The following is a 60,948-nucleotide window of genomic DNA, read 5'->3' as shown; positions in this document are numbered from 1 at the left end:
AGCGGCTAAGCCTGGATCTAGGTGTTACCCCATGTAAAATTCTCTCCCTATCAAAAACAAGGGACTTTCCACCCATAACAAAGCAGTTTTGTACATGACAGGGCTCTTTGATACAAGGGGCATTGAGTCACACAAGCAGAGTCTGAAATGGTGCCACACAGACCACCAAAATCAGCAAGACCAAATGTCTATTTAGTCCAGCACCCTTTTCTGCCAAAAGGAAGCTCACAAGCAGGGCATTTCCAGCAACTGGTAGTTCAGAGGTACACAGCTTCAGTTCCTAGAGATAGGAACAGAAAGATTTCTGTGTTTAACATATTGCTGTTTTGTGTGTTTCCTCTAATAACTTTTGTACTTGACCAGGAGAAATGCTCAAGCAGTGATACCAAAGCAGAATAGAATGTCCCTATTTTCATCTGAGGAATGTTGTAGGGTGTGGTATCGATACACGTTCCTGTCCAAATTGCCTCTGGTGTATGTTTCCCTCCGTGGCCTAGCATTTCTGTCCTACTCAGAGGTGTACCACCACAGTGAGGATGAGGATTGAGGGGCGATGGAGACAGATGCACAACATCCAGCATACATATATACATTTAATAGTCATGACTTCTCCCAAAGAATCCTGGGAAATGTAGTTTGTTAAGGGTGCCAAGAGTTGTCAGGAGACCCTGTTCCCTTCAGAGTTACAATTCATAGAGCTCCCTGGGAAGAGGGTCTGATTGTCACTTTGGGAATTTTAACTCAGGGGGGCATAGGAGTCTTCTGGCAACTCTCAGCACCCTTAAACTACACTTCCCAACATTCTTTGCGAGAAGTTATGGATGCTAAAGTGGTAGTATAGAACTTGGAAGGTGTGGCGCAAATGTAACCACATGCCACTTTTCCAAAACAGGACAGGTTTGTGAGCTCTATAAGTGAATAACCACATTCCACCCCTGCCCCCACCGCACTAAAGAGTCAACACACCACTGAGTACAATTCATATATTATCCAGTTTCACATTCTCATAGGATATAGCAACTTATTTCTCAAGAATCTTAATACAAGCGAGACAGCCATGGTCCAATAATACTTAAAGCACTTCCAAATACCAAGCAATAAAATGTTAACAAAAATTGCACAACTTCTTGTTACTATGCCTGACTGAATCAGTTACAGAAAAAAGTCTTTTTCTCTTCAAGCTTTTAACTAAACATTTAACTTATCTTACAGATTACAGTTTCTCTTTAATAATAATTAATTGCACAAAAACCACAAAATCTTTTATGATGCATAAATACTTCCTTATTACACATGGTACAAAAATACTCGTACATCTTTGTTCGGTATTCCCATAAGGATGGCTGATTATTTGGCAAGACTGGATTTTCTCCAATCAGAGGGATGTGGAAAAAAAGGTTAAATATTTTACAGCTGTTCTATATATAGAAGTCTGACTGAAAACAAACACAAAAACAACCCTGACTTTTAACTGGAGAAGGGCAAATGGACAAGAAACCCAGTGCATTGTACTTTTGAGAAGAAACTTTTTTTTTCTTTTTTCAAATTCTAGTCAAAGCAGAAATTGGAAAGGGAAAACTGGAGGAGAAAGAAAGCCAAGGGGATTTTTTTGGGGGGGGGGGGGGAGAGAGGGCAAAAACTAGGATAGTGTTTTCCAGAAGCAAAGTCTTCACAGAAGCAAGATGAAAAACTTCAGTGATCAATAGCTAGGCCAAGACCCGTTGCTATGGTTACACAAATGCTAGAACAAAAACAAGCTTTGCACACTCACACACGCACACACCCAAGTTAAAGTGTTTTAAATTCATGCCAGAAAACATGCAAAACTGATTGTCTTTTGCTTCCTCCAGCGGAACTGCATAAACAATGTTTAGGATAAGAAGGCCCTGGATATTGCACTGTACACACAGCTAGACCACGTTTTTGTGCCAGGAACCCAGCTGGAAACCAGGGGGAAAAAACGAGAAGAGAAAAAAGGTCTGTCACCAAAACCGAGTCTCTCCAACTAGGCCTCAGCGTAGCAGGAGGAGAAACTCAGAAATGGAAGTTTGCTATGAGTTAGCGGAGGGCAAGACAGACAGGCAGGAAGGCAAGAGGGAACACAGACCATGCAGAGTCCACTGAGCTGGGTGAGGGGGGTGGGCAGTTTATGTTCACAGTCCTGGACGGGAAAGCCCACATCTTCGTTCACAAGAAGGATAAGTTACTGCATTTGAGCACCTTGCTGGTGCCCACAGGAAGGGCTTGGAAGGAAGGTTTCCAGCGATCCAGATAACTTCATCCCTGGCACATCACTCCATGGAGAGACAAAGGGGGAAAACGTGGACCAAGAGGCAGCTCTTGAAAAAAGCAAGGGAGACAGCATGGTTAAGAATACCCTTCATCTAAGTCCCACTATGATGCAAGGTGGGGAGCTTCCAACCCCCCCCCCCCATCCTCCCTATCATTGCTTGTTTGCTCAGAGAGGAGACCAGACTTCCAAAAAAACGGAGGTCTGTGGTGTAGTGACTGAATTATAAATGGAGGCATCTCCTTACAGGGAACACCAGTCAAAACTTTGTTAAAATACGGTAATTGTTGGACGTAACCTAAGCTCATGGGCCGTATATGAGTGTTAGAATAAACAGCAGTCACTAGTGGAGATTACCTGGGCAGACAAAAGGCTCCTACTTCCTGCATTTTAACTACAGAAGACCAGCAGTTGAACCTTAATTCAAACACTGTAACCAGGACAAAATCCTCCACCCCAGACCCCAAGAGTCTAACCTAAAGAGTAACATTACTATTGTCGCTTATTATTAATTATTATTATTATTATTATTATTATTATTATTATTTATACCCCACCCATCTGGCTGGGTTTCCCCAGCCACTCTGGGCGGCTTCCAACAGAATATTAAAATACAATAATCTATTAAACATTAAAAGCCTCCCTAAACAGGGCTGCCTTCAGATGTCTTCTAAAAGTCTAGTAGTTGTTTTTTTTTCTTTGACATCTGGTGGGAGGGCGTTCCACAGGGTGGGTGCCACTACCAAGAAGGCCCTCTGCCTGGTTCCCTGTAACTTGGCTTCTCGTAGTGAGGGAACTGCCAGAAGGCCCTCGGCACTGGACTTCAGTGTCCGGGCAGATTGATGGGGGTGGAGACGCTCCTTCAGGCATATATTAAATTTATATGCCGCCCTTCATTCAAGGATCACAGGGTGGTTTGCAACATAAACACAAAATAAATAACACAGTAAGAAAAAGACAATACCCACCTCTCCCACTTCATGCCATAGCATCTAGAAGCACCTGCGACATCAGCCAGCATTCATCACGTTGTTCACATGGCAGGTGCTTCTGAACATTATGACTGAAGGGGGCAGTGGGACCTGCCATGGCATTCCCATGTGCGGGCAATAATTCCACACAGTTACATTAAGGCTGTAGTGTAGCTTTGTGAGTGTAGCTCTGACAGGCTGCCTCTGCCTGCTTGCAATGTTGGGAGCTTTTCCCAATTGTCCGACAATGGGAGGAGGCTAGCCAGGCTGCATTACGGTCACCAGCTCAAGAGAATGTAAAGGACTTGTTCGTTGATTCCACGTCTCCCTGTCTCCTGCACCACATATTTCCATGCATCTACCACCTGAGGTAGCAGCAGCCTCACTCACTTGGCCTAATAGTAGGGGCTCCTCTGCTGCCAATTTAAAACTGTTATGCCCACCGTCTGTTCATTACACTTGACGTCCAACTATCCGATCTCCACTAATGAGAGATTTGGAGCCAAGTGATCCAAGCCAGATACTTACTAAAACTAACAGAACTGACGAGACTTCCATCCTTGCTGGGTAGCTTCAGAGGGAGGATACCAGCGCATCTAGAAGAGAATGACAGAGCATGATAGAGGAGGGGAAAATATCAGCGCATCCAATGCAGGTAACTAGTGCTCCCAAAAACTCTACGTGGGCTACTTCTCTTGGGTTGCTCATTATTCCTCAAGATCCTCTGGAAAACAGGACTGCCACTCTTTTCTGGCAGCATGTTTCGCTCCCTGCAACTTTTTGAATAATTGACACAGGGAGACCTACTCAAGCTTGCTAAGCCCATAACATTTAGTAAGGTCCCATAAATGCCTTCTCTGTCCCTGCCCCTCCAAGGCAACTGATATACATCTTTTCTGAACTCCCAGTTCTAAGGAAGTTTATGCCTTGGAGGCCACGTTTGATGAATGACCTGCAGAGCTGTAGGTTTTGCCACAAAAATGACATAGTGGCAACAATGACTGCCTTAAGAGTCTACCTATAGCTCATGAGCCTCTTTCCTGCCCCACATTACAACTCTGCAGTGATCCTTTACTTCTTGGCTGCTCCTCGCCATCACAACCAAAGCACTCACGTGCTCCAACTGTCCACATTTATCAGAGCTGGTTCTTCTCGTCTGGAACCAAGTCCCTGGTAAATACATGTTCCTATTTGAGATTTTAAAAACAGATCACGTGTGCAACAGGTACAACCTGCTTCCCTTCCAATCTCTCCTGCTTCCCAAACAACTCAACCACCTAGTCAACGTAACCAACCACATTTCAAGTTGCAGCTATTTTACAAGTACAACCACTGGCAGATTAAGGTGTGGTGGTGTTTTAAGGTGTGTGTTTTTTTTTAAAAAAAAAAAACTTACAATGTTTATTACAATGACCAAACTGTCGCAGATAGCCTTCCCTTGCACACGAGACACACCTACTCCAGAATTCGGTGCAGAGGAGGCTGCTTCAGAATAAACAAATAAAGCAAGCAGAAAGAGAGCCTGAAAATGTGCAGTAGTGTGCGAGGCTTGTGCGCAGGGACCCTTTGTGTGAGAATAGTGAGGTATCAAATGTACACGAGCCCCTATTTTGACACCTGCAAAATGCTGAGAAGTTTTGGGACTAGGGCAACTTAACAGGGGAGAAGAGGTAACATCTGGACTGCTACAGCAGCGTTTGGCCCAGAAGTAACCCAACAACCACAACCTGAAAAAGCAACGATGGGGGACCTGTGGGCATCCAGTCATTGCCGGATTACAACTCCCACCATCCCTGCCCATTGGCCATGCTAGCTGGGGCAGCCTAGGACCACCTGAGGGGCCGCAATGTTGCCCATCCCCAAGCTAAAGCAAATGGAATTTCTCACTGCACAGGGACCAAGAGGAACAGAACTTTGAGGATTCATGAAGGCAGTTGCAACTGGACCTTTGCCCTCCTCATAAGGCATAATAGTAGGACCAATGTGAATATAATTAGTAATATATGTGCTCCACCCAATAATGCAGTTGGAGGGGAGTCCTTGAAGGTCCAATCCCCGTTTTAACGCTAGGAATTCAGAGCTAGAGCATCCAGCAGCCTCCTCTTAAAGACCTTTCGCAACTTAGGCTATATCCACAACATACATTTAAGGTACTCTTAAATTATACCCACTGTAACAGCCATGGCTTCCCCCAAAGAATCGTGGGAACTGAAGTCTGTTATGGGCGTCAAGACTTAGGTGACTCCCCCCCCTCCACAGAACTACAATTCCTACTACCAGTGCTGTCAAGTATCCCGTTTTCCCTGGGATTCTCCCTTATTTCAAGCAGTTTCCCGCTGCTCTCCCTTATTTTTTATTTCCCTTAAATTTCCCGTTTTTAATGGAAGCAGCTCCTCCCCTGCTGGCCAGGGACTGGGTGGGAAGACCTCGCCTACTTGGAGAGAAAAGCCTCAGCCCTCAAAGCAAGTGGGAGCCGTTTCCCGTGCTTACAGGGGGGTGTATTCCTCCCCCTGCATCAGCCCCTATCCGTTGCCGCCAAGCCCCTCAGCCGGCCAATAGGGTTAGCTGGCGGGCGGAGCCTGGCTGCCTTTGAGCAGCTGCTGCTTCCTGTCCTGTTTTTATGGGATCAGACAAGACGACGATGGGGCTCCATCGCGCGGAGCACATGGCTGCCCTCCTCTTTGCTCCGCCCACCACTGATATGTGACTGTCCCCGGGATAGGTGAGACTTCTGATCCCTTATTTTCAAATCCGAAACTTGACAGCTATGCCTACTACCCTCAACAACTACAGTTCCCAGGTTTCTTCAGGGGAAGACGTAACAGTTAAGAGTGATGTAAGTGTGCTTCAAATATACAATGTGGATGTGATGTAATATAAAAGTTGCTCAGGAGGATTAACACACCTTTGTGCTGGTACTACTTGATGCACTGTAATTTATATATAAAATCTGCTGCCAATATTAACATCTGGGGGGACTGGACTTCTTACTCCCTCCAACATCTGCACAGTCTGTCAGTACGGCTTGCTCTGCAGCATGCCTGCCAACCTCAATTTCTTCTTACCATTATCCTTCGCTGCAAGTTAAAAGTTGCATTTAGTTCTCCCACCTGATAGCCACCAGGATTGTCATGTTTTGTATTTCTGCCCTTCCACAAACTCCCACCACTCCCAAGTTGTAGCTTAAGCATTTCCCAGATTCCTACATCCATCTCCCCCGCACATCTGGAATTAGTTTTGTTCCTTCTGAACAACTGAGTGGAAACAGGAAGTTTCCTTGGCCGGGCTGTGCAGTGCTCTTTAACCCTGGAAAGAAAACCCTCAGTCGCTAGATCTGCAGGATCCTGCCAGGAGAGATACAGCTGCCCAAGGTGCACATACAACCCAATGGAAGGGCAAGAGGCTGGCTCTATGCCTGTGCTAAGATGACAATTGTGTATCTGGAAGCTGCTTTGAGATCTGTGTTGACCAGACTGAGCGCATTGGCGGAATGGGTGGTTCTCTCCAGAGTGTTTTTAGTAAGCCAGCTGCTTCTATATATGGGCTGTGTACATATTACCAGCTTCAAAAAGGCAGCTAGGGTGTTCTTTTTCTCAATTTGGACCAAAGCTGGCTTGGGGAGACACACACACATCAAAACACAATTATTCAATATGCAATGACAGGGAAGATACAGGATACATATGGACTGTGGCTAACAGTCCATATCACGAGGGCCCATCACATGACTCTACTCAATTGATCGCACTTGCACATGAGTAAGCAACTGTGAAGCAGCACACTTTTAAAAAAGATGCCTGATAAAGGTATCCCCTAATAAAGGGAAATGTCTTATGAAATCTGTAAAGTTTAAAAAAATCTGCATGTCAGATCAGCACAACCCTTTGTTTTATTAAACATTGCAGCCATAATTTCCATCTAGGGAAGGGAGAAAATTCAGTTCAGCTTGCAATTAAAGCCTAACTTTCTTAACTCATGCTTCCTTGAAACAATATGGGAACTGAAATTCAGCTATGCTTCAGAACTTCCACTTCTCCTAAGTTAAGCTCCTCAGCTAAGCAATATGTACAAAATGGGGTAAAATGTGCACAAGAATACATGTATCTGTGAAAACATCTGAACAAAAATGCATTATTATTATTATTAGGGGAAATGGTTTTCAAGATGCGCCTTATGCAATAAAAATGTATGTATTAGGATAAATTCCCTTTTTAAAAAATATCGCACTGATGTGGAAATGTGAACCCAAATTTAAGACTGGAAAAACAGGAGAAAACACAATTAACAGATTTGTCCAACCCTACTTCCACCCTCTCCAACATCTTCCTCACCCCTTTCCTATGAAGTTCTATGACATGACATAGGCAGCAACCGTATCAGACTGGAGTGAAGGAGTAAAAGAACAAAATTATATTAAAGGAAATCAGGATTTTTTACATTTGGAAAGAGTGTGAAGAAGGATATTCTGGTCTCCTGTCAAGGATGGGTCCTCCCTTCCTTGACAGAGACCATAGCGTGACTGATGTGTGTGTGTGCACCAGTTGGCTGTGCGGGGGAAATTAAATCCGTGTGTGCTGTTGCTACGACTACAATCTCAACCCCCCCTCCCACCACGTGACTGTGGTGAGTGAAAAAAGGTGGCAGGGAGCCCCCACCCCGCTCGACAGCACCATGTGGCAGGATTGCCACCCGCTGCGGCTCCTCCCCTCCCACAGGCAGGACCAATCCATCCCTGCTCAGTGGGGCCACTTTCAACACAAGGGGTGCCATGCTGTGGTGCCATGTCATGTGTGCCAAGTTGGCAATAGGTGGGTTAGAGAAATACCTGGCATTTCATCCTGCCTGGGCTTTTGGTGGGTGGATAGCGTGGAGGCCCATGCACTGGGTTGCCAAGGAAGAGATGGGGCAGAAAAATAATTAAAGAAAAAGAAGCTTGCGGAAAACCACGTTGTGCCCCAAATGGCAGAGAGATGATGTTACCTTACCAGCCTTTTTCCAGAGACGGGACCAACCATCCTTAAAGGCTTCTAGGAATGAAGCTGTTGTACAGCCACTCCACTCTAGCAGGGACAAGCCAGGACTATGGTGTCCCACACCTCCAGGGCCAGCCTTGAGCTTCAGGGCTGGCCTGCGTAGGCATCCTGGCAGCAGGTCACTGAAGACATCAAAGGAGGGATCATTTCAACCACCAGTTGGCTGCTGTGGGAGCCCCTTGGGGGGGGAGGGGGCAAGAGGCATTTTGTCGGCAGCTGCCACTAATCATGACAACCTGCAGCATTGTAGAAAGGTCCTGCCAGGAGATTTGGTGGGACGGGGAAGGGGGGGTGTGGAATCAGCATTCGGGGGCAAACACAGAATCCGTAGTCATCGCTGTTCAAACCACTGGAAGAGCCCGTCTAGAGATGCCAACCCCGGAGCCTCTTCTCTTCTTGGGCTGCAAGAAGGGCTACAGAGGAACATTTCTTGCATTGTCATTTGTTAGTTCATTCAGCTAAGGAAGGGTGGAGAACCTGCGGCCTGCCGGAAGTTACTGAACTCAAACTCCCACCAGTCCCAGCCAGCAATTGGCTGTGTTTGTCCTTAGCTGCAGCAGAGAGTGGATCAATCTGATGTTTAGATGGGGCTTAACTGCATTTTACTTTCCTCCACTTGTTCCAGGCATGGTCAGTGCGTTAAAGCTCCATGTCTGAGTGCCCTGCTTTTTTGCTCTGGAGCTTCCCCTGCAAAAAAAACAAACAAAACCTGCTCTTTAAAGCTCAACTGGAGCAAACAGCACTCTGTGGAAAACCCAAATTGACATTTGCTCCAATTGAGTTCTAAAAAGTGGGTTTTTGTGAGGAAAGCTCCAGGGCGAAAAAAATAAGAGTGCTCGGACACAGGTAAGTGCGGATAAGCCCATAGTCTTGCAACAACATCTCATCATTTACTATAAGATTCCTGGCTGCCTGGGATTTGACTTGTGACTAAGGAAGACGATGATACAATTGTTAGAAAAATGCCCCATAAGCCGCCAGAGATGGGAGCAAGCATTTAAGAGATAGGGTCTTTATTGTCTCCACCAAATATGCACCACTTTGGGGAGACTATTCACCCTTGTTGTGTTACGTGGAACTGCAACAAAACACCTCATCTGGCTGCTTTAACCACATAGGCAGAAGGGCTTAGCAAATACCTCCTGGTTAGGCTTCCTTCCGACACCTGTCAGCAAACTTCTCCCATCCTTAACATTCACACACCAGGCTTCCAGCCTCACTTATTGGGCGGAATGCTGCGCTGACAGTTGTTTAGTAAGGAGGGGCGAAGTAATGTTTAACTCTATAAAAGCTTTATGAGTAACGCATTCATTCATTTCAAAGGACAAGTTGCTGGGTTCATTCCAGGGAAATGATCTACCCAAGTGGACAGGAGGGGTGAGGGGGAAAACACCACTGTTCCGAGCTCCCCCTTTTGCAGGAGCAGCGAAGCATCTCATCCAACACTGTCCCCGGCTGATATCCTGCAACAGGCACAGTATTCTCTCCCAGGCAGGAGGCACTCAACTTTAGAACACACTGCCTGCGCAAGCCACACAATGTAGTCAAATGCATTTATTATATCAGATACCATAAATTTGACACACTTGGTGTAGAAGCATCACACACACAGAAAGAGTTGCACACCAAGGAGGTGCAAGCACATTAAGAGTCACATGGAGGGGATTTGGCCTGTGTAAAGCAATGCATTCTAGAACTCTTCTAGACTTTGGGATCCCTTATGGAGCTCAGGATGCGATGCTATTCTATTCTATTCTATTCTATTCTATTCTATGGGAGGCAATGCAAGAGCATCGGGAGACTGTAGAGCCAAAAGGTTGACATCTATTTCCCCTTTATAAAGGAGGCTATACTAATTCAATCAAGTGCAAGCCATTAGCTTGGCCAAAGATAGAAGGCTTTGGCTCTCTGCACCATGTAGTCCTTAATGGGACAGTCTCCAGCAGTAGAGCAACACAGCAAAGCACTTCCCAGTCCTTTCAATGTTTCTATCTGCATCTCATCTTCCTCACTTCAATGCTTTCAAATTCTAGGCTAGGTCCTTTTCATGAACTCTACATAACAGACCAACACAAGTCTTCTTCCCCTTCCCTACCACTGCCCTGAGACCACCTATTTTAATGCAGATCTGCCACTCTTGTAGACTACTAGCAGTAGAAGGGCTTAGGGTACAGGATTCTTTAAGGGATAGCTTTTCCTTTGAGACAGCTCCTCTGTCACCTAATTGTGCTCTCCTGGTACCTGGATCCTCTCCGCTGATTCCCCAAGCAAGCCAGTATTGCCTGGGTGAGCAGCGGAGGGGAAATGACAATTTAGTAACCTTATCAAACCCCAACCAGGCTCCAGGTCCTGCATTTCCCTGCAGTTGACAGGATCAAGGTACAGACTATTCTGTTGCAGCTAGAGGGGGAAGGAGACAGATTCCTGCTCATCAAAAAAAGGGGGTGGTGGTGGTGGTGGTGGCATTATGGACTCACCTGAGCATGAAGTGCAGCAGCAGCGGCAGCAGCTGGGTATGTGAAAGCAGCATGTGGGATGGCAGGGGTTAACTCCGTGGTGTAGAGTGGGTAGGGAGCCCATGCCTCTGGAGATGCTGGGATCAGGGTTGCTCCAGTCAGGTCATCTAGACATGAGGGAGCAACAGCGTGTCACTCAAGACATGGATGGAGAGAGAGGGAAATAAACCAAACAGGCTGGGTTGTGTAGGGGCAGCAGCACCTCTGGTGGAAAGAGCAGCAAGGTAAGATGCAAATACACACATGTGCACCACATCTCATAACCCTAGCTCAGGACCAAAGGGCTTCCACCCAGTGGCATCCATGCATGTATGTATGTATCCATCCATCCATCCATCCATGCAGCCCTGCTGAAGCATCTCACAGTTGCCCCCTACCCCACACTCAAAGACGAGGGATGAATCTAGGGCAGCTGCCCCCCCCCCCAGGCTGTTTGCCTCCAGGTGCTTCTGCACTCCAGCTTCCATCACTGGTCACATTGGGTGGGGCTAATGAGAGTTGGGCCCAGCTGCACCGGGAAGGTGGGCTCCAATTCTTTCAGATACTCTACCCTCCATGTGCAGCAGATTTGGTGTTTTGCTAAGGGTTGCTTCACACGGGTTTAAACGCACAGTAAAAACAAAAGCGTTATGCACAGGCATAGCTGCCACATTCATACCAAGACATACATTGATTTTAATCTCCTTGCGTTTTAAGCCCCTTCAACACCTCTTTTTTGCATACAGATGCTATTATCAATTAATACAAAAGTTCTGCTTCCCAAAGGAGCTACAGCGAGCTGACCCCACCAGTGTTCACTTGGGGAAGACATTTGCTACCATGTGTGAGGCAACCCTCAGTAAAAGCAGGAAATGGAAGCCTGAGCTGTCATCTAAAGCAGCCTCTCCCAACCACTCAGATAATGTTGGACTACGATCCCCATCATCCCAGAGCACTGGGGCCATGCTGGCTGGGGCCGACAAGAGTGGTAGTTCCACAACATGTGGCAACCCATGGTTAGGAAAGGCACCAACCCCCCCCCCCAGCGCAGGCCTGTACCCCTCCCCCTGCTCCACAATATTCCTCACAAGGGTCCCGTGCAATGAAGTGTGCTCCCAGGGCAGGGTGGAGGTTGGTGGGATTCGGTGTGGCCATCAGCTTGTTTTTTGCCATCTTGGTGTTGGCCTTAGCAAACTCTAACCGCAACGTCTGGGGATTCTCCGGGTCAAAGCGGATGCCCTGCAGTGGCAGAAGAGAGAAAGAACAGGATAAAATAAAAGCCATGCAGTCAATCTTCTTGGAAACCATGCTGGAACACCATTTGGCTGAAGAGTGGTGCATAAAATGTGTGCCTTCCCAGGGATCAGGCTGGGTCCACATATGTAGCAGTATTGGTAGCAGGATCAGAGCCTACTGTTTCTGACTGCCGGCAAGAGTTTTTGAAGGCTCCCGGCAATTAGCACACACAACAGAGCATCAATTGGCCTTTGGGGTGCATATGAGTGATTGTGTATGTTTGGTCCTTTTCAGCTGTGCTCCCAGCTCATTTCATCGGCAGCTGCTTGCTTGCTGGGGGTGGGGAGAGAGCCACAGCAACAGCCTTGTGGCAACAGCCTTCACTGGGACAAAGTGGCAGTGGAGTTGGGACTATGATGATGCAAGCCTGTCCCCTCTCCCTCCTGGCAAGCAGAAGAGACTCTGCTCTTGGGAGGCTATTGCTGCGACTCCACCCCACTGCACAAACTATTCCTGCATTAAATAGCTTCCAAGTGAGAGCCAGAAAAAGAAGACCTTTCCATGCATCTCAACAGATGCCACAGATTCCTAGGTTTTCCCTTGAAGCAGGGCTGGCCCACCTCAGGTGGCAGGATCCACAGACACAGCAGATCCCGATGTTGATCCTTCTTCCCCCCCTTGTTCCCAATGTAGATATTCCCTCACCCCTTCTTCCCTCGTGGAGGGGAGGAGGCACCATTTGGGGGTCTGCCTCAGGTGCCAAAATGTCTTGGGCCGGTCCTGCCTTGTAGGGCAGAAAACACATGGCATCCATGTCATCTGGGCTTAACTGGTGCAACACACAGTTAACCCACACAGCTCGCTAATGCCCTGAAGTGCCCCAACTCCAGATTAGCTTGCTTTGAGCATCACTCCGCCACGTGGTAAGGAGAACTTGCAAAGTTTGCAAGTATGTGCTATAATAGTTATTGGTAGGAGTCCCAAGTAGCTGGAGATCTACAGCACTTCCTTTCAATGAAAGACATGAGATGAGATGGGATGGAATTGCATGCTGAGCCCAAGTCATTCTGGCTTTTGGGCTATGCAAGTACCTGAACTGCATGGTCCTCAATACTCACATTCAATGCATTCTTTGCAGCTTCCGCACCAGACCGGCTGTCGAAGGTAACAAAGCCAACCGGCTAGGGAAAAGAACACATGGTTTGAACAACATGTGCATGATGTGTGCTTGGAACTAACTGATCTAGCCACACTGCTGAGTACAGCTAGTGGTGGTGGTTTCCTTTCCTTTCCTTCCCAGGTGCCCTTCACAGAGCTGGTAGCTCCAAACAGGCAGCCTGGCAAGAGACCTGGTGCCCCAGCAAGTTCTTCTATGCCTTTCAGCCTACCAAGCTTCCATTTCAAGGGATGGGAGATGTGAAGAACTTGCTGTTGCTTAGGCCAGAGCCCAGCTTGTTCAGTGCACTGGAGGCAGGCTAGCTTCTGTTGCAGCTTTGGGTGCATCCGACAGGGTATTCAGCAGCACAAAGGACGCCTTAAGGTAAGGTTTGGTGCTTTGCACTGTTGGCAGATGTGAGTGTTTTTGTTAGCTAGTGCAGCAAAGAAGGGGAGCCCATGGCACACTCCAGATCATTGGGCTGGACTCCATCATCCCTGGGGCTGATGGGAACCTGGAGTCCAGCAATACCCAGACTCTGGCCATAGTTTCCTTATCTCTACAATAAAGCAATGTCTTGGGAAAGACATTGCCCTTTTGTAGGGAAAAGGAAACTATGTACAGGGGCACACACGAAACATGCAATATGCAGACCATTAGAAAGTGTCAGCAAGTCCACGCAGCACAGTTAGAACTGAACAGCCTTCACACAGGGGCTCTAGGCCCAGCTATATTTGAGTGTGTGCCCATCCCTTTACTGTAATCCTAGGGTTGCACCCCCCTTCTTCTTCCTAATTAGGGCATCTGACCCACAGTTTAAGCAGTTAAGGGTAGTACTGGGAAGCTGCCAGAATGAGGACTGAGGGAGGCATTACCTGTTTTGATGTTAGCTTGATCAGCGATCCTTCATAACCCTGAGGAGAGAGAAGCCAGCAAGTTAGATATTGGATTCCTTAAAAGGGAAAGAAAAGGATGCAAGGCCAGGCCAGTACCCTTAAACAAAGTGCCAGAAATACTTTTGCAGCCCTGAAAAGCGAGTTAACATTAAGACGTAGTTACTATGTTAGAAACACTTTTGCCCTGTCACCACCATCCCCACCACAGATGAGCTATGCCCTTCCACCCTACGAAACTGCTTTATACGGAGTCAAGTCATTGCTACATCTAGCCCGATATTGTCTGACTGGCAACAGTCCCTTCAGGGGTTCAAGCAGAGCCCTTTCCTAACCCTGCAACTAAAAGCCAGTTAACCGAGAACATTCTAACCAGTGGCGTAGCTAGCCTCTGCACTGCTGGGGGCGGCGGCAGCGCAGAGGCACCCCCCTGGGGGGAGGGGCACGAGTGCGTCGTGACATCATCATGACGTCACGACGCACGTGGATGCAGAAAGGGGGGATTTCCCCCTTTCCGAGGCTTTTTTTTCAGCGGGGGGGGGTGGCCAGCGGGAGGGGGTGACAAGTTTGACACCCCCCCCTCGCGAGTCTGACCCCCCCGCCGAAAAAAAGCGGCGGAAAGGGGAAAAAGAAGCAGAGCAGGGCTTGAATGCGCCCTATTCTGCTTCCTCCCCCCCCAGCGGTTTTTTTTGGCGGGGGGGTGGCCAGCGGGGAGGGGGTGACAAGTTTGACAACCCCCCTTGCGGGTCCGACCCCCCCCCGGCCAAAAAAAAGCGGCGGAAAGGCGAAAAACAAGCCAAGCAGGGCTTGAATGCGCCCTGTTCTGCTTCCTCCTCCCCCTCCCAGTGGTTTTTTTTTCGGCGGGGGTGGTGGCCAGCAGGGAGGGGGTGTCATGCCAGCGTGACACCCCCTCCTCGCTGGCCCCCCCCCCGCCGAAAAATAGCTGCTGGAAGGGGGAAAAGGCGACATGCCCCCGTTCGGGTCCGCCCGTCGGGGCGGGGTGGGAGGGGCCGACCAAAGTGTCACCCCCCTCCCCTGGAACTAAGGGCGGCCCGCCCCCCACCCCCCCTTGCGACGCCCCTGATTCTAACTGCATCCCAACATATTGCCATCCCTAAATATTAATTCCATTAGCTACTAAATAGCAGCTACACACTTAACAAAGGGAGGTTCCTACATTGGATCAGACCATTGGCCCATCCATCCAGGAAGGTGGTTGGTTAGCTGGTTAGTTGGTTAGCTCAAGAAGTATTTCCTGCATCAGAGTTGGGCTGGCTGACCTCTGAGGCTCCTTCCAATTCTATGACTTTTGGGGGTTGGGAGTTGGAGGGGTGGTGGTGAATTTGGGGTTGAATACCTGCTCAGCCATGCTCCCTGGTTACCTTGAACCAACTTTATGATTCTTCTCTATAGCCAACAGGGCACAAGGCTGCCATATCAATAGACTAAGGGCACAACTGCTTGTTGGGGTGCGTGTGCTGCTACTTACCTTGAATGGCCGGAAAAGCAAGTAAAGCTCTCTGGGCTTGATGTCCACAGGAAGGCCACTGACAAAAAGTGTCCGCACCTAGAAGAGATGGAGCAATGCCAAGCAGGTTTAGAGATCACTGTGCCACATCACTGGGTATCTTATTAGTCACAGTCCAAGGTTCAAGCGCCAAGTCATATGACTGACAAATCCAGGAGTGCAATCATTCTGCGAAGAATATTCAAGAGAGTTAATAGCCACTGTTGACTGGGAGACTGTCCAATAGGAAGGATCTGTCAGTTTTGGTTCTCTCGTTTTTTAAAATCTTAAATTGAGTTCTCCACATTACTGCAACAATTTGTTCTTTTTTTTTTTTTTTTTTAGCTCTCATGAAAATTCGTCAGCATTTTCCGGTCAATTTCTTCCAACACACATTTTTCTACACAATTTTCACTCAAGAAAGCCATATTTTCAAATCACAAAGTACACCTTATTTTCAAACAAAATTTGGAAAAGTGCAAATGTTCCGGCAGTGAAGAACGGCAGTGTTCCGGTTCTCATATTGTTTCACAAAATCCTAAGTTGATAAATTTGCCTTAAATGTTATTGAATTTCTATCCCATGTCTAGCTGGAGAGTAGGTAAGATTATTTGATTAGAGAGTTTTTAAAATATATATAGACTAGATACCTGCATATATATATATATATATATATATATATATATATATATATATATATATATAGCAATAGATCCCTGAAGCTGGGCAGAGGATGGAGAGATGTAAAAGATTTTCTGTGGCAGTTTGCCAGTTGGATTTTTTTTGAAATGTGGTTTAACCAAAGTCAGCTACAAATGGTAACGGCAAGTCCTAGATGCCATTTTTCACTTTTGTACTTAGCAATGAACCCGTTGTTTTTTTTAAAAAAAGTACTAGTATCTGGATTCTTTCCCTTACTAAGTATTTTGTTAGAGTCATTCATGGGTCTTAAAATGGTGTTATCTTTCTTTTTCTAAGAGCATGGGGAAGAGCTAAAGCTCAGTGGCAGAGCAAATACTTTGTATGCATAATGTCCAATATTTCAATTTCAAGACTAAAGGGAACGTTCTTCCAGGACAGCTGCTGCCAGTCAGAGCAGGCACTAGTGGGCTAGATGGACAATTCCTTCCCACGATGTGCACCAGCAAACTCCCAGTATTGTAATTTACAGTCCTTGTGAACCTTTCAGAGAAAGGGCAAGATATAAATTTAATAACTGAAGTGCCATTCTCAAAACTGGCTGCCTGCTGAATCACTGCTCTTGTCCTTCCTTCCAATCATGTGGCAGCCCCAGAGCAGCAACTAGGTAGGTTCTGTAATTCTTACTCTTCTAAAACCTGGAAAGCTTAACTTTTAGAATATTCAAAAGAGCAAAGCGAGGAAGTTTTAATTCACAGTAGTGCTTGTCTGGGACAACACAGCTCTAGTGTCCCTGCAAAGCGCATGCCATCTCTCTCTCTCTCTCTGTCTTTGGTAAAGTTTGTATTATTCTTTTTAAAAAGCTACTGGAGAAATAGAATTATTTATTATTTGGCCCTTAAATGCATTCCATATCAGACATGGGGCAGGGACCTTTTCAGGGTCCTTTTCTATTGCCTTTTGATTCCTGAAAAATACGTTCCTCTTTCAACAAACCTTCGTCTTTATCCCAGCTGATGTTTCTCTGAATTTGAACTGATTTTATGTATTTACTGCTGTTGTTTTAAACTGGTTTTATACATATAATTGCCTTATAAAACTGCTTTTATATGTTCATTTGTTTTAACAGTTTTTATATACGACTATTCTCTATGTTTTCATTATATTGTAAATTGATTTGGGGTGGCCTCACGGGAAGTGCTTCATAAGTGCTTCATAAATAATAGCCCACTTTAACTAAAACTGGAGCCACAGTTTGATAACTTAGCTATTTTAATTTCTGTCCTGATATAGCAGTGAAATTTGCTTCAAATTACACCAATATCTTGTCAAAACAACTTGTTCCCTTCTTCAGGGGGGACCACCAGCTCCTATTGCAGCAATATCCCCAGATCCAGAAACAAAGCTGGCCTTAGATGACCAAGCAAGTTTGCGTTTTCTGTGGCAACTCAGGCATCCAGAAGGACACACACTGTCCATGTTACTTCTGACCCCATGATTGCTCGGAAGGATCACGCTGAAATAAAAGCACCTGGCCTCTAAAGTGACGTAGCACAAACTAGGCTCAACATGTACAAATCTTGCTTTGCTCTCTGGGAGATGGCAGTTTTGAAGAAATGAACACTCTTTGTCCGAAACTGCTGCAGTGGGCCTCTTTAGAGATAACCAGCGAACGATGTCCTGCCCACTAAATCTCAGCCTGGTATGCTCTATTCCAGGGGTTAGCAACCTTTTTTCAGCAGGGGGCCGGTCCACTGTCCCTCAGACCTTGTAGGGGGCCGGACTATATTTTCAGGGGGGATGGTGAACGAATTCCTATACCACACAAATAACTCAGAGATGCATTTTAAATAAAAGCACACATTCTACTCATGTAATACATGCTGATTCCCGGACCGTTCGCAGGCCGGATTTAGAAGGTGATTGGGCCAGATCCGGCCCACAGGCCTGAGTTTGCCTACCCATGCTCTATTCCCACAGTGCCCAAACTTGCTGGAACAAGAGCAACTGAACAATCCAGACCATATCATATTTAAATACATCTGCTTGACAGGGCAACCCAAACCCTCATACTTTCTAGGGAAAGACTGGCAGATCAGGAAGATGTTCCTATAAGACTAACATAAAACAGCCTATTTCAGAAGCAACTTTCTTCCTATAGTGAGGAGGAAGGATGCAAGAGCCCAACTCTGTTTCTAGACAATTGTAAGTAGAATTGCAGCTGACTTGCTATACTACTTGGGTGCATTGTGGGGGTTTTTCTGTGTACATCCTGCTTTGTCCTGTCCACACCAGTTGAAGCTCAGCATAAATTTACTATAATCCTTGTGGGTGCCGTTTTATGACTCCCCACCTTTTATTTTTAATTTAATTATCATTAACACACATCCATTCTATCCAGGCCACTGGTGGCATTGACCATATTGCCCAAAGTTTTAGGATTATTCCGAATTACTGCTGCACATCTTGCCAAATGAATTTTATAAATTTTTTCGTATTGTACCTTTTTAATTCTGTTTTATTAGTTTACAGTGGTACCTCAGGTTACATACGCTTCAGGTTACAGACTCCACTAACCCAGAAATAACGGTTCAGGTTAAGAACTTCGCTTCAGGATAAGAACAGAAATCGTGCTCTGGCGGCGCAGCAGCAGTGGGAGGCCCCCTTAGCTAAAGTGGTGCTTCAGGTTAAGAACAGACCTCCAGAACAAATTAAGTTCTTAACCCGAGGTACCACTGTACTTTGTTTAATGTTTTGTAAACCACCCTGGCACTTCCAGGTGACAGGTGGTTTCAAAGTTTAAAACAGTATGCCATACAAATTCACAAAATCCCAACAGAATATTTAAAATATTATTTCCATATAAGGTACACAGACCAGCATGCCATTCAATGGAAGAAGAGATTAAACACAACATCCAGGGCTATTCCTTCTCAGATTAAACCTACTGAAACAAACAGCCGTAAGGAAGTTAGTCTTCATAGATTTCAGTGGGTCTATTCTGAGTAAAACAGCTAACTACAACCCAATGTATATATCTTAATAAGACCCCAAGGTCTGTTTAAAATTAGTGAGAGTTGGGGCTTCTCCAACCTCGCTTGGAACCGAATTACATGGTTGCAGCACACTGCTGAAGAAACCCTGTTCTCTCTATTCGTTGTCCTAACTTTTATTACAGGCTGACATCTCAACAGAACCTCCGAAGTAGATCTTAAGGTACTGGTAGGTCAATATCAGTGCTGGATTTAGGGTGGTGCAGACAGTTCTCCCCATAGGAAGTGAGCCAAGGGGTCATAATAATAACAATAAATAATAATAATAAATATCTATATTTATATAGGTACTGTGCATTTCCGTGCGCTCCAGCACTTGTCACAGTGTTCCGTTGTGCCAGAAGCGGTTTAGTCATGCTGGCCACATGACCCAGAAAGCTGGCTGTGGACAAACGCCGGATCCCTTGGCCTGAAAAGTGAGATGAGGTCTGCACCCCATAGTCCCCTTTGACTGGACTTATCCGTCCAGGGGTCCTTTACCTTTACCCTTACCCATTTGGGTAGCTACTCAAAGTAGCCAAAGGAATTATTGTGAAAATAAGGGGGGAATTGGGGGGGACACACCAAATTTTGCCCTCGCTCAAGGCGCCATATTACCAAAGTCAGCCCCTGTCAAGATGGTTCTGGATCCTAACCATTTAGAGCAAGGATGGGGGCCCTTTTTCAGCCTGAGATCCACATTCTCAAATAGGGAGCATTCCAGAGTTTCCGCCACCCACTTGATGCCAAGGGCGAATTGGCACAATGGTCACAATGCACCATTTGGAATCTCCAAATATCAGTTACCACATCTGCTGGCTGCGCCTGCAAGTTTGCTTCGCTTGCGACAAGGCACTTTCGCACCTGTTAGCTTCAGAACTTGCCATGAGTCAGCATTCCAGGAATCACCATGCAGCTTCCTCAGCAAATCTTCAAAAGTATCTATATACCCACCTGTAGTGCTCTCATTTCTAGGCGATGCACAAATAAAACATCATTCGGGTAGGATGAATATATGCAAAGCATGGTGGGGATTTAGCACACATCAAGGGCTCCCCTTCAGGGTTCCAGCCATGCCCTTTCCCAGGTTACTCCATTCTATTCTGCCATTCTATTTCCATTCTCTCCCAACAGCCCAGTCAGCGTTCTGGGTCTACAGAGCATGCTCAGCCTTTACTGCCTCCCCAAACCACGCCACCGTTTAATTTTACTCCCAATGATCTTTTGTACTTCCGAAAGCCTTGGAGTCTCCATAAGCCCCCTAACAATTCCTATTTGTGCATGGACAATGCCACTTTAGTTACCTAAGAATTCACACTTGGAGAAGGAGTTTGCCATTAATGTACAGAATACCACGCACACCCACACACATACCCTAGAGCTAGCCAAGTTAGCCTGAATCTCCCAGCACCCATAACAGATTACAGTTCCCTGGATTCTTTGGAGGAAGCCATGATGGCTAAAGTAGTATCACAGAGCTTCAAATGTACAGTGCGGTTTTGGCCAAGGACTCGACTCAACAGCCCCCCATCAAAACGACGAAGGGATGGGTAAAGTAATAAACATTTCCCTTCTTTAGAAGGGGGGTCTTCAAGACCACCCGTGTCAGGCTCTAAAGTTACCCAACCCACATCGCGGAGCAGACAGAGTGCAATTCAAGCAGCAAACTTTAAGCATGAAGAGATGCCCTTCGATATCTGCCAAGGTACTGCAGAAAGTTTGTAGAGCAAAAGGTGCACTGTTTTCCAAGACAAAACCTTGGCTTAGTTCTCAGCAAGATGGCAAGACTATGTTTGGCCGGTGATCTCTTGAGGCAAAGGACTCCTACAAATAAAAATATTCCTTGCATATAAAAAAGTAAAGTTTCAGGGGAAAAGGCTAGGTTAGGACACGCTCCATTCCCGCACATCTAGTTTTTACACATGGAGGCTCTTTGCACTGCAAGGACCCTTCTTACTGCATTTGCAGCACTGTACACTGGAACCCAGCTGGTGCAGTAGTCGATGCCACAACTGTCTCTTTTGTACAAGCTACAAACTAGCCTTCGGTGTAATCACTTAAATATAGGGTCTACTCTGCTGTTTTTCACCCATTTCCTTGCAACTCCCAGGTTAGGCTGTGTCACTAGCGGGGAGGGGCTGTGATGGTCAGAAGCAAGTGGGGGTGGGTTTCGTGAGGTTACTGTAAGTAGGCCAAGACCTCTGGGAACAAACACCTACTACTGTGTTCTGTGCAGCACACAGTTAGCTGCAGCAGCAAGGGAAATTCTTTAATTCTGCTGCAGGGGATTTTAAATTACTTTGGCAGTGGTGCCATCAGGGCAGAAGTCCAGAGTCCAGAAGGTCTAGCCTGCCACATTTTGAAGTAACAATACACACTGGCATCTAAAGAGAAGGGCCTGCAAAAAGTCCACAGTCTAAAATTACTTTCAAGTACACTCTGGAAACTAACTGAAGTGTGATCTATTATATACAACTGAACCTTCTACACCATTGAATCTATTTTTGGGAGGCAGGAGGTGGCACATATTCTGTCTCATGGTGTTCTCGGCTTGACGGGCCGCTGTAGAGCTGGTGACCTGTCCCACAGAGCAGATTCCAGGACCAGAATAAAAATAAGCCTTTAAAATCAAAGAACATAGTAGCTTAAATCGGCCCCACTGCTCACACATCTACTGCATCTTCCCTCAGTGTTAGGAAACAATCTGCAGAATACTACAAGACCAGAGTAACAATGCAGTAAAAGCAAGAGCAGCTGCAGCTCAGTGGTAGAACATCTGCTTTTCATGTAGAAGGTCCCGGGTTCAACCCCCAGCATCTCCAGGTATGGATAGGAGTAGAAATGGAAAGATCTGTTGATTTCAATTTTCCCAGTTTCTCATTTTTCCAATCTTAAATTCAGCTCTCTGCATTTCTGCAACAATTTGCAATTTTGTTTTTTCAAAGCCCTCATGAAAATCTACCAGCATTTTAATACTAATTTCTCCTAACAAAAACATAAGGGTGCATTAAAAGGAATACATTAGGTAAAACATGAGAATACACATGAAATCACATGGAAAAAACATTCCATTGTTATTTTCACTAATGTATTCCTTTTGATACAACTTTTTTTTCTCCTAATATGCTTTTTTATAAACATTGTTGGGTTTGAGAACTGCATTGCAAAATTCAGATCAGTGCAAAATTTCCAAAGGTGCCTGTGTTTTGGTTCTCATGTTGTTTTGGAAAGTGCAGATTTGCCCTCTGGATCAGCAGAAAACAAGCTTGCGGTGGTGGTGTCCAGAACTAGACACAGTATCTCCAGGCGTGGTCTGACCAAGGCAGAATAGCACTGTACTATCACTTCCTTTAATGAGGACACTAAACTTCTGTTGATGCAGCCTAGAATAGCCTTAGCCATGGGTAGGCAAACTAAGGCCTAGGGGCTGGATCAGGCCCAATCAGCTTCTAAATCCAGCCCACGTATGGTCCGGGAATCAGCATGTTTTTACATGAGTAGAATGTGTGCTTTTATTTAAAATGCACCCCTTGGTTATTTGTGCAGCGTAAGAATTTGTTCACCCCCCAAAAAAAATACAGTCCAGCCCCCCCACAAGATCTGAAGGACAGTTGACCGGCCCCCTGCTGAAAAAGTTTGCTGACCCCTGGCCTTAGCTTTTTTTGCTGCTGTATCACACTGTTGACTCATGTTAAGCTTATGGTCTACTAAGAAGCCACAGACCAAATCTGGGAGATTCTGCCAATACAAAGCAGCCACTCTCCAACTGCCATCACCCCTGATCAGTGGCTATGCTGCATGGGGCTGATGGGATCTGGGAGCATCAGCAACATCTGGATGGCCACTGGTCCCCAGTCATCCCCCCCGCTGTAGAGCACAGAGGTTTTTACTGGTTGCCTATGTGCTGGGGGGCAAAAAAATGGCAGCCTGTACTGCTAAGGGATTTCATGGCTCACCCAGACTGAATGGTATATACCAGACATTTTGCTGAAGAACTGTTGTTGGGAGTTGACAGCATCAGTTAAACACAGTGTAGACATCGTACCTTCTTAAGACTTGGAACCGGGCAAAAGCAGGACACTCTCCAATCGTCTCTTATCTGGGGCAGAGCTTGGGCACAGCCAGCAATAAGCCATTCCTGGTCACAACGAATCAAGGCTCTGGAGAGCAATCTTTTTGCTCTCCAGAGCCTTCTGTCAGGTCGATCCCGAGAGACGCAGGATAAGATGCAGCTGGAGCCCCTTGACGCTAGCCAGATGGAATGCTGTGCTGCAGCAGTCAGATTTAAACACCAGGACTTATAAGGCACTGAGCAATATCAAAACACACACAAAGAGCACTTGGGGGGGGGGGAGTTGTAGGAAGGAGAACATTTGGAACCTTCAAGAAGATTAGCTGCTAATAGCATATTCCTAAACCGCCAGTCCTGGAGAGAATAGCAGATGCATTTAAGTCCTGCTTAATCAGAGTGGAACATGCTTGTTTAGCTGTTAAACAAGTTGTGTCTTTTAATGAAATGGAAGGCTGGACACTACAGTATAGTAACTGAATAAGGGCTTGGGGCACCTTTGGTTCAAGGGAACAGTTGGCAACTGCCAAGGCATCGCCTCCTTAGATTTTAGGGTTTCATCCCCGGTGTTTTCTCACCGCTTCATAATGGCAACAAGAGTTCTTTGGCATCCAGTGGGACTGAAGTAGGCATGAGTAGAAGCCCAGCAAAGCTGCTGAGAAACCTGTTGCGTCCAAGGTCCTTGCTCTCTTCTGGTCAGTGCAAGGTCTGGCCATGTACCTTGTACTATGGAGGGACCACCAAGGGTTGGGCATGTGGTATGGCAGGCTGGGGCAGGGACTTTTCAGTGATGGCTCCTCAGACAAAGAACTCGTTTAACTGGCCCACGAGCCACCCCTGAAACGAGGCGGGGACTCGCTTTCACGGTGCTGGAAATCGCGTCTGTGCATGCTCAGATGCCAGAAATTGTGCTCACGCACGTACGCACGCGATCCAGCCCATGGAAGGATCTCTGCTGGCGTGAATTGGCCCAGTCGAGGTAAACCTTGCTGACCCCTAGTCTACAGAGTATGTATATCCAGACCAAGAATTATAATGCTCCTCTTTCAAGATCTGTAACACATACTTTATACTTGAAGTTACGGGTTCAACCCCTAGCATCTCTCAAGACCAGTGTTGCCCAGAACCACCTAAATCCCAGGAGATCCTGTCTGTGTGTGTACACATTACCAAGCTGTAACAATGATCCAACTCTGAATAAAGCAGCTTCCTATGTTTTCTATCCCCTATCGTGCAGCAGAGTTGTGTCCTATATGGACACAAAGGATCTTCCTTTGCAGGGCTGGGTCATATGTAGCAGCAGATAACCAATGATGGTTTTTCAAGCCCGGCTCTATAGCAGAGATTTTAATGTAGCCCATGAAATATCACTGAACTGCAAGACAGATGAGAGGTGTCAAGCCTGGTTCATAACTGGCTCCTTGCGGGGACTTCAGGAAAGGATCAGGGAAATTCCAGCTCACAAGTTTTGGTTGCCAGTGCCACTGGGAAACCATCAACTATGCCCCCTGAAATATACTTGTTGTAGGATTCAGCTCAGTACGTAACACCCCCAGATCTTAATGCTGAAGGATCTGAAAGATAAACCAGGTCCTATACAGATTTCACCACCCCAGGCCGGTTGATCCTTACAAACAATGCCCTGGTTCGGCGGCAGTATTGATGGTCCTATTTACCAGTACTGAGCATCAATCCTAAAGGTACTTACAGGAAGGGGAAAAGCAGACACTGATTAGACATCTGCTTTTCCCCACCTCTGCTATGGGCCGGCTTCCCATATTTCCTACTGGTGCATAGGGAGCCAAGTATGCTGCACTCTGCACATTCAGCCTTTATGACTTGCAACAGTCAAGGCTTTTTGTGCAACCAGCCATGAATCACATTTTAACACTTTCTGGCTGAGAGTGGCAGACCGAGGCAGAGGTAAGCCGCCCTCTCCCACACAGACACCCTAGAACAGGCATGTCCAAAGTGAGGTCCGGGGGCCTAATCCGGCCCGCCGTTCGGTTTAATCCGGCCCCTGTGGCAGTTTATTTCCTGGGGTAAAATCATATTAAATCCTAAAAAAAAGCTCAACAACTTTGGGGGGAAATCCCAAAAGAAGCTCAACAACTTCAATCCTAAAAAAAAGCTCAAGAACTTTGGTCGGCCCTCACGCATGTTCACTTCATCAAATCTGGCCCTCTTTGAAAAAAGTTTGGACACCCCTGCCCTAGAACACCCTCTCTCAACCATGGGTTCCCAGATGTTGGACCACTACCACTCCCATCAACCCTGCAGGCTATATGGATCATAGTCCAAGATCTGGGAAGCCAAGTTTGAGAAAGGCCACCCTATGAGAACATGCCAATTTTGTGCTCCCTGAGTGTGTGCAGGACCCCACTGGTGGAGCAGAGGCTGTTTCATAAAGAGGTATGCCCAGCTATAAGGCATTCAGCAGTGAAAGCGGGGAGGAGACGGCAGCATGCTCCCTTAGCTCCTTGGAAGGTGGGCGTGGAAATGGTTTGATGCAGCTTGTCTTTCAAACACTTCCTCCTGCTGCAAGGAAGAAAGACTATTCTAGCACCCATGCTTAACCACTATGACTGCAACAGGAAGTGTGCGCTCCAAGCCACTAGGAAAGCTAAGGCCAACGCTGGCTCTGACATGGAGGAGCAGGAAGCACATTGGCCAAGATATCCTATGACCAAGGCCGCTAGCATCTAGTGCCAGGAATTTACACTTTGCACCAGGAAGCGCAACTATAGTGCTCACAGTAAAACCATGTTCCTTTGCTTTCTTAAAACCCAAACACACTCAGCTAAGTACTTCCCCTGCAGGATTGTAGAATGGAATAAAGAGACTGGATTATTGCAGCAGAGGGTATTAGGAGATAAGTAGTCAAAGTGGGGGTTTAGATATATATTAGGGTGGGGGCTGTGACTACAGGGCTCATCCACACTTTCACTTGTCTTGTGCCTAGGAAGCACAGGTCCAAGTGGTTTCCTCGTCCCGTTTTCTCTAGGCATGGGTCCAAGTGGTTTTGCCTTTGCCCTGCCACTGTCCCCCAGAAAACCTGCTCTTTAGCACTAAAAACCCGTTTCCGGGGGGGGGGGGACAGTGGGTCAAGCGGAAGTGTGGGTGAGTCTTTAGTTGCTTGGAAGGGAGATTGGTTGCTCCAACCCTCCCAAAGCCATCTGCTGCTTTGTCACTAGAGATGGGAGAGAAAATTGGTTCCAGTCCCGTTTAAAGCAAAACCCATTCAACTCTCACTTTCTAAAACAATATGTGAACCAAAACACTGCTATCCTTTGAAATTCGCACTTAGCCAAATTTTATTGTGAAGTTCACCAAGCAATCTTTATATTTAAAAAAACACACACGTTAGGATGAAGTGTTTATAAAAACGAGCACATTTATTAAAATAACATGCAAAAATACATTAGGGGAAACTGCTTGCCAAAATGTGTAAAAAAACCCAACAACATAAAAATGTGTTTGTTAGGAGAAAGCTGCAGTCAACTGCTGATTAATTTTCATGAAGAATTCTGTAAACTTCTGCAAAATGTGAAGAACTGACTGAATTGAAGACTGGAAAAAATAAGAACCTGAACAAACCAAAAATGGACAGATCCTTCCATCCCTATTTGTCACCATATTATTTTTTGCAATATGTTTGCAACCAGACAATATGAGTGCTTTATTGGTATGGGGGAAGAAGAGAATAACATCACTATCCTCATGAATTGGCATAACTCCTGCCCATCCCATAGCAGCAGTAATAGCAGCACAGGTGTGATTTGCTCAAGGCAAAAGAATTGGTTAATCCAAAAAGAATCAAAAGTTAGTGAATATCTGGACATTAGCAACATTTAGCCCTAATATTACTCTGCATCTTGTTGTCTGTCAGAGCTCAACACAACTTGGTCCAAAAATGCTCAAAAGATTAACCAGGAACAGGCTATGAATATTAGTTAAGTGTGCCAGATGTTCTGCGGGGCTATTGTGTCCACGGCAAGAAAAATCCTTTGCACATTTGAGAGATCTGTGCTGCTTAAGAAGATCTGTTAAGCTTTTCAGAGGAAGCTCCGAGCTTGTCCACTCTTGAGTTCTCTAACCTTTATACGCAAGGGATGGGGAATTTGTGAGTTTTTGTCACATCTGGAGGGCCATAACCCCCACCAGCTACAGCCAGCATCGCCATTGTCCAGGGGTGATGGGAACATAGGAAGTGGCCTTATACCGAATGAGACCATTGGGGCTCATCAGCTCAGTACTGTCAACACTGACTTGAAGTGGCTTCTCCAGGGTCTCAAGCAGAATTCCCTCCTGATCCTATCTGGAGATTGATCCTGGGACCTTCTGCATGCAAAGCAGATGCTCTACTACTGAGTTACAGCTCTTCCCTTAGGAGTTATAGCTCAATGAGAACTGGGGTGCTACAGGTTCCCCCAGCCATGATGCACAAGTCTTGACTTTGCGATAGGGAGATCCTGCTGCTCCTTGAAAGCTACCTATGCTACTTTATTCTTGACCAAATCCCAGCCTAACCTCTGCAAACATTTTGCATGCTGGATATGAAGACCAGCAGCTTCTTTCAGGATTTAACAAGATTTCTGTCAAGCTTGTAGCTTTATCCTGATCATATTAGATGGCCCACCTCATCTAAGTCACAGCAAGCACCAAACAAGTAAAATGCTGCTTCCCAGTCCTATGTAACAAGGGTGGGGGGCCTGATGCTCTCTAGATACTGCTAAACTCCAATCAACCCCAGTCATCATGGCCAATTGATGAAACTAAGTCTACTGTCCAAGTGGTGACTGATAGGCAAATTCAAGGACTCTGCTCTCCCTTTCTCATTTTTAGAACACAGCTTTGAGTTGCTTTAAGAAAAACTGAGAAGTACAATGATTAACAAATAATAACTTTGACAGAGTGACCTCTTAAAGAGGATAGTTTCAAGTTTTGACGCTGCAGATAAAGTCATCTCCTACTGAAAAAGGGACATCCATCTCAATGGTACAGAAAACAAAGAACAACCCAGACAGGATGATGATGATGAAGAAGAAGAAGAAGAAGAAGAAGAAGAAGAAGAAGAAGAAGAAGAAGAAGAAGTAGTAGTAGTAGTTTGGATTTGATATCCCGCTTTATCACTACCTGTAAAGGTAAAGGTAAAGGGACCCCTAACCATCAGGTCCAGTCGTGTCCGACTCTGGAGTTGCAACGCTCACTCTATAGGCTGAGGGAGCCGGTGTTTGTCCAGTAGTTTGTGACTACCTGAAGGAGTCTCAAAGCGGCTAACATTCTCCTTTCCCTTCCTCCCCCACAACAAACACTCTGTGAGGTGAGTGGGGCTGAGAGACTTCAAAGAAGTGTGACTAGCCCAAGGTCACCCAGTAGCTGCATTTTGGAGCGGAGACACGAACCTGGTTCACCAGATTACGAGTCTGCCACTCTTAACTACTACTCCACACTGGCATAATCATGCTACTACACAAGATGGAAAGTAACATGAAAATAACAATATCAGATTTTGTATTGAAGTAGCACACTGTAGGCCCTACTCAACAGCCCTTCTTGTGTTCGTAAGGCAGTAAACTGTTACCTGGCTCAGGCTTCACTTCTTCAGGATACAGATGCGAGCTCACATGACAACTTGCCTCCAAGCCTGTCAAAGGAAATGTTCTAGCCTAGCTTCCTATCCAAGCTAGTAATTTTTCTATTAACTCTTTCAGGATCAAGAAGCATGCCATCAAGCATTCCTCTGCCTGTAGTGCTGATGTGCTATAACCTAGAGTTGCCATACATCTGGAATTTCCTGGGCATAGCTGGAATATGGCCGTTGGAAGCAGTGTGGGAAAATCCAGACGAATGGCAACCCATGTCGGAAGTCTAGATGTTGCTCAAAAAAGCTCAACAACTGTTGTGTCTGGATTTTCACTTTCTGAAATATGGCAACCCTGCCTTGTAAAAACTGGGGAAGATTCTTTACAATATATAGCCTGTTTTTCCCACCAATGACACTCAAGGCAGCAAACCACTTAGGCTGTGAACATGCTATGCATTTAGAGCACATTCAAAACACACATTCTTTCCTTCAAATAATTCTGGGTACTGCAGTTTACCCCTCACCTAATTAAAAAAATGCCCAGCAACCTTTAATAAACTACCACGTCCAGAATTCTGGGAGGGAAAGGATGTGCTCTAAAGGTATGGTACACATGCATAGGAAAATAAAAGATGAATACAGGGGAAAAAACCAATCTGAAAAAGGTCACCACATAAAAAAAACAACCCAAGCGATAATGAATATAGGTTGATCTGCCAGCTGTACTGTTAAGTCAAAAGCTTCTCTAAATTCAGAAGTCTTCATTTGGTGAACAGACCCACGGGGGTGGGGGTGGGGACCACCCTCTCATTTTCCTGACAAATGACACACACTATGAAAAGAGACGCTGCCATTACCCACTTCTAAGTCTCCGGAATGGAGCAGTCTACAAATTTAAGTCACGAACACTTGAGGTATCTCAGCTAACCCCTTCCCGTTTGTGAGCTTTACCAGAAACCCAGGACTCTTGCAATCTTTAACTAGCAGAGACTATTTATATTCTGCCTTAAAATAAGCTGATCAAGGGAAGTTCCAGGAAAGGTTCTTGTTATGTACTGAGTTGAATAGGATCCAAAATGCAGCAGTCTGATTGGTCCTAGAACAATAGGATCCAGAATGCAGCAGTCTGATTGGTCCGCAGGAGCCACACAATCCAGCTCCAGGTAGAAGTCAATCCGCAACCTGATTGGCATACAGGAGTATCCCGGAATTAGCCAATCACGTTGGGCCCATTGTGTAATGTATATAAAGCAGATGTTTTCGGGGAACTTCCATTCCTCGCTACTATGAGCTGAATAAAGAGCATGAAATCCACACTTGATTCTGAGTATATTTCAGTTCTCCAGCAAAAGTCTAGAGCCAAGCTCTTGCCAGGAAGCAGCCAAACTCAACCTGGTACACCCCGATGACTTTGGGTGCCTCAAGACTGAATCCCACTCCAAAATAGTGACAACTGGGAAATTTAGGTTGTGCAATTGAAGCAGATTTGAAATTCTTGTGCAACAAACCATTACCCCCATGTTATGTACTGAGCTGAATAGGATCCAAACTGCAGCAGTCTGATTGGTCCTAGAACAATAGGATTGAGATTGCAGCAGTCTGATTGGTCTGCAGGAGCCACCCAATCCAGCTCCAGGTGGAACTGAATCCGCACTCTGATTGGCATACAGGAGTATCCCGGAATTAGCCAATCACGTGGGGCCCATTGTGTAAATAGTGTATATATAGCAAATGTTTTGGGGGAACTGCATTCCTCACTACTATGAGCTGAATAAAGAGCATGAAAGTCACACTGGACTCCGAGTATCTTTCACCCCACCCTCCCCAAACCAACCTTTTCCTAATAAGGAAAATGATAGGGAAATGCACTGGAAAGGAGTGAATTTGCTTGACTCATCATATTCCCACAATTTTGTGCAACAAATCAAGATGAATGGTGAACGAAACAGGTTGTCTGGAAGCGATCAGAGACTACCACTCCTGTCAGCTCCAACCATTAGTCAACCTGGCTGAGGCCGATTGGAGTTGGGTGTCCCAACATCTGGTGGTCTGCAGATTGGGGAAAATATACCTTTATATGTTGAAACTGCCATTTAGATGACCCTACAAGAACAGAATTTAGCCTAGATTTTTAAAGAAAAGGGAAGCATGATTGTTGGTCATTAGCACTATTGCGCTTTGAGCACAAAAAGGTTTTAGGTCAGGAGACACTTTTAAAATTCATAGCTACATGCTGCAGCTTGTTTATATGATCACACACACCCCCAGCAAACAGCTTTGACCAGATCTGTTTACATGATTAAAGGGATTAATCTGGAGCCGAAGTGAGATCACCCCTAGAGCACTGAGGTCTCTTGCCTTTTGAGGACTACCTGCACAATGCCAGCAAACAATTCTTAGACATAAAGGGATAAGAGCACTCAAGTGTCCACAATAAAAGAAGGGGTCAAGATACATGCCTTGCATGCTGCAGGTCCCAGGTCTGATCCCAGGTATCTTCAGGTAGGCCTGGGAGAGACCCTTCGTCTGAAACCCTGGAGTGCCAGTCTCAGGCAGGATGGACAGTACTGAGCTACATGGAACAATGGTCTGAGTCGCTGTAAGGCAGCTTCTGGTCTTCCTAGTGGTCACTTCAGGGAAGCAAATTCCAGAGGGGGCACCATTTTCCTGCCTCCATCGGTGTATCCTTAAACAAACTGATCAAGTGAGGGGTGTCCTCCTGGGATTCCCCCCCCCCCACTGAAAGAGTCCAGAGGTCAGCACAAGCATTGCCATCAGGTTAGTGTCACCTGCCCCACAGGGACTGCTTTAAGAAGATGCCCCCATTGGCTGGGTCTCCCAGGGTGCTGTGCTTATACACTGAACATCGGAACAACAGAAGGTACTTCTGTTCAGACGGCTTTATCAGTTTTAAGCAGAGCCCTTGGAAGGGAGTTACATGCCCTTTCTGGCTCATGCCTTCTCCATACATGGTCATCATTTGCAGACAAGTGGAGAGAGAAGGAAAACAAGAGCAAATGGAAGCATATTGCGCCTGTATCCAAGCTGCATTCTAGAATGGGGCAAGAGGTTAGTGGCAAAAGCAAGATACTCATCTTCTGAACTAAGTAGAACCTTTGAATGGGACTCAGATCAGCTGGTATGGCGGCATTGGGTAAATTAAACCTCAGCCTCCAGCTGCTGTTAGACCACTCACTGCTCTGGATTACACCAGAGCATGGCAATTTTTTACAGATGATTTGAGCCCCACTCCTAGCCGAGCCAAACCACATGTCCAAAGCCAAGAGCTTTGCATTTCGGGTCAGGGCTGCCTTGTTTGGAATTGCTGTGTCCTATTGCAGCCTTTCCCAACTTTGAGTCCACCAAATGGACTGTAACTCCCATTAGCCCCCTCCAGCATGGCCAATGGGCGGGGGTAATGGGAATTGTAGCCCAACATCTACGGAGGGTCTTGAAGCAATTTACAACTACAGTATTATTAAGTTTTAAAACTGCCCTTCTCCCCACAGGAGTCCATTTATATATAAAAATGAGTTAACACAATATGTGTTTGTGTATGTGCGTGTACCAATTATGAATATAAAAATGATTTAAAGCATTCCACGCTCAGGGCAAGTCATGGTTTTCCCCAAAGAATCCCTGGGAACTGTTGTTTGTTAAGGGTGCTGAGAGCTCTTAGGAGGCCCCTCACAGAACTATGATTCCCGGCACCCTTAAACTACAGTTCCCAGGACGTGGAGGGAGGGAGCCATGTGTTAAAGTGGTATAAGAAAGCTTTAAATGTATGCTGTGGATGTGACCCAAGATGCATTAGCTTCGGAGTCAGTCTAATGGCGATTCCTTCCTGTAAGGTGTGACTTTTCAATGCTGAAACTAGTCAGCAGGGCCAAGGGTAGCTCTGCTTTGTTTACTTCAAGTTGAGGAAGAAACCGTTAATTTGGCTAATGTTTTACACTCAAGCCTTGTCCACCTGTTGCTGTTACCAAGGCCACATTCATACGGTACACTTAAATCACTATGGTACCACTTTAACCAGTCGAGGCTCCACAAATACCTTGCTCTGTGGAGGGAAATAGGGGTCTCCGTACAACGTTCAGTACCCTTAACAAATCACAGCTCCCAGAAGTCCCTAGGAGAAGACATGACTGTTTAAAGCTGCACCCAGCGCCAGATTTAGGGTGGTGCAGGCGCCTCCCTTGTACAGGGTGCTGAGCCGAGAGTGGCAGAAAATAAAAATAAATGAAAACCAATTGTTGTGAAAGTGGTAAATATTTTTTGTCCACGCTCAGCACCAAATTCTTCCCCTGCTCTATCGTAGTGCTTGAAATGTACAATATTGATGTGGCCTTAAAGGTAAAGGGTAAAGGGACCCCTGATCATTAGGTCCAGTCACGGACGACTCTGGGGTTGCGGTGCTTATCTCGCGTTAATGGCTGAGGGAGCCGGTGTACAGCTTCCGGGTCATGTGGCCAGCATGACTAAGCCGCTTCTGGCGAACCAGAGCAGCACACGGAAACACCGTTTACCTTCCCGCCGGAGTGGTACCTATTTATCTACTTGCACTTTGACGTGCTTTCGAACTGCTAGGTGGGCAGGAGCTGGGACCAAGTAACGGGAGCTCACCCCATCGCGGGGATTCGAACAGCCAACCTTCTGATCGGCAAGCCCTAGGCTTTGTGGTTTGCAACAGCAAAACTGAGGGCTGCAGATGGTGGGCAAGTTGGACCACCATCCTTGTTTTTCCAAATCACAGCAGGTCATATTGCAATTAAAACCAGAATATGGATGGGGGAAATCATTGACCTGACAAGGGGAGGTTTTGAACATGAAGGCTGGCTCTTCCAAGAATGAACAGAAGATGCTAAAATAACCTGCATTCAAATCCAAATCTCAATAGCTCTCGGGCTGTGCATACACTATAACAGGCATGTCCAACAGGTAGATCGTGATCTACCGGTAGATCCCTGGACGTCTGTGGTAGATCACTGGCAGATCATTGGCTCCCCTCAAAGAAGCTGAACAACTGTGACTCCCCTAAAAAAAGCTCAACATTTTACCTCCTCCCTTAAAAAACTCAACAACATTGACCCCAAATGGGCCTTCCTCCTTCTTAAGAAAAGCTCAACTTTGACCTGAACCCCAAAAAAGGGGGTAGATCACTGCTAGTTTTTAACTGAGTAGACTGCAGTCTCTTGGGAGTTGGCCACCCCTGCACTATAACTTCAAAGCACATTCTTTCTTTTAGAGAATTCTGGGCACTGTAGTTTACTCACCCAGAGGTACAATTCCCAGCAATTAACAAACTACAATGTATGTGATTGTGACTCTCCTTGGATTCAAAGCTGTATGGAAGACCTGGAACTCCTTTCCCTCCCCCTGCCAAATAATTTTTTATTAGTTTTCCAATATTTCCCCAACAATAACCCAATTAGAACAATACCAATTAATTCCCAATTAATACGGCTCCCCGCATGGTGGATTTGATACATCCCCTGGGATTCCTTTTCTGGGTGAGCAAAACTCCTGTGCACGACTGCCACTGACCTCAGCATGGAGAGCACAGAAGGGGCTTAAACAAACCGATGGGGTGTGGGGAAAGGGTTTCAGGAGCCAAGATAAAGGAGTGTGATGTTACAGACAAAAAAAAACTCTGTAGTGTATATAACACAGCTTTTGAGTTAGTCAAAGTGAACAAGCAACTCTCAGCAAATTTGAAAGGTGTGCACCTATTGCCTGGCATAAAGGGAGAGAGGTTTCACCCATTCCTATTCTCCTTCCCAACCTTGCTAGCAAACCACTGGGGAAACGTGGATTCAAGCTCTGTTTTCAAGCAGACAGCAATTATTTCAGCTAGGCTCTTGCCTAGCTGTGAGATAGGAGCCAAAGAATTGTGATCCAGTTGCAAAGTTAGCTGTGAGATCTCTGCGATGAAAACAACTTCCCTCAACTCTTAAGTTCTAGCTGAACTATTAGAACTAGAACTGTTCTCATGAACAGTTGATAGATGTCATTTTTTCAAATTAGGAACACCTGCACATTTGGCACACATTGAAGGTACTCACAAACACGCTTGTCCTCCAGATGCAATACAACAGGCGACAATCCCATAATAGAAAGGCATTGGCCACCAACATATCCCAAGAATGCAATGCCTGGAGAGCCAGCTCAACAGCTATAAGTGTAAAGATAAGCAGTGAGGACCAACAGGAGCAAGTATCCATCAGAGGTCAACAAGGATTAGCCATGGAGCCTGTGTACTTCAAGTTCTACTGTTTGGCCTAGAAGAATGGCACATGGTCGATACATGCTATCAAGATGCAAGTGCCAATCTAATTATTGGGTCCACATATATCTTTTGCTCACAACACAGGGTAATGGGAAGAGCACAGGAAGGAAGCTGCCTTATACAGAGCCAGAGTATCGGTTCATCTTTCTCAGTACTGTCTACACTGACTGGCCGTGGATCGTTCAGGGGTTCTTTCCAAGCCCAAACTGGAGATGCTGTAGATTGAGCTCAATACTTTCTGCATGTAAAGCAGATGCTCTAACCTCTGAGCTACAGTCATGGCCAGGGGTCAGCAAACTTTTTCAGCAGGGGGCCGGTCCACTCTCCTTCAGACCTTGGGGGGGGGGCGGACTACCGGGTATATTTTGGAAAAAAATATGAATGAATTCCTATGCCCCAAAAATAACCCAGAGAAGCATTTTAAATAAAAGGACACATTCTATAAACTAGGCACCAAACTGCACCTTAAACCTGGATTATGGTCGTCAAAATGGAATGTGTATTCACCAGGGGGTTGGGTTAGATGACCTTGGCGGTCTCTTCCAACGCTATGATTCTGTGATCTCAACTACATTGCTTGACGGTAGCTTGTTCGTACAACAATTCACTTGTTCCAGTAGGCAAGAAGGAGAAACACACACAGGGGAAATGGAAATAGTATTAACTATGGACTAAGACAGAGGTTTTAAAACTGTGGTTGCCAACCTGGCATCCAGAAATCTCCAAGTAGTCACAACTGGACCCATGTCAGTGGCAAAACACGCCTGGTGCCTGGCTAGTTTTGAACATTGATGTCACCAGATGCATCTTCGTACTAGCCTTCACCCCTAAGTAATCCACTCCTCCTTTCACTGCAATATATTGTAAGTATCTCCCCTTCCCACGCTCTCTCTCTCTCTCTCTGTGTCACACACACACACACACACACACACTACGATGCATAAACTTAAGAGATTGTCCGTATAGGGATGCATGAATGATGGACCTATGGCTGTTCTGCACTGAGCAGAGCATGAGCTTAGTATGTAAAAGGTTCCAGATTCAATTCACAGCATCTGCAGTTAAGAAATCAGATAGATGTTTGTTTATAGACACAGACAATACTGAGCTTTGCAGAGTAAATGACACCAAGTCCATAGAATACACTTTCACTTGGAGGCCAAAAGAGCATTGTGAGTGGGGAATATTGTCTTCATCCATACTATGAGTTCTCCAAAGCAGGCAGTGGATTCCTTTAATTATGTTTTAACTTAAGGTGGTGGTAAAATCCAACAGTTCTGAAGCAAAGAGGAATCTGGTAAAATTAATTTGGGCAGCGGGGCTTAACATGCAACACCCTGTGCTATATCAAGGCTTCCAACTTTTCCCAAGGCAAAGCTGTGCGCAATGCATCAGTACATACGCAGATTACGTAATATTCTGCGCCAAGAGAAAGCCAAATTCCATGACCTGCATAAAACAAGCAAAGCAAGCATGCAAGGCAATGATGTCCCTTTTGAGATGCTGCAGCTGCCATCACCCCAGAAACTCTCCAAGCCTCTCTCCTCGGCCATAACTGCTAGACATTGCGCTTCAGGAGTAAAAGCAGAGGTTTTAAGATGCTGCTTCCCTTCACACCAAATTTCAGAATGTGCTCAAGTCCTAAAAGGTTAATCTTCTGCTGATATGAGGTCTTCAGGACTGTGCCTGGTCAAGCACTTTGAGGCAGACGTCTCGGTCCCCGCTCAACCGTGTGAGCAGGAAGAGCAACCCAAATGCAGCAGTGTTTTGAAGCAAGTTTTATACTTCTTAGAGTGCTCCCCGTCGCTGCTGCTAGACCATAAAGCCCCTAAAATTAAGCAACTTTGCCACTGGCCACTAGTACCTCACCCACTGGGCAGGTGCTGCCGTTAAGCCAACTTGGCAGCCACCAAAGGCACAGACCTCTGAGGGGCACAGTTTTATGCAGATTTATTTTTCTTACAGCTGTTGATTTCTGAAATCTTTATTTTTTTTTCCCTACAAGACAACTCTTTTTGAAAATTGAGGCTAGCAATTTCTTTTGGTGGGTGCAGTTAGCCTTGCCTAGGGCGCAAAATAGCTTCACACCGGCACTACTGACAGTGCCCACAAGCCCAAAGCTTGTGCATGGGTTCAGCTCTTCTGCCCTTATGAGCAGAGTGGGGAACTAGAACTGGTCATCAAGCCAGAGAGTCATCTCCCCTGCCCTTTGTGGGCCACGTTTGACAGGAGGCATGGCTATCTAGCTGTCAGTCACCTGACATCACAGTGACATCACAAGACGGCTGTTCTGTCCCACATTTGAAGAGTCTCTTTCAAAGCGCTCCACATGACGGTGCTTTGTGGGGTGGGGGACTTGGCAGCACCTGACAATCAGCTGATTGGCAGATCTTGCAGACCATTTGGCAGGTACTGCCAATCAGCTGATTTGGACAAAAATAGGGAGAGGCCTGGCAAGCATAATTAGGCCCTACCCCTGACATGGGTTTAACAAGGAATTCAACAGCCAAAGCAAGCTCAAAACCTGGCAACTTAAAATGGTGAAAATACCCTATGAGGGATGATTTATACATGACCCAAAGGTGAAGCAGCAGCATAGCATAGGTTGCTGATGTCCGGGGTGAGGCAAGTGTTGCGCTCCCCATCCCCCATTAACTGGGCAGCTGGGGTGGAGGTGCATGCCAGGGTGCACATAGGGGGTCACTTGGTGAATGGACACCTACGTGCACACAAAGGAAAGCCAGTACCCTTGTGGCCAGGAGCACCGCCAGAAACCTCAAGGTGACGGCTTTGAGGGGGCATAGGAGTGGTTAAAATACAAGCTCTACAAATGTGGAGACCACCATGAGATTCCCAGCAGCCAGAGATCTGTGTGTTCCAGTGAATCGCAGGTGTTAGCAATTGTGTGCTACCATTCCGTACACCATTTTTTTGATCTATGTATGCAGAAGCATGACTCTCATACCCACAAAACTGGAACAAGGAACATGCCGATCGGCCCTGGGAATGTTATCCGTTACAAAATAAACTGATGTTGTCCAATTATGATGTTGGTAGCCTCTAGATTGCATTTACTGCAGCAAAGAGAAAGCAGCAGCCAGAGAGTGGGAGCCCTGGCTTCTTTCTGCCACTTGAACCAGGTCCGGTCAGGCAGAGCTGTCAACCTTCCTTTTTTTGCATTGGGAAATGGCCATAGCTGTCAACTTTCCCTCTTTTTGCAATGGGAAACGGCGCTGGAATAAGGGAAGTTCCGACAAAAAAAGGGAAAGTTGACAGCTGTGGTTCACTCACCAGCAAAAAGCAGCTGCCATTGCAAATTGGTGCGGGGATGCCAGGGCAGCGCCAGGAGCAAAACGCATCCCGCAAAAAAACTCTGCCCAGGGCCAGTGCCTCTATGCTCCACGCGACACCAGTGAGGTGAGCCATGATGTGCACTGACTCTATGCATAGTGGAAGCATGCAGAACTTTGCATCACACCCAGTTCTCAGCACATGTCCACCTTTCACAGACCGTAAGATACACATCTGAAGGAGTTGGGAGTCACAGCATAATGGGATGCCACTTATACTCTGTAAGGTCACTTTCCTCCTTTCAAATCTCTCCTGGAAACCTGGCTTTCCCACAAACCTAAACTCTCATCCCAGCTGAAACAAAGCCTGGAAGGACACAACATGCATTTGCTCTCCTTCCTTCCTTCATTTCTTCCATGGCCTATTTTTCTCCCCTCATTGCATGGTGCACTCCTACCATTGCAGTTCAGCGCTGTAAGCTCTTTGCAGACGGGATCCAGGTCTTAATTATTAAATGCCCTTAAAAGCATCGTGTATGCTGCTGCAGCAGCCTGCAGCCAGCCACATGCCTCATTTTACACGGAATCCAACCCATCTGGCTGGATCCACATCATGTCAGCCTGAACAGGACACTTCAGCGAGCTCTCTGAAGGGAAACGGCAAGAGCCAGAGGCTTGTCAGAGCCTGGCTGTATACTGAGAACAGGAATCAAGCATTAGCTGGTACGGTATCCAATGAGATCAAGCCATGCCAGGGGCTGGAAGTCACACTGAAGTCAGAACCTAGGACAAGTATTGTCTATACCAAGAAACAATAGCATTGTTTTAGCAGGGGCAGGGGAGGGAAATCTCACATCCGGGGGCAAAATGTGGCCCTCCAAGCCTCTCTATTTGGCCCTCAGAACCTTCCCAGGCCACCCTCCCCCTGAGCAGATATAATGCCGTTAAACAAATCTATTGTTTTACATTTGTCACATTTGGAATACTATATCAGTTCTGGCTTCCACCCCTCTAAAAGGGTATTGTAGAGTTGGAAAGGGTTCAGAAAAAGGGCAACCAAATTACCATGCAGCTGGAGCAGCACCCTATAAGGAAAGGTTGCAGCTCCTGGGACTTTCTAGTTTAGGGAAAGGTTGAGTAATTTAAAAATTTCATGATAGAAATTTTTAAAATTATGTGTGGCAGGGGGAAAGCGGATAGAGAGAAGTCTTTCTCCCTCTCGTGTAACACTGGAACTTGGGTGGTGTTCAAAGAGGATTAGACCTCAACGTTGCTTCTTGCTTGTCTGGATGGATAACAGAAAAGGGTGGACAAGTTTGTCTAGATTCTAGTGCACTGTGCAAAGATAAAACTCACATTTGTTGCTCAGTTCACTTTGGCTCTGGCCCCACCCACAGCAGACATGCGACCCCTAAAAGGTTGCCCAGAAAGGAATGTGGTCCTCTGGATGAAAAAGGTTTCCTATCCCTGTTGCCCTGCCCTACTGAATTCAATGGGACTTACTTCCAGGAAAGCATGGTTAGGATTTCAGCCTAAACAGCTATATAGGAAGGTTACCCTTGCCAAGATTAACCTCCGTTACATTGGCTACGATGAACTGTGATAGCTCCATGTATGCTTCCCTGAGTTTGATAGACAGAGGGGCTATAAAACTGAGGTGGTATCACTTATGTTTCTGGATGTCTGCTAGCTACACAAGAACTGGAAACAATAGACTTGCCTCTAAGTCAGTCCCAACATTGCTCCTGAAAGATGTTCAGGGTCCAGCAACTCTTCTGCTGCAGCGTATATACCAGAAAATGTCTCCTTGCACAGCCTAGAAGTGCTTCCACAGAGGGTTCCTACTGTTACTAAACAGTTGGCAGTTTTGCCTGTTCCTTGCAGTGGGTGACTGTTCACTGTCCCAACTTCAGAAGGTATAGGCCTAGCCTTTTCTGGTGTGTAAGCATCTTCCTGGAATGGGAAGGACATAACCCAGTGGACATTGTTGTCTTCTCCCTTTCCCCAGGCCCTCATAATCACCACCTGTCCCTTCTCTCAATGATCCTAAATTCCCTTTCTCCTCATCCTCCTCCTGTAGAAAGCAAAAGGTGAGCAGCTTTTCCACAGGAGGAAGCATACTATGGCTCCTTTTAAAGACTTAGCATTCTGTACCACAACAAATTGTTCAGATGATTTTTTTTGGTCGAGGCCAAAAGGTTTGCAACGCAACCTCCGGGGAAGCCTATTTAGGGAGGGTATGAATAGTTAACATAGTAATAATACTCCAAAACCAGGACCAACAATGATGACAAAGCCCTTTCCACTTGTTAAGTTACAAACTTCTACTACAGGTACCCAACTTACTTCTGTGATTTCAAGCTGCTTTGGAGTTTAATATTGTATTTCAAGTGTTGTAACCCACCCTGGGACAGCATGGGCAATTAATAATGAAATAAATAATAGGCATCTGTAGAAGGCACTAAAGTCCACTCCATCAGATACTCTGGTCTACAAAAGCCATAATTGTGAACATCCCCGTGATCTGTGGGTATAAGGCTATAAACAAATTTAATAATGAATAAATAATTAATATGCCACAATACTTCCACTACACCATACATATAAAGCACATCCAGTACACACAACACGCATGATTCCCCCCCCCCCGAATCATGGGAACTGTAGTTTAAAGGTACTGGGAATTGCAACTCTAAGAGGGGGTGGGAGCTATGGTTCCAGGATTGCTGTGGGGGGGGGGGGTCAGTGCTTTAAATGTATGGTGTGGATCCGACCCGAAGTCCTGCAGGTTCCCCGAGAACCTTTGCATAGCAAGAACAACCAACTTAGGTACCTCCACCCCAAAGTTCTTTCCATGGAAGGAGTTTTTCTACAGGCAAAGGATTTAACTCCCTCTCCAACTCTTTCACTTGTAGATTCCTGGGAGAACGGAAAAATATACACCGGTATATATTTACCTGGCCAAGTCCCTTTAAAAGCTACAAATACAGCAAATGGTAAGTACAGGGCACTTAATAATGTATTTGGACAATCAGAACAACATTTGGTATTACTGTTTATTATACAGGTATATCTTTTCCCGGGGGTGGGGTGAGCTCAAATTGCTTTCTCATTATAGCTGATAACCCACTACAGCAGGAGGTGCCAACTATTTGGGGCCAGTGGGAACATCTGGAACCTTGAGAAAGGGCAGTGAGCAGCAGACCCCAAAATGGCTGCAGTGGGGGAAAGGTGTGGCATAATATAAAATGGCTGCCAAAACACAAAACTGTGCCCCCATACACACGACCAGCCATTCCATGAACGGGCAAAAGGCACTTACAGAGAGAGCAAGAGAGAGCCTCTCTGAAACTCTCCTCTGTTCAGGACAGGTGGATTGATGGCTTCCACTGTAGACATCAAGATAAATGTTGGTGTGCTTAAAGAGACATTCAGTGTTAAGAGGCTGAGCCAGTCCAAGCAAGAAGGAAAAGCAACAATCCCTTGAGCATTGGGAATTTTTGAAGTGGTATTTACAAAGACCTTCTGTAGGCATCATGGGGGTGTGTGGAGGGGGGAGGTAATGTCACGCATACTGCTGCCCACTGGAGACCCTTGCCATATAGGGAAGGGCCTCAACTTTATAACACCTTAGGGCACAATCCAAAACACGTCACTTCTGCTGAATTCAATGGTGCTTACTCCCAGGTATGTGGGGTTCGGATTGCAGCCTTATCTGAAACATATTGAGCACTGTGGTTCATCCCATGCAATATCCATGCAATTCCATCTAAGGTTAATGTTATCTGAAGTCTGAATTAGACCTTCCCTATTCATGAAGGTTTCTTGGAGTTCCAGGTTTCCTCCCATCACAACACCACCAACAACAACAACAACCTTCCTTTGTACTCTAGGGGTGAGGAACTGGAGCACTCCCAATCCTACTGGACCATACAACTCCCCTCACCTTTCACCACTAGCCATACTGGTTGAGAGTCCAACAACATCTGGAGGGCACCAGTTCCCACTTGCATGCAGAGAACATGAGTATTGCTGCATCAGACCAGAGGCCGGTCCCATCTAGCACCCTGCCTCCCACAGCAGCCAACCAGAAGGGCAGGGTGACTGCACAGCCAATCTCCCCATATTTCATCATGTAGTTAAGAGTCAGACCAGCACCATTTGGGGAATTTAACTGCATAGCCAGGGAGGGGCAGTTGCATGCCTTCAATGACAGATGCAGAATCTCTGCAGCAAGGTGGGGGAGAAGGATTTAAAGATGCAGTACAACAGGCAGGGAGGGTCCCTGCATAACATTCGCAACCAGCAATGAGACCCACATATATGTAGTGCACTTCAGAAAACAAGCACACAAAGATCTTCAATGAGCATGTCCACATAATTCCTCTTGTTCGTCAGTAACTGCAGAGAACTCCTTTAGCTAATCCGTTTTCCCTCTGCTTACAGATGCAAACCCCCAGCGGTTACACACCACATCACTTGTCCACAATTTCCACTAGAGGACCAGAAAAGCTACCACCGATATACTTGACAGCATTTGGAACCCCCTGTGAAATAAAAATAAAACATGGTGAACGCACACAGCACGTCATATTGAAATAGCACTGGTATCAATCATAGCATCAGTCATAAATTCATACTACTTTTCCTTCCAGATAAATCAAGTTAAACCCTGACAGTGATAATTCACTTGGCGCAACATACAAAGTGATCCCCCATACATACCACTTTGTACTTAAATGCAGAAAAAAAATCTCAAATATACAAATGTTGACCTCTGCAATTCTACACCTTTAGGAGCAGCTCAATCAAGAGGACTACTGGATTTCTTAGCAACAGGAATGGGGATTGCAGAGCACATAACAGTAAACCATATTCTGATCTGTTAATGTGCCTGAGAATGCTCAACTACCTTCTCCCCGCAAAATTAACTATGTAAGAAACAAAGCGAGTTGCCATCAAGCTCAGTATTGTCTTCAGCAACTGGCAGTGCCTCTCCAGGATTTCAGAAGGGGTCTCTTCCCAGGCCAACCTAGAGATACTGGGGATTGAACCTGGCATCTTTGGCAGTCAATGCAGATGCACCAAGACCTTTCCTTAGAGAATCACACATGCTAAGTTTATCGCAGGGGTGGATTAAGTATTTGGTTCACTTAAATTTTATTACAATGCCTGTGCCCTCTAATGTGTTAAATTTGAAAAGCAGGACTGCATGCTCATGGCAATCTAGATTAAGTTAAATTTGAATGCATAGTCACGGCAATACACAAATGCCTCCCTGAATGAGATTAAAGCCCACTTAATACTGTATACTGGAGACAGCAGGCAAAAGCCACTTCAGATTTACGGAGAACTTTCCAAAGTCGCACTTGAATGACTGGACAAGTCCACAATGACATAATATAACCGAACATTTTATACATCACTTCATTTAACCTATTTCACGCAAGAAAAACAAATGATCTAAATTTATATTTAAAACTTTTGCTACTCGTTTAAGTTTGTACAGTTCATGTATTTCATAGTTGCCGTCTTTTCTATATAGAAAGCAAAATAAAATGACATCAAAATCCAACATGCATTTTTTGCTTGAATCCCAGTATACCAGCAGACACTAAGCAATATGCTAGAAATTGGCCAGTTGCCCACTTTGGCCAGGGGGCTACTATTTCTATGCAGCCCATTCCCTGCTTTAAACTACCTAAGACTACAGAACTAGAAATGGTGTTAACGCAAAATGCATACAATCAGAATTGTGCCTCCTACATGGTTGGCCTAGCAAAAGACCTCTGAACTGCCAGGCGTTTATTTGGCGATTTGCAAGTTCTAATCTGCCACCAAGTCAGACCAGTTCATTTACAATGGAAACTGAAGGCTTGAGCGCATCCTCCAATCCCAGATGCAATGGACTATTCTGGCTGCTGCTTTTAACAAGCTTCAAGCCAATCCATATTACAGTACTGTTCTGTGGCACTACATAAACACCTTGCAGAAAGACTGCTTGGCAATGACCTGCTGCCCTGTGGACAAAAGGGGGCATTTCTGCCTCCAGTACGCACAAGTAAGGCAGCTAAGATACAGAAAGTGTTAGAAGCAGCCTGCCATGAACCTTTGAGGCTTTGCCAGCAAATTGGTCCCAGAGCCCTCCAAACCATATATAAGCATGCAGCTATTTCAATAGAATTAAGGCACTGTACAGTACTGTTTTAACAGGGTTACTTAAGTCTATGAGAGAACATCAAAGGAGGACAGCCAACCCAAATGAAGCATATCACATAACAGGTTCAATAAGGATTTTGGGGGGGGGGAGCCACCAAGCTTCTTAGATTGCAGGCACAAGCAAAGTATCAGCAATAGGTTATTCCCATTTCTTCTGTACGTACCGGTATATTAAGAATGTACAGTTTTTACAATGTTTGGAAGGGTTTAGGAACAGAATGGCCGCCATTCTGCGCCAAGAAACCTACACGGCTATTTTTCAGAGGGGTGGGGGTGGGAAGGAAGACAAGTAATCGACTGCAGCAGCCCAAGGGGAATTGAGGTTTCTTGGCATTTCAAGAGCCACGCACGCAAAATGGAGGCAACCAGGTCCTAAGATAGATATATATATATATAATCAGCTTGATATGGCTCATACTACTGCTACTTACTTTGCACAATCAGGTGTAGAAAACCACAAACGCTTGAGTGTGCCACAGAGAGGAATTTTCACAAGGGAACCTGCACTACCTAATGAGGTGTCTGTGCGACTTGCTCAGATCTATGATGGCCAGTCAAGGACATACAGTCGTCTTCACAAGGCGGTGGTGATGCAGACAAGAAATGCGTAAGACTGGATGGAAGATGGGGGCAAGCAGAAGGGAAGCCAATGACAGGTTCTCCATTGCAAGCCAAGTCCAGAAGCCACAAGGTACCAGACAGACAGCCCATGGGCCCTTTTGCTTGGAATTAAACTGTTAGGATGGTTGTTTCCAAAGACTTGGATATAGGTATGACACAAATTTCTAAAGTTCGCATTAGTGGCCTGCTTTGTTAGTTTGGGCCATTCTTAATTTTTGTTATAATATGTTCATAAAATTTTAAAATATACACTACTGTATTTGGATTCTGACTACACAAGAGGAAACAAGGAACACCTAGATGTGGAGGAGGAGGAGGAGGAGGAGGAGGAAAGCCAAGCATCTGTCTGCTTCTTCCAAGCTATCCCAAGGTCCAAAGCCAAGCTCTAAATCAGCAGAGACGCCCATGCAGCGTCTAGTCTTAACAGGCACTGCAGGGTTTTATGAGTAGGAAGTGCAGGTTTGGTGCTCCAAAGGCTGTTTGCTTAGTAGGTCTGGGCTTCCAGCTACTAGTAGTTAAAGGGAAGCACCACAGGTTAAGTAAGGAGGCCACAGGTTAAGGAGGTGGCAGACAGGAGGAGAAGGCTTTCGGAAACCCTCCATTTTTTACAGTAAAGCCACCCGTAGGCAGCAGTCGCCGCCACCAGCTGCGTGCACAAAGGAGAGACTTCAAGAACCAACAGCATTCCTCCCTAGGAAGACCAGGAGAAAAGGGATGCATTCCTGTTTTACCACTCCCATAGCGGACTCATTTTAAAACAAACTTTCACCCAGCCCAGAAAACGGCCGTAGGCCTTTTGCTCGCAAAGTCAAGAAACCACAAAAAAGGAGCAAGAGGCATTTTCGTTGGCCCAGGGAAAGAGCGCGCACACAAGAGGAAAACTTCAGGGCGAACCGGCCGCCCTCCTCACCACGCAGCCCAGCCTTTCCCCCCCTCCGAGCCCGCAGACCTTGGCCAACAACCCAAAGGAAGGCGCATCCCCGACGGGGCTTACCCCCCCCCCAAAAAAACCCTACCTCTTCCTCGAGGCTGTTGCTGCTGTGCTCATTCTCCTTGGGCAGGTTGCTCATGGTGGGTGCAGGGCAAGTCCGAGGAAAGCAAGGCAGGGGGGCTCGCGTGCTGGTCCTGGGCGACTGCCTCGCCTTCTTCCTTTCCTTTGCGCCTCCTCCTCCTTCTTCCCCCTTCTTTTATCCTCCCCTCAGAGGGGAGCGGAGAGGGCGAGGGTCTGCCTTAAGCGGGGATAAGGTGGGGCAGGTGCCTGGTGCGAGCCGGGGACGGGGGGGACGAAGGTAGGTAGGTAGGTGCCCGAGGGGTGTCTGAGGACAAGGAAGGGGTCCCGACGTGCGCTGGTGCTGTGCAGGTGGGCGCGGGGGGAAGTGCGGCTTATTTGACGCGCCCCAGGCTCACATCCAGCTGGCTCGCGCCGCCGGCCAATGAGCGGCGAAGGGGGCCAACGAGCTGCAGCTGCTGCCGGGCCCCGCGCAGCCCGCGCTCCTCGCCTCAGCTCTTCAATTGCGCGCACCCACAGGGAGCGCCTGGCCCGGCCGGGGCGGGGCGGGACCGCCAGCCCAGCCCCTCGCCCTGCATCACCGTCGCCAGGGGAACTCGAGAGCCAATCCCGGCCGCCGCCGGCTGCAAACTTTCTTCGGCCCTCGACGGGTGTCCATTTTTCCCTCTCCTTCCCTCTCCCCCCCACCCCCCTTTGCTCCTTCCTCCGCGAAACTTTTTAAACTTTGATGAACTCGCCTGATTGAACTTTCTTAAAGGGCTCGCGCGCGCTTCTTTCTTTCTCCCCCTCCCGCCTCCTCAGAGGGGTTTCCTTTCCCCGAGGGGGCGAGCCAAGTGCCCACTCCCAGCGTTGGGGACCCCCTCAGGTGGGCAGGTAGCCTGGGTGCCAACTTGAATACAATATGCGGGGGCGGGGATGCAGGTAAGCCCCGCCTCGCATAATCGATCTCAGGGCGCAGCACAGGCACACCGTTTGATTGGCACATCAACTTTGGGAGGGCAGCCCCGTCAAATATTTTATTTGGGGGCGGGAGAGCGAGGTCCGTAAGAGTTGGCGCCTAGGGCAGGCAGGCAATTTTCCTGTGCAAAGCGCTTTGTAGACGGCCAGTCTTTACCAAATGAGGGGCCGTCAGGGCTTTGGGTAAGACCGTCTAAGACGCGCGCCCCCCAACATCCACACCCATCAGTCGAACAAACAGAAGAAAGACTCCGCCCGCGCCCTCCCCCAGAAGGCGACAGCGGTAAAACACGTTTTAAAGTAACGCAAAGCGAGTGCCGTCTAAAGAGCTGCCACCTCCCCAGCTCTAAGAGTATTTAAATTAAATGTCTAAATTAAAAACACTTGGCTTCTGATAGTAGGAGCTGAGGGAGCAGGACGGGACAAGGGACTCTACTGGTTTGCGGGGTGGAGGCAGAGAACTGCCCTTTCCCAGGGGTCCGGCGGGCATTTTTAGCCAGCCGCTCCAAAACCCTATTTGAGAGAGTGGATTTACAGGCGCCCCGAGAACTCCCCCTGGAAGGAAGTTGGAGGGCGCCCTTCTCCCCCGCATTCCACTGGTGCATTCCGTCGAACTTTTTTATTTAATGTTAGAATTCGAACTTTTAAATTTACATATTAGAATTGAACCATACGCTGAGAATTTAAAATACGCAGAGAATTAAATATAAAGCAACAAGGCTGCATAAAATTAACAACAACAACAACACGTGTATACATGAGCGTGGCGGGGGGGGGGATACACCGTCTTTCTCCAATGTTTTGTTCGAGGGCCGCCAGAGCACGAGCGACCCAAATGCTGCAGAGAAATGAGGGACGAGGTGGGAGGCGCGGAGACGACATGGACCAAACTTGTGTTTAGGGAACTTGTAGAATCATAGAATCAAAGGGACCCCGAGGGTCATCTAGTCCCTGCAACTCAGAAATCTCAACTAAATCATCCATGACAGGTGGCCATCCATCCTAGGGGAGCTTAGGGTTCAAATCACCACTCAGCCACGAAGCGCACTGGGTGTGTGGGTGCGACCTTGTTGTCAGTCACTCCCTTCCTTTCAGCCTAACCTTATCTCGTAGGGGAGAGAACCATGTACGCCGCCTCGAGCTCCTTGGAGAAAAAGGAAGGATATAAATGCAACAGAAGTATAAAACTATTAAAAGACAACTTTTGCAATTGTATTGAATTTGAATTAATTATATGTTTTTGAAAAGCACTAAAAATCAATTGGAGGAACAACAACAACAACAACGCCAAAACGTCGGAAGTGTACAGCGGGCTCGGAAGGCCAACCAGTCCACGCCCCCCCCCCCAGCGCCACCCAAATCCCAGATCTCCGGCGGGGCTCATCCTTCCGCCCTTCGCGTCGTTTGACCTATTCCGTTTACTTAGATGCGTCCGCTCAGGACCCTGCGAAGCATCAAGCCTCGTCCGCCCCCCGCTGCCCCCCCCGCTGCCTCGACAACGTGTGATGAAGCCCAGCCACTGCAGGAGCCCGGGGTGGTGCGTTGGGGTTCTGGGAGGGAGTTAGGGGTGGGGGGCTCGGTTTTTTTTCTGAAAGTGCAGTAAACGAGGCGTTGCGTGGAATCGGAGTGTGGGTGGGAAAGGGATTGGGCTTTCGCACGCCGCCGAATCCGATTCCTCCATGGGCTGAGGAAGGCGCACACGGCGACCCGCTTCCCCAACTTGGGGGTGTGTGTTTTTTTCGGACCCCTTCATGCAATCAGCAGAATCAAGCAGCACAGCTATTCCTGGATCGCAACTTTTTAGGCCACGGGGGAAAGGGCCGCGGGGGGCGGGGGCGGGGCGGATTGCAGACGTTTGCATTTTCCTCCATGAATAACTTTATATAGAAAACATGGCAACAAGCAATCCCAGCTTTTCCCATGAAGTGCTATTTTAAAGCGAGGGACTCCCGCTTTCTTCGTGGGAAAAGCTTTCAGACGTACACATACACACGTGTATAATAAATACGTACACGTGGGCTGACATGCTTCAGGCCTGGAGAAATTTTACGCAAACTGTGAAAGCCAGGGCTGGGGAACCAGCGATGGCCCTGCAGATGCTTCCATCAGCCCCACAACCAGTATGACCAATGGTTAAAGGGGGGGGAACCATCCCAGTGGCCGAACTATTTATTCCCTGAAGCAGATGGCGGTTCGTTGTTGTCAGTGGCTGCCTGCAGCGGTGCCTTGGCCGGAAATGGAAAGGCACTCTGTACATGCTCAGAACCACTGCCGTAGTCGCACATGCAGCACCACTACGTGGATGCGAGGATTGTGACTCGCTGTGTCAGCTGCATGTCGGAAAATACTGCGGCCGCCCCACTGACAAATAATGAATGCGGTAGAATCGCGATATATTTATCTTCCTGGATACAATTTTATTTCTCCATCCCACCCCGCACCCGCTTAAAGGGATGTATTAGCATTTTCAAAGTTTCCCTCTCCATTTTTTCGTCTACTTTTTTGTGGAATGTGGGTCCCACCCCCGCGACGTTTGCTTGACGGGGGGGGGGGGGGGCGGTAAACAGGCCAGAAGGTCGCTGCCATGGTGTGGAAAACTTACCCCAGCTTCAGCCACGATGAACACAGTGGAGCTTACTTCTGAGTAAACATGTGGAGGATTGAGTTGTAAATGCTGCGCTGAACCCAGGTTTTTCCCCCTTCCCAAGGTTTGTGTGCAGTGCCAGATTTAGGTATAAATTAAACAAGCTATAGCTTAGGGCCCACTCTCTTGGGGGCCCCCCCAAAAAAGTAAAGGGGAAAAAACTGGATGTACATTTCCAAAATATAAAATAAAAAACAAATAAAATAAAACCTACATACAGCAACAGTGTTTTGTGTTGTGTAGCCTCCTATGATGTAAGTAAGGGCCCCCGCCTGCTAGCCTGCTCCCTAAAATATCACTGGTTTGCTCATTTCTATATATAGGGTGCCTACATTCTGCATGGACTGGTTGCATGTGTTTGCATTATTAAGTTTGTTATGAATAAAAAATCGTTTTAAATTAGAGCTTAATAATTATTTCACTATTAATATACTTCTTAATTGTATTTCACTATTAATACACTTCTTCTTAATTGTATTTCAGTTCAACAATTACTTTGATAAAATACATATTTTGCTATGTGCAAATGGCTTTAGATACCTATTAGGTTCATAAATTAGCATATAACATATTTTCAACACAAAAACAGCGACAATTTGTTGTTGACAAAGGACAGCTGGACATATAAAGGGCCCCATTACCTTCAGTAGCTTAGGGCCTCATCAAACCTAAATCCGGCCCTGTTTGTGTGTGTTGGCAGAAGGGAAATTAGACTACCTGTAGATTCAATTTTAGTTGTTGTTGTTGTTCAGTCGTTCAGTCGTGTCCGACTCTTCGTGACCCCATGGACCAGAGCACGCCAGGCACGCCTATCCTTCACTGCCTCTCGCAGTTTGGCCAAACTCATGTTAGTAGCTTCAAGAACACTGTCCAACCATCTCATCCTCTGTCGTCCCCTTCTCCTTGTGCCCTCCATCTTTCCCAACATCAGGGTCTTTTCTAGGGATTCTTCTCTTCTCATGAGGTGGCCAAAGTACTGGAGCCTCAACTTCAGGATCTGTCCTTCTAGTGAGTACTCAGGGCTGATTTCTTTGAGAATGGATAGGTTTGATCTTCTTGCAGTCCACGGGACTCTCAAGAGTCTCCTCCAGCACCATAATTCAAAAGCATCAATTCTACGGCGATCAGCCTTCTTTATGGTCCAGCTCTCACTTCCGTACATTACTACTGGGAAAACCATAGCTTTAACTATACGGACTTTTGTCGGCAAGGTGATGTCTTTGCTTTTTAAGATGCTGTCTAGGTTTGTCATTGCTTTTCTCCCAAGAAGCAGGCGTCTTCTGATTTCGTGACTGCTGTCACCATCTGCAGTGATCATGGAACCCAAGAAAGTGAAATCTCTCACTGCCTCCATTTCTTCCCCTTCTATTTGCCAGGAGGTGATGGGACCAGTGGCCATGATCTTAGTTTTTTTGATATTGAGCTTCAGACCATATTTTGCGCTCTCTTCTTTCACCCTCATTAAAAGGTTCTTCAATTCTTCCTCACTTTCTGCCATCAAGGTAGTATCATCAGCATATCTGAGGTTGTTGATATTTTTTCCGGCAATCTTAATTCCGGTTGGGGATTCATCCAGTCCAGCCTTTCGCATGATGTATTCTGTATATAAGTTAAATAAGCAGGGAGACAATATACAGCCTTGTCGTACTCCTTTCCCAATTTTGAACCAATCAGTTGTTCCATATCCAGTTCTAACTGTAGCTTCTTGTCCCACATAGAGATTTCTCAGGAGGCAAATGAGGTGATCCGGCACTCCCATTTCTTTAAGAACTTGCCATAGTTTGCTGTGGTCGACACAGTCAAATGCTTTTGCATAATCAATGAAGCAGAAGTAGATGTTTTTCTGGAACTCTCTGGCTTTCTCCATAATCCAGCGCATGTTTGCAATTTGGTCTCTGGTTCCTCTGCCCCTTCGAAATCCAGCTTGCACTTCTGGGAGTTCTCGGTCCACATACTGCTTAAGCCTGCCTTGTAGAATTTTAAGCATAACCTTGCTAGCGTGTGAAATGAGTGCAATTGTGCGGTAGTTGGAGCATTCTTTGGCACTGCCCTTCTTTGGGATTGGGATGTAGACTGATCTTCTCCAATCCTCTGGCCACTGCTGAGTTTTCCAAACTTGCTGGCATATTGAGTGCAGCACCTTAACAGCATCCTCTTTTAAAATTTTAAATAGTTCAGCTGGAATATCATCACTTCCACTGGCCTTGTTGTTAGCAAGGCTTTCTAAGGCCCATTTGACTTCACTCTCCAGGATGTCTGGCTCAAGGTCAGCAACCACATTTCCTGGGGTGTATGAGACCTCCATATCTTTCTGGTATAATTCCTCTGTGTATTCTTGCCACCTCTTCTTGATGTCTTCTGCTTCTGTTAGGTCCTTTCCACTTTTGTCCTTAATTGTGGTAATCTTTGTACGAAATGTTCCTTTCATATCTCCAATTTTCTTGAATAAATCTCTGGTTTTCCCCATTCTGTTATTTTCCTCTATTTCTTTGCATTGCTCGTTTAGAAAGGCCCTCTTGTCTCTCCTTGCTATTCTTTGGAAATCTGCATTCAATTTCCTGTATCTTTCACGATCTCCTTCGCATTTTGCTTGTCTTCTCTCCCCCGCTATTTGTAAGGCCTCATTGGTCAGCCACTTTGCTTTCTTGCATTTCTTTTTCATTGGGATGGTTTTCGTTGCTGTCTCCTGTATAATGTTACGAGCCTCCATCCACAGTTCTTCAGGTACTCTATCCACCAAATCTAAATCCTTGAACCTGTTCTTCACTTCAACTGTGTATTCATAAGGAATTTGATTTAGATTGAATCTTACTGGCCCAGTGGTTTTTCCTACTTTCTTCAGTTTAAGCTGGAATTTTGCTATAAGAAGCTGATGATCTGAGCCACAGTCAGCTCCAGGTCTTGTTTTTGCTGAGTGTATAGAGCTTCTCCATCTTTGGCTGCAGAGAATATAATCAATCTGATTTCGATGTTGCCCATCTGGTGATGTCCATGTGTAGAGTCGTCTCTTGTGTTGTTGGAAAAGAGTGTTTGTGATGACCAGCTTGTTCTCTTGACAGAACTCTATTAGCCTTTGCCCTGCTTCATTTTGATCTCCAAGGCCAAACTTGCCAGTTGTTCCTTTTATCTCTTGACTTCCTACTTTAGCATTCCAATCCCCTATAATGAGAAGAACATCCTTCTTTGGTGTCATTTCTATAAGGTGTTGTAAGTCTTCATAGAATTGATCAATTTCGGTTTCTTCAGCACTGGTAGTTGGTGCATAAACTTGGATTACTGTGATGTTAAAAGGACTGCCTTGGATTCGTATCGAGATCATTCTATCATTTTTGAAGTTGCATCCCAGTACAGCTTTCGCCACTCTTTTGTTGACTATGAGGGCCACTCCATTTATTTTACGGGATTCCTGCCCACAGTAGTAGATATGATAGTCATCCGAACTGAATTCGCCCATTCCTGTCCATTTTAGTTCACTGATGCCTAGGATGTCAATGTTTATTCTTGCCATCTCATTTTTTACCACATCCAGCTTTCCAAGGTTCATGGTTCTTACATTCCAGGTTCCTATGCAATACTTTTCTTTACAGCATTGGACTTTCCTTTCGCTTCCAGGCATATCCGCAACTGAGCGTCCTTTCGGCTTTGGCCCAGCCGCTTCATCAGCTCTGGATCTACTTGTACTTGTCCTCCGCTCTTCCCCAGTAGCAAGTTGGACGCCTTCCGACCTGAGGGGCTCATCTTCCAGCGTCATATCTTTTATATGCCTGTTGTCTTTGTCCATGGAGTTTTCTTGGCAGGGATACTGGAGCGGCTTGCCAGTTCCTTCTCCAGGTGGATCACGTTTGGTCCAAACTCTCCGCTATGACCTGTCCATCTTGACCTGTCCATAGCTTGCCTGAGTAATTCAAGCCCCTTCGCCACGACAAGGCAGTGATCCATGAAGGGGGATTTTAGTACCTACCGGTAATTTCCTGCTGCTGTCAGTGGCAGGATCAGGAAGCATACTACCTGCAAGGGGGGGGGGCTGTAGGGACTCAGAACTACAGTAAGTCCTATTCAGACCAGACCCTTTGGAACCAATGAACCTAAGTTAGTTAGACCTACCTTCAGCGGTTCTACTTTGAGTAGGACTAGCACTGAATAGCATCCACAGAGGGCTGCCCCCCCCCCATGAGGCAAGGTGAGGTGATGGCCTTGGGTGGCAGGATCCACAAGGGGGGCCGATCCGGCCTCCAAGGGACGCCTTGCCCTTGCCCACTCTCCTTTGAAGCCCCCCATGCTGCCTTCACAGTGGCCTCTTGGTGAATAGGAGGCACTCTTGGTGAATAGGAGGCACAGCTTTTGATTCCCAGTTCAGTTGCTGGGTAAAGTTGATTTCATCCCCGCTTGTTCCTTCAGATCCCTGCTTCTTCCCTGGCAGGGTGTGTGTGTGCCATTTTGTGGTTTGCCTCAGGTGGCAAAATGTCTTGGTCTGGCCCTGTATCCACAGATGAGCTAAAATGCATTTCTGCAGTGCTGGCGGGAGCTTTCCCCCATGCGATAGATTTCAGGACAAAAGGACAAATATGGGGGGGGACACACACACGACTACTTGTGTGGAGGTGCTTATCTGCTCATCATCCCTCTGGTCCACATCTCTCACCCATGTAAAGGAGTTTGTATGGAGTCCACGGGAGAGGTGCTGCATTCCTCTTCTTGCTTGTTTGAGGAGGGGGGCTTTTTCAGGGGGGGGGACTCTTTGCTGCAATAAATCACAGGACACAGGAACTGGAAAACAGAAGAATTACCAACGATTGCAGAATGGCAGATGAAAATGATGGACTATATGGAGCTTGCAGAAATGACCGGGAAGATCCGTGACCAGAGAGACCACACGGTGGAGAAAGAATGGGGAAAATTTAAAATGTATTTAAAGGAGCATTGTAAGATTGAAAGTTAGATATATTTTGAGGATAAGATAGGTTGTAGATTAGAAATTAGTTATTTTTGATGTAAGATGGTATGATAAGATAAGAGATAGAATTAATTGAATAGATAAGGTTATAATATGAGATAAGAGATAAGAGACATAAACGGATAAGTTGTTTGTTAGAAAATAGATTAGAATTATATAGGTTTTGGAAGTTACGAAAAAGGTATTCACAAGGGACGCATAAGGAGGAGATAGGTTAGATCCTAGTTAGATCCTACTAAGATGTGAGGAAAATTGAATTTTTTTCTATAGAAGTAATAAGGTGTTATTTTGTTGTGTTTTTGTTAATGTATGTTATTGTAGTTTTTATGTTGTTATTTTTCTTTTGTTATGTTAAAAATCTTAATAAATACTATGATTTTAAAAAAAACCACAGGACACAAATTTCATCCCTGGCAATTCCTGTTACCCCCTTCCCAGAAAGCAACCAGCGTACAGGTAGCTTCTCAGGGAATGCAGACCCAAATGAACCCACCATTAATTTTCCTCCCCACCCTGTCTTTCCTTTCACTCCCCAGCACTTATACTATGTGGGAAAGCAGAGGTCCAGACCATCTTGCCTTGTGTCTCAGGGTGCAGGAATATATAACAACTCACAGGGCCATGCTAATATTCCTTGCTGTTTCAAGGATCAAACAGGCAGGTGTGGGAAATGTCCGACACTAAAGGCTACATTCCCTTAAAACAGGGGTCCCCAAACTAAGGCCCGGGGGCCAGATGCGGCCCAATCGCCTTCTCAATCCGGCCTGCGGACAGTCCGGGAATCAGCGTGTTTTTACATGAGTAGAATGTGTCCTTTTCTTTAAAATGCATCTCTGGGTTATTTGTGGGGCATAGGAATTTGTTCATCCCCCCCAAAAAAAAATTAGTCCGGCCCCCCACAAGGTCTGAGGGACAGTGGACTGGCCCCCTGCTGAAAAAGTTTGTTGACCCCTGCCTTAAAATGTTACACTGAACCAATGAACATTTATCCACACAAGAATTCGTTGCAGTGGTGTGGGACCTCTGACCTCTGGATGCCATCAGCATCTCCCATCAGCGAATATAGCCATTGTCAGGGACTTTAGATGTTGGTGTCCAGAAACATCTGGTGAGGAAATAGGTTTCCTACCTCGGACTACTGGAACCAGTGAATGTGGACCCTGATTAATAGTCTTTGTTGGTAGCTATAGAACTCCTTTGAACTGATAACTTTACTTCTCTTTTTAAATTTTAATTTGGTTTTCAGTATAACATTTTTTCACCTTTCGGTCCTGTTCCCCCCCCCTTTTCTTTTTTCTTTTTATTTTAATTGAAAATGCAGTAAAATAACTACATACAAATTCAATAAAACAGAGAATACAGCTATTGTTACACTATGTATTGCTTTGTGCTGTGTGTACTTCCCTCTTTAAAACAAACAAACCACCACTTATAATTATGGCAATCAGTCACTGCATCCTGTAACAGGGAGTTCCACAGATCGTACATGCCCTGTATGTGAGGACTTCTTGCTCGTTTTGAATCTCTTAACACTGAGACCAACAGGTTTCCTAAAATTTTAATATAAGTACAAGAAACTGCTTAGTGCTTTTATTTACAGTTGTAAGTGGCAGACACATTTTGTTAAATAAAATAAAATGAATGATTATGCAGTAACAGTCAGCAACAGAAGGATTCCTGAGCCAATTTTCATGCACAACACTCTGAAAAATGCTGCCTGGCCTACCCAGTGCCCAGTCTAGCAAAGAAAGCTGGTGGGATGCTGAAGCTTAGGAAGATCGCTTTTACTCAATGTCACTCCATATAAGCATAGGCAGATAATACAGACACACTGACATTCGCACGTGATGGCTTAGACTTCCAGCATTACCACATCTTTTTACATGGTTGTCGTCATGCACTGAACATAATCCATCCAAGCCTTCACACGAAAGAACTCACAAGTGTGCACTCATACAAATTAACCACAAAAATGACAAAAGGTGCGTATATACACACACAACACACAAACAACATCCAGGGACTTTTTAAAATGTTGTTGTTGTTGTTTAGTCGTTTATTCGTGTCCGACTCTTCGTGACCCCATGGACCAGAGCACGCCAGGCACTCCTGTTTTCCACTGCCTCCCACAGTTTGGTCAGATTCATGTTGGTAGCTTCAAGAACACACTCCAACCATCTCGTCCTTTGTCTTCCCTTCTCCTTGTGCCCTCCATCTTTCCCAACATCAGGGTCTTTTCCAGGGAGTCTTCTCTTTTCATGAGGTGGCCAAAGTATTGGAGCCTCAGCTTCAAGATCTGTCCTTCCAGTGAGCATTCAGGCATGATTTCCTTAAGAATGGATAGGTTTGATCTTCTTGCAGTCCATGGGGCTCTCAAGAGTCTCCTCCAGCACCATAATTCTAATCATCAGTTCTTCGGCAATCAGCCTTCTTTATTAATTCCTGGTTTCTCATTCATTTTCCTGTATTGCCTTTGTCACACTGTCTTTTGTTTTCTGCCGTGTGCCAAATTGGCAGCTCTGGGGATTATTTTCTTTAGAGAGAAAAGAAATACTGGGGACTGAGCCGCACTGTAAAACCACATCCTCTGAGCATCGGTGCTGGAAGTTGATTAAGCTGAGGCTTGGCTTGAATTAAGTGTTAGGGCATAATAATCGAGCAGAAAATTCTCCGGCATGCAAGTCTTAGAAATGAAGAGGAGCTGTGCAAGAACACAACTGTCCCAAGAGCACAACTGCGCAAGAACACAACTCGTGTTGATTTCATGGGCGAGCGGGGAACATGCACAGAAGAACTTCCCAGTAGATCAAGGTGCGGGGAACCTTGGCCCTCCAGATGTTGCTGGACTACAACCCCCAACAGCCCCAGCAAGCATGACAGTGGCCAAGGATGATGGGAGTTGTAGTCCAGCAACATCTGGAGGGACAGAGGTTCCCTGTACCTGCAGAATTTGGTGACCCCCCCCATCACCACTTTTCCAGTGGTAGTAGCTAGGGACAGCTGTCATGGTTCACTCGTTTATTTTGTGGAATGATTCAACTGCACATAACACACACACACACACACAACAAATTGTTACCTGAACTCTTGATTCCTGCCTTGGGAGATGATGGCACATCCTAAAATGTTGTGTATATTGCACCTGCCAGATGACTTCCAGTGACAGGAGCAGGATATCCTCCTTTGGGAAATACAGCACAGACTGGCCACAGCCCCAAAGCTGAATGTTCCATTCCAGACTGGCCTTTGCACAGCCTTGAACCCACCCATTTCTTCTTGGGAAAAGAGCACAGCACAGTGCTATCACAGTGTTTCTCTGGGCATGCCTGCATGACACACTTCTGCAGAGTCCCTTAGTATACATAAGGAGGCTAAAGCAGTCTAGTCATTGGGGATGTTTGGGACCAGAATTCAAATATATACTGTCAATTGGTGCCATTTACCGGTAAATGAATTTTACCACAACAAATCCACTTTACAAAAATATCAGATGTTTGCAGTTTGGAAAGTGGCAGGAAAATGCACTAAAAAGTATGGGATGAATGAATGGATGAACGTGAAGACGTATGAATATCCCACAAGCAAATCAGGACCAACACAGCAAACAAGTCAAAACAAACGCTCAATGAAGACTAATTTAATCTAACCTCCGCATAAGCTTTGTGCAAGCAAATCACAGTGGAGGCTCAATAAATAGGTTGCCTGGACTCCTCTAATCGGGGCCTCGGGTGAACTGAATCCAGACAGAATCAGGAGCTGGTGTTTGCTTCCAGAAGGAAGACAGCGTTTGCAGTCTTGCACAGCAGATCCAAGCAAGTCTAGTGCAGAACAGACAACTCAGAGTGAGGGTCAGAGAGGATGTCTTTGTATGTTTGGGATGCAGGTGGAAGGGCAAGCAGTCAGGCAGGCAAACAGCTCAACAAACAAATTGCAGCAGAGAGAGGAAGGAGCAAGAGGCTAGCTGTTGCCCAGGCAAATAAAGGTCAGGCCAGGAGAGCTACTGGGAGCTGCCTGTGTAGGAGGGAATCCATGCTCAAATCTATTTAGGCAGGAAAATGTTGCCTCTTACCCTGTTTTTTTTTTTGTGTGTGTGTGTGGAGCTGCTCAGCTCTAGAGGTGCCAGCATTCAGGCCTGATGTTTTGCAATACAAATCCGACCAAAGTTAACACTCAGTTTGCAAACATCTATTTTTTGCTGTCACCCCTTGGAAAATGCTCAGGGTGAAAACAAGAGAAGGCTCTGAGTAATCAAAGTGAAACTCCCAGCTCTGAACCACTGCAGAGCCGCTGCCAGTCAGAGCAAACAGCATAGAGCTAGATGGCCCAGTGGTCTGCCTTGGTTTAAAGGTAGCTTCCTATGTCTGAGTTAACCCTTCGATGGCTATATGGTTACTGGTTCTCCCCATTCTTCCACTCTTACTTGTCAACTACTGTCAGCTGCATTTCCCTCCCTCACAGAGCTACAATTTTCAGAGTTCCTCGGGGAGAGGGACTGATTGTTAGACAATACAGGAAACTGTGGCTCTGTGAGGGGAATGGGGGGGTCTCTCAGCACCTTTAGCAAACAGCAGTTCCCAGGATTCTCTGGGGGAAGCCATTATTGTTTAAAGCGGTGTTATATCGCTTTAAATGCATAGGGCAGATGGGATTTAGGTTAATCTCCAAACTCATTCATTTGTGGCTGTGTGTGTGTGTGTTTAAAATCACCTCTCCATTTTTGCTACAATATGACCTCAGAGATTTTATTTGTGTTTTCAGGTTAGTTCTAAAAAAAACACGTGCTTTTCAAGTGTATGTATGTATTAAGCATAGCAGGTTGTGTTCAATAAGTGTTTACTCAGAGCAGACCTAAGTTAGGCGTGTTTATTAATTTCAGTGAGTCTACTCTGAGTATGACTAATTTGGACATAACCCAGACATTCTAATCACCTCCAGCATTTAAAACCACTGTATTCTCTCTAACTCAACGTACCTCATTAAGCAACCCCGCTAGTTTAATGAAACCTGACTTTTTTTAAAAAAAACCAAATGCCTCAGCTGCAGTTCTGGTTCCAGCTGTCAGTCTAGTTAAATCAAACTGGATCAGCTCATGACCATTTGAGCCAAGAATATTCCCAATAATAACCATTTTCTCTATCATAGTGGCTTGTTTTGCCTTTAGACCGGCAGTCTTAAGGAGAAAAGTTTGTGGGGATGATAAGTTTAATTCTTCAGGGGAGCAAACCCTTATCTGACAGAATGCCTGGTCTTAATAATTATTTTAACTGTGTAATGTATTTTGTTTTGTCTTATGCAGTGCTTTTTTCTTGGAGGACACAGGGGGACACATACCCCTAAACATTATGTGAATCTTTGTACATTTGTCCATTTGTTGTATTTATTTTCCCCGATTTGAACTATAAAATGGTGATTTTCTTGACTCAAAATGAGAGTACCCCTAAGCATTTTTTTTAAAAGAAAAAAGCACTGGTTTTATGTATCTTGCTTTTTTGTAATGGCTTCAGCTACACAAATAAATAATATTCCTAATTTGAAACCAAACTTAAAATCATGGGCAGCGGGGGGCTGGGGGCTGGGGGGAAGTGTTATCTAGAGCTGACCCCCTGTGTGGAGGGAGGCCAAGTGCAATGACATGGTGAGGGGGTGCACTCTGCACATGGTCAGGGAGTACTTTTCCTCCTTGCAAGCTCAGCAAAAAGCAGGGGGAAAGCCTAAATGCCCATCTGAGTCCATGCTTCAGTTACATATTTCTTTACCTCTGGGATTTTACTGGCTGTTTTGCTAAAAAATTCCAGCCCCCACAAACCCTTCCATTCACCTTCCTTGGAGGCCAATTTTAAGCCAGGAAAAAGGGGGTTATCTCAGATACTTTAGGGCATCACACAAATCTGCTTTTATGGGTATTTCAAGCACTTCCTGATAGCAGCAGTATTTGGTTAGAATAGATATGCTGCGCTCATGGTTTATAGTAGCTTAAGAGAGAATTTCTGCACCCAGTGGCTCTCAGGTTGCGGCCAATGTTGGGAATGGAGGCGAAATTCAATTCAGTTTGCATTTAAA

At 46.0% G+C, this 60,948-nt stretch overlaps 1 protein-coding gene across 3 annotated transcripts; it reads right to left on the bottom strand.

The window, feature by feature from the left end:
* Positions 1-969: 969 nt before the first annotated feature.
* Positions 970-46,846, bottom strand: RBPMS2 (RNA binding protein, mRNA processing factor 2). 3 transcript variants are annotated; one of them, XR_004427725.1, is made up of 9 exons: positions 46,341-46,846; positions 15,564-15,641; positions 14,057-14,095; positions 13,144-13,206; positions 11,878-12,028; positions 10,772-10,917; positions 8,242-8,416; positions 3,790-3,857; positions 970-2,339 (listed from the first exon to the last, which is right to left on the bottom strand). XR_004427725.1 is itself a non-coding variant. In XM_033166674.1 (8 exons), exons 1-7 carry the CDS (start codon positions 46,392-46,394, stop codon positions 3,795-3,797), a joined length of 594 nt encoding a protein of 197 aa, XP_033022565.1. In that variant the 5' UTR covers positions 46,395-46,845; the 3' UTR covers positions 970-2,339; positions 3,790-3,794. The 3 variants fall into 3 exon arrangements, 1 of the variants encoding a protein (XP_033022565.1); XR_004427726.1 differs by having other exon boundaries at positions 8,247-8,416; XM_033166674.1 differs by lacking the exon at positions 8,242-8,416 and having other exon boundaries at positions 46,341-46,845.
* Positions 46,847-60,948: the final 14,102 nt, after the last annotated feature.

The sequence above is a fragment of the Lacerta agilis genome, chromosome 13 (genome assembly GCF_009819535.1).
Source record: "Lacerta agilis isolate rLacAgi1 chromosome 13, rLacAgi1.pri, whole genome shotgun sequence".
Classification (NCBI taxonomy): domain Eukaryota; kingdom Metazoa; phylum Chordata; class Lepidosauria; order Squamata; family Lacertidae; genus Lacerta; species Lacerta agilis.
Note: the sequence above shows the minus strand (reverse complement) of the source record. Positions and strands in the feature narration are given on the sequence as shown.

Excerpts from the sequence above, each read along its gene's own strand:
- RBPMS2 (XM_033166674.1), bottom strand. The coding sequence starts at position 46,394 with ATGAGCAACCTGCCCAAGGAGAATGAGCACAGCAGCAACAGCCTCGAG. Across the intron at positions 15,642-46,340 it reads GCAACAGCCTCGAGGAAGAG|GTGCGGACACTTTTTGTCAG; the intron begins GTAGGGTTTTTT and ends CATCTCTTCTAG. Across the intron at positions 13,207-14,056 it reads TCAAGCTAACATCAAAACAG|CCGGTTGGCTTTGTTACCTT; the intron begins GTAATGCCTCCC and ends TCTTTTCCCTAG.